The 72089-nt window shown below is 39.1% G+C and overlaps 3 protein-coding genes and 1 pseudogene across 5 annotated transcripts; 2 read left to right on the top strand and 2 right to left on the bottom strand.

Moving 5' to 3' along the window:
• Positions 1–24140: 24140 nt before the first annotated feature.
• gdf6a (growth differentiation factor 6a) lies at positions 24141–30698 on the bottom strand. 2 transcript variants are annotated; one of them, XM_088327944.1, is made up of 3 exons: positions 30344–30647; positions 24946–25402; positions 24141–24915 (listed from the first exon to the last, which is right to left on the bottom strand). In XM_088327944.1, exons 1-3 carry the CDS (start codon positions 30456–30458, stop codon positions 24492–24494), a joined length of 996 nt encoding a protein of 331 aa, XP_088184070.1. In that variant the 5' UTR covers positions 30459–30647; the 3' UTR covers positions 24141–24491. The 2 variants fall into 2 exon arrangements, with proteins under 2 accessions (XP_088184070.1, XP_088184069.1); XM_088327943.1 differs by having other exon boundaries at positions 24141–25402; positions 30344–30698.
• An 8968-nt stretch (positions 30699–39666) lies between these two features.
• Positions 39667–57289, top strand: sybu (syntabulin (syntaxin-interacting)). Of its 2 annotated transcripts, none has more exons than XM_088326487.1 (8): positions 39667–39832; positions 45688–45735; positions 46862–47048; positions 48178–48333; positions 50475–50568; positions 50676–50810; positions 53490–53645; positions 55841–57289. In XM_088326487.1, the coding sequence occupies exons 2-8, from the start codon at positions 45712–45714 to the stop codon at positions 56832–56834; spliced, it is 1746 nt and encodes a 581-aa protein (XP_088182613.1). In that variant the 5' UTR covers positions 39667–39832; positions 45688–45711; the 3' UTR covers positions 56835–57289. The 2 variants fall into 2 exon arrangements, with proteins under 2 accessions (XP_088182613.1, XP_088182612.1); XM_088326486.1 differs by having other exon boundaries at positions 48124–48333.
• Positions 57290–63169: 5880 nt separating this feature from the next.
• On the bottom strand, positions 63170–71797 carry ebag9 (estrogen receptor binding site associated antigen 9). Its single transcript, XM_088326485.1, has 7 exons — positions 71651–71797; positions 71166–71261; positions 70079–70157; positions 66601–66753; positions 65881–65991; positions 63984–64075; positions 63170–63656 (listed from the first exon to the last, which is right to left on the bottom strand). Exons 2-7 carry the CDS (start codon positions 71246–71248, stop codon positions 63539–63541), a joined length of 636 nt encoding a protein of 211 aa, XP_088182611.1. The 5' UTR covers positions 71249–71261; positions 71651–71797; the 3' UTR covers positions 63170–63538.
• LOC148371829 (U2 spliceosomal RNA) lies at positions 68091–68214 on the top strand (annotated as a pseudogene).
• Positions 71798–72089: the final 292 nt, after the last annotated feature.

The following is a 72089-nucleotide window of genomic DNA, read 5'->3' as shown; positions in this document are numbered from 1 at the left end:
TGAGGTGTCGACATCAACAAACACAATGTGTTTGTCATTTTGAGTATCGGCGTAAGTTTGACAAAAATCAGATTACATATTTTTACGACAATGGCTGTGCGCCATTAGTCGATCACCCGCGTTGAGACGGGAAACCATTTTTGGGTGGCAATTTGCTTTTTGGCAGGATCATTAGCACATAAGGATGGTAAACCCCAAAAAGTAAGACTGAGTTCAGATGGAGACTAAAATCATGAAATGTGGGTACTAATAGCCCAAATATGTAATTGTCTGAATATATAATGATTGGAAAAGATTGCCCTCAAGGTGAGAAGAATCAGAGGAGAAAACAACAGAAAACTAAGGCCTGGAAGTTGAAAATCAACAGTTCAGTCATCCAGTTGCTCTTTTTTGAGTCAACAAACCCAAAAGTGCTAAGTCAGCTTTTTGGGGCATTTTTCACATCTAGTCAAGTCAAGTCATTTTTATTTGTATTGCCCTTAGGGGCCGGTCACACAGACATTTGCGGCTGAATCACGGCCAGAAATTTCTGCCTGTGAGGCGGACGCTATTGGACGCTTTGACATTGCCATACAGACGAGATACAGCGGTGCTTAACACGCAGTCGGAAATTCGCGCGCGGGTGGCAGCGCGGAAAAGTTTTGCGCTGCACAATTCTTCAGAGCGCGGGTACACAGCCTTTCATGAGCGTATCGAGGCTGAACCACGGCCAGAAATTTCTGGCTGTGAAGCAGACACTGTTGGGCGCTGTTGGACGATTTGAGACCGCCATATAGACGAGATACAGCAGTGCTTTACTCGCGGACGGAAATTCACACGCGGTTGGCCGCGTGAAAAAGTTTTGAGCTGCTCAAAAGTTTGAGCACGTGTTAAACCGCGTGCCGCACACGTGGTCAACACGAGGTAATGACGCGGAAATGACGCGGAACGACGTGCTCTGGCCGCGGCCAGGGCGTGGTTACACATGGGTAGGACGGGAAATTTCAGCGGGTAATCGTGGGTGGAGCATGGTAATAGCATGTTCTGCGCCTGTATCGCTGTGTTATTACGTGAAATTAGCGTGTTACGCGTGTGACAGTCAAACGCCTTTCTCCGCGTATATACAGCGCGATTTGCCGAGCACACGTCAGTTGTGCTCGAGACGTCAAGGGGGTGAACATGGATCCCCGTCAGCGTAGTGACCTCGTCTTAATCCATTTTTATTTCTTGACATTTATTTTCAAGATAATAAAATAAAAATGATGCCATAGCTTGAAATCTTGATCTTCACGGGACTGTGTCTTGAGTGGTTATGATTTCTACAGCCCGGTGTTATCTGAGAAATGCATCCCTGCCGAGATTTGCATCCCCTCGCTACTACAACCACTTTTACCTCGTTTTATCTCACTTTTAGGGAATGTAATGGCGAACATATAACCAAAACCACTTCGTCTTGCATTTGTTGGGAATTTAATACAACTTAAACCATTCCGTCTTTGTTTTTGTTGTGAACGTAATCGAACGGTAAATCCTCCCCCCCCTCGCGTGAACGCGCATTCTGCTGCGCTTCCAACAAAAGCGATCGTATTCTATATAAAACGCTTATTAAAACAATAAAGCGAGCTAATTATAACAATTGGGAGATCCTAGTCTATATAACGCGTTTATTTAAACAATAAAGTGCGATCGTATTCTACAAAATGCGTTTGTTAACGCGGATGAAAAAGTCAAAAGCGATCGCAGCAGAGCAGAATGTGCGTTCACGCGAGGGGGTGGGGGGTGGGGATGTTGCGTAGGAGTCGGATTTGGGCACAACACCGGCTCGGGAGCTTTTATACCCGTGGTCCACACGAGAAAATGACGCAGAAATGACGCAATGAGGAAGCGGAACAGTCGCCGGCATCTGTTTTGTGGGCATACCACCGATGAACAGCGGGTTGGCCAATTTTGCGCATTTTCCATCGCGGGCAACCACGGGCAAAAAAAACCCGCAAAATTTTAGCCGTGATTCAGCCGCAAACGGCTGTGTGACCGGCCCCTTAATCGCAAAGAGTCTCAAAGGGCTGCACGGGTTATTGCACAGACTACCATTTCAGACTATTTTTACACCATCCCCTGATCTGAAACCAACATGAGGGCAAGGAAAAACTCAAAAACCTCAACATGAGGAAAATAAAGAAACCTTGAAAAGGGACCGCAGATGTGGTAATCCCCCCTTTCAGGATGACCAGGCTGCAATGGATGTTGCAAGTACAAATAGTACAGAGATATTGTCAACAAAAAATATAGGTTATCCATATGCTATAGAGTAGAATCTGGGGTAACCCACCTGACTGCTTGCAGAAGATGGTGGTCATAAGTAAACTCCTTCCCCCTTCAAACAGACAGACAAACAGGAAAACTAACACACACACACAGTGAATATTCAAAACTCCAAGTCCTGTACTGGACAAAGAGCCTTTAATGTGTCGTAAAAAAAAAGACAATTGTCATCACTAAGAAGTGGGGTTTTTTTGCAACAAAAATACAAAATGATTCTATGCGTATTGTACGGTGTGAATATGATAACAAGTTTTTCTCCAGAGATTTAGGCTCTGGTATCAGGTTCTTGAGCATTCTCCATTAGGGCCCCAGTACTGTGAAATGCTCTGCCCTCTGAGATTCAAACTGCAACCTAAGTGAAACTGTTTAAATCTAGACTTAAATGATGCTTGACACCGACAGCAATACCAACCAGAGGATGAAGGTGCTGTATCTGAGTCAATGCAGGAGTCTCAACCTGCTACTGCTAACCATGGAATCTAGTACCTTCAACGAAAGAGGCGCAAACGCCAACCCAAAAGAACGGCCTGGAGATGGATTGATGCTGCCTGGCTGTACCGAGTACCCAGGCAGTTGAGGGGTCCGTGATTAGTGAAGTAGATATAACCGACCAAGTTTCAAAGTGGTCGAGGTAGCGTCAAAGCTGCGACCCATGCCTGCTACAAAGTTCAAGAACATTAACTCGCTCTAACCGGCCAAAACCTGGAACACAAAGTGACGCAGAATGAATACATTGATTGAACAATGACGAAAACGTCATGGTGACGAGACCATGAGATTTAACAGACGCTTGGCACGTTGGCAGTGAGCAAAAGAGATGATCCGACAAAGCAGTGGAGGTTGTGAGTGCTCTTATATACTTTGATAAATCACTGCTTTGATTTCACCTCAAACACAGACATGATAAAAATCTGCCTCAATAATATTTTCTATTAGGGTCTGTATGGTGGTTGACTGGTCTTTGGTTCACGTGTAGCTACTGGCCTTCCCAGGCTGTTACTATTCTTGTGTCTGAATCGGTCTTTTCCAAGCACTCCGGTTTCCAATCAAGACAAAAACGTATTCATGTTTTACCAAATATTTTTATTAGACTTTATTTATGACACAATGGATCATCTTGTGTTTATTGTTTGTGGGCTTTTCAAGCATTTTGGTCGAGCTATTCGTGTTTAAAAGTTTGCACTTTACTGTATCATGCTAACATCAGCATCTTTTTTGTCTGAGGTTTTTTTTCTGTTTCGAGGTTTAATGTTAATTCCATGCTGTGTTTTCTGTGAAGCATGTAGAATGTATTAGCGGCTCTTGTGACAACAACCAGTAGAACAAATCGGATTCACGTGACACACACACACACACCGACTGATTGGTAGGAGAAGGACAAGAAGGTCCAATGGTGAGTTGGCAAACGAAGAAAAAAATGTAAAAGATCCCCCAATTCTCCAATTCTGTTGTCCCAGTTCGAGTCTGTGCCCATGCAAAACTGTTTTACAATACAATCAAGGGTGTTAAACCCCACTTCACAATTGACAACATAAATATACGATCCTCTAGTTAGCACGACTACTGAACATGCCAACGCTTGGTTTGAGCAGACGAGAGCAGAGGTGACATTTCGAACTCGAAAAACTTAGACCAGTTTTAGTCAGGGAAATAGTTGCTATTCAACGGTCCCAGTCCGTCACAGATGCACATTGTACAGCACTCATAAATAGGCCTCAACTTTGAGAGTCCCCTTAACATGAAGGAGAGATGCCCTTTCAAAATATTTCGCGATTTTTTTTATTTTGTATTTTTTTTTACAATACCTGATCATTAAAAGATAGACCCATCGTCAAGGTGGAGGTGGAAGAGATGTGTGCAAGAATAAGAATTGGCATGTGTAAATGGGCTGAAGTGAATTGAGAAATTAACTGTTCATTTTTTTCCACACTGTGTGTTTGTTACTCACCAACGAACACAAGCTGTGATGATGACTTTTCTGATCTGCTGACTTCAAAGTGTTCCATTTTCATCATATAACCACGATAGACAACAGCATAAAAAGAGAGGTTGTTTGCTGGTTGCTGATTGAAATCGTGTTCCTGCTTTGCTGCCATGTTTTGACGCAGCACCCTTGAAAATATTATGGTCTCAAGGACCCAGTTAAACTTCCACTTTACATGTGCATGTGACAAAAGACTCTGTTTGACTTGTTTGCCAATCCATCTGAAACAACTATGAGAACAAGAAAATGTGGATTACTGTATGTGTTTTTGTGGTTTCATCTGTCAGCAGTCTGAATATTCAGGTTCCTTTCGATTGCATAGATGCTGCATAATATGATGCTTCTTCTTAGATGATTAACAATGAAATAATATTCAAATAAGTACCAGCCAAAGCATTACTCATAAAATTCAGTTGTAGAAATTGCTATTTAGATGTTTAATGGTTTGCGAGCCTCCTAGGCTTTATCTTGCACAACTCAATATCGGCAGAGCACAATCGGAATACTAGACAGGTAAGCCACAGCCTCATGATTAATGTTGTGTGTTAATGTTCTGGGCTTTGACCCTTTGAGATAGGCCAGGCTCCATTTTTAAGTGAAAGCTCTGCCTCTGTGGAGTTGTCCATCAAGTCCTTGTGCACACCTCCACCCACTTTCGACCCGGCACTCATCCACCTTTCAAGATCAAATCCTTGTCTTACTGCCCCTGACCTGTTTTTTTTTTTACAAATAAGCCAAATATTTAGAAATGAAATCAAATCAAATGTATTTGTAAAGCGCTTTTGAGGCAACAATTTGCCACTCAAAATGACGTAATAAAACATTCCGTTTACAATAAGACAATAAAATCCCTTCCTTTATTCCCACCCAACAACCCAAAACACCTTATACACAGACACACTTAATGGTTAAAATGTATTAAAACAAAATATATAGTGATATGAATAAAATTTGATTGAGGCAAGGCACAGACTAACAATGTGAGGAAAGGGACCTGAGGGAGGCTTATCCAAAAGATGGCCCCAGGATTTTCAGCCATTGAGCCACAGCCTACCAGTGTGTGGTCACTAAAATAAGGGTAACTATTATAATTATAAAAATCATTATCTTCTGGAGTTACATTCTATCCTTAAAGTGACAGTGTGTGTTATCAGACACTAGATGTCGCTCTTTTGTCTTTTGCAACCGAAATCAAACATTACAAAGCGCAGAGAAAAATACTAAGCACGGAGGCTCAACCTGACTAAGCAGTAGCAGTTTTTTTCTGTTCTGTTTTGTTTTCCAAACCTTACAAGAGCATTTTGGTTTTAGGGTGTACCTATGGCAGCAAGATGGCAAACAATCATGTCCGCTTCCTTTAGGTGAGACGCATGTTATGTTAAATAAATGCAGATTTCTTGAACTAGAAATCTGTTTTAAAAAATGCACGTTTGTACAATTCATATATTTTTGCCTATTATTTAAATCCAGATTATTTATTTTTTCAATAAATGGGTTTTCTTACTACTAGGAGGCGCTAAATAATGTACACTGTTCCTTTAATAAATGTTTATATCTCGATTGACTGAAGATATACTTTATTGTACCGCATTTTATCTTATTTTGCCATGTTTCACTCTCATTTTAGGTCAACGAGAGCACAAAGAAGTCTTATTTGCCCTCCTACGGTCTGAGTGTCCGGACCTGAAAATGCCATTGTCGGTCAATGACCCTCCCTGACTGTCCACTCAAGTTGTAGATGTGATTTGTCAGCGAGGTCATGTCCTTGCTCTGTCCCAAACATTGCTATTGTCACACTTGACAGAGTAAATTTGCCTTTGGCTCAAACTCATTCAGAACCTCACACGAGCTCAGTGAGTCTTCCAATAACAACAGAGAAGATGAACTGCAAGCTCAGCTGAGATTTGCCGGAGTACTTGTAGGTATACTTGTTTATCAGGGATAACGAGGAAAGGGTCACTATCTGCAATGGAGACCAGGAGTAGTAAATTGATGGGAAGAGGTGAAAGGGCACCGCTCAACATTCCTTTCGAAAATAAACAGTGCAGGTAAGCCAAGCACATCTCAGAGGTTATTTGTACTTCTGATTACAAAGCACACTTTCCAAAACAGTTGCTTAATTTTGCAAAAAAATAAACAAACATACCAGAAGTGACATACGGATTGACTTAACTTAAAGTTATCTTTGTAGTTTTCAAGACTTCTGATGGCTTTTTTCTACTGGACATATGTGGGCTGTTGGGGCCTTGCCTGCTGTCCTCTAAAATATCTGAAACATCCGTTAATCCAGCCATCCATTATCTGCATGGCTAATCCTCAGTAGGGTCGCGGGGGTGCTGGAGCCCATCCCAACTATCTTCGGACAGTGGGCCGGGGACACCCTGAACTGGTTGCCACAGCCAGTTGTAAAGCACACAGAGACAGAAAACTCACTCTCAAAACCGGCCAATTACCCTGACATGCATGTTTCTGGAATTTGGGAGGAAACCGGAGTGCCCGGAGGAAACCCACACAGACACGGGGAGAGCATGCAAACGCCACACAGGGAGGCTGCGGTAGCTGGACTTGAACCCTGAACCTCTGCACAGGGATGCTCGCTAACCACCCAGCCGCCGTGCTGACCTACCTGAAACATCTCATCTCATCTCATCAGCTGCACCGCTTATCCTCAGTAGGGTCGCGGGGGTGCTGGACCCCATCCCAGCATTCATCGGGCAGTGGGCAGGGGACACCCTGAACTGGTTGCCAGCCAATCGCAGGGCACACAGGGACAGACAACTCGCTCGCTCATTCACACCTAGGGACAATTTGGACCGGCCAATCCACCTGAAATGCATGTCTTTGGAATGTGGGAGGAAACCGGAGTGCCCGGAGGAAACCCACGCAAGCACGGGGAGAACATACAAACTCCGCACAGGAAGTCCGGTAGCTGGATTTGAACCCACACAGGGAGTTCCCAAGACCTTAGAACTGTGCCGCACACGCGCTAACCACCGAGTCGCCGTGCTGACCTACCTGAAACATGTTATGTCAAAATCAAAATTGTCTGCCAGCTTTCTTGCATTGCTTTTCTCCCGGTTTTGCTGCTTCCAGATGGATATTTAAGCAATCACATTTCAGCCATTACCTGTTGCCAGGGTCAGAAATTTACCCGGAGGGCTTCACAATCGGTTCTACAGGCTCCCAGGCATAAAATAAGTGAAAGTTAAAGCTGTGGGTTTGGCCAATCAGATTCAGAGTTGGCGGGCCAGGGCCTGCTAGCGGGCCTAGGGAAATGTCTGCGGTTTCACAAACTATGAGTAGTCAGGGGGCAGAAACGGAAATGTCACAACAAAAAATGTGAAGACAAATTTCCACGCGTCCTCTGCTTCTTTTGAACGGACATTTTCCGCCGTAATTTGAATAAAAATTTGTGTCTGAAATGTGACAAGACGGGGTCAACTTTTTGCATTAGCATCAATGGCTGTGGAAAAGAACTTCTTGAATGAACTTAAACATACTGATAATCTGTACGTCAGAGTAATTGAAATCTTCTTGAGGGACTATGTTTTTGTGCACAAATACAAAAATGTTGGTGATTAAAATGTGGCTGTATTCCTTAATAATAGTGCAAGTTTATGAGGTTATCATTAATTATTATTTAAATGTGTCGCAGAAGGAAATGTTTTATAGCCATACAATACTTTATGAGGGTTTAACTTCTAGTCAAGTCAAGTCATGTTGTTTTTTTTAATGTTGTTTTTTTTTTTTTTTTGGTACAGTCGTAAGTACAAGAGGTCTCAAAGTGCTTTACAGACTACATGCTATTATTATACCACTCCTTGATTTAAAACCAGGCTGCAATAGATGTTGCAAGGGCATAAACAATACAAGGACACCATTATCATGAAACATAGGTCATTCATAAGCTATAGAAAATAAGTGTGTTTTAAGTCTAGATCTAAACAGTTCCACTGAGGTTGCGAATCGAATCTCAGGGGGAAGAGCATTTCACAGCACTGGGGCCTGAATGGAGAACACTCTTGAACCTGCGGATTTCTTCATGGTTCTTGGGATCACTAGTAGGTTGCTGTTCAATGGCTGAAAATCGTGAGCCCCTCTGTTGCCATCCCTATCAGTGTGGAAAAGCCTACCTCAAGTCCCTTTCCTCACATGGTTAGTCTATGCTTTGCCATAATCATACTTTATTTCAGTTACTATTTATTTTGTTTTTAATTTAATTGTGTGTGTCTGAGGAGGGAAACTCATTGTCTTATTCTACACTAAATTTCTTTATGCAGCACTTTGATTTTCAACGTATTGCCTGCAAAGTGCTTTATTAATACATTTGATTTGATATATTTTAAAAATTAGAAATTAGCATTGCTTCAGCAGCTGACATACCAGACGTTCTCACTAGCTTTAGGGTTTGTTAGCTACTGCTAGTAAAATATTAGCAACTAGCACTGGCAGCTTCTGTCGTTTAATGTTATGTTATGGTGATTTTGTTCTTAGGCATTTTTATGCATGTTGAAAATGCAAGATTACTGACAGAGCCATAAAATTGCTTTAATTTTCTGATTAATTGCAATATATTTCTTGGGTTTTCAGTAGCTTCAATTAGCTAGTTCATGTATTATTGCTTATTGTTTCAAATCAATATTTTTTAATGAGTTAACTTTCACATTAAGACAGAGCATCTTAAAATGACCCCGGTCGGCGAGTTTGGGAGACCTGGTGTAGACAGTGGATAGTTAGATATTGTTAGATGAGTTCAAGCAGAAAAAATAGAAGATACGGGGGGGAGGAGAGGGAGTGTAGGCTTGGTCACCATGACCTTTGCCATTCAGGCACAAGCAAGTGTATTTAATGTTTAGGGGCACCCCTTCCTTTGTGTTGAAGCCCGTAGTTCAATAAGAGGAAGCAAGAGGGGTCACTTTAGGCATCTGCTGCTCTGTTCAATCCCTCGTCACTCCATCTGTGTGCATTGTGGCCCTTCTGTCCACTCAGAGTCATTCCGAGGGCTTACAGAAACAAACACAATATGAAAATATATTGCAACAATTGCAAGTATTAAACAAATGAGCAAATATTTCTCAAAACGGGTAAAAAACCAAGAAATAGTGTAAAATAATTTCCGGCCCATTTTTCTCATTTTGTCCCTTTAAGTAAAATATTTCTTCTTATATTGTGAAATGGTTTTAAAAAAAATACAGTAAAATTATGTAAAACAGGCTGAAATAAAAACAATTCTAAAGTAAAAAAAATATATGAGAAAATTGCTACTACTAGAACCACCAAAGATGCAATATGAATAAAAAAGGAAACCTGTTGACGACAGTTTATATACTATATTTCTATTTTCAACTCAGGCTATTTTATAGCCAGGTTTTATAATTTAAACATAGCAGCTGGAAATGTGTATTTTTTTTTAAATTTCCATGTGTTATGTGTTTCAAGATTTCTTTACTGAAAGATAATGTTCTTGTTTTTTTAACGTTTTCCATTAGTAATGTGCTTTAGTGTGTATCATTTAGCGTCTCCTAATGGTAAAAGAACCCCAATTCATTTAATTAAAAAGCATATCAGTTTATATGATAAGCTTAACTACACGAACAAAATAATCATAGGTCAAGAAATTTGAAATTATTTTACATAAGAGTCACGTTAAAGGGAGCTGACACAATTGTCCGCCATCTTGCTGCTACAGGTGTCCAAAACACTTATAAAAGCTGGGCAAAACATAAAAAGTGCATTTTCATTCTGAAGGGTTCTTTGAATCGCCAAAGATTGTATTCTTCCTTTTGCTTTATAGCACTTGTTATTGTTGCACTACTCCAGACAGCCACATCTAGTGGTCCAAAAATACACAGTGTCCCTTTAAAGTTTTTTATTTATTTTAGTGATTTTTTTTAATGATTGTTGAGATAACTTCATTGAATTGGTTCAGAAATTCAAAACTAGGGAAACACAGAGTTTAAATTATGCATTTGGGGACAGATACCGATAAGCGACACATGTTTTAGTTTTATATAACATGAGCCTCATCTAAAGGGAACTGACATAATTGTCTGCCATCTTGCTGCTACAGGTATAAGTACAATGGAGCAATCTTGGTCACATTGAGTCTCCATAGTTTGTATTCTTACTTGGGCTTTATAACACTTGTTTGTTTTTTTCAGGTTGCACTACCCACTAAAGTGTGTAACTATTAACATTTCAAATGCCCTTATTACACAAATATAGAGTTCAGCACTATACAATACAGTGACATCTAGTGATCAAATAATACACAATGTCTTTATTGTGTGTCGGTACTAACAATGGTAACCTTTAAGTATTGGCTGCCTTCTAATGTTTATTTAACAGGAAGCAGAAATTACAGGCATACGTTCATTTAATTTTACATACAGTAGCATAAGCCCCACGCAATGGGAGCTGACAAATTTGTTTGCCAACATGTAGTTTGTATTTTTCCTCATGAGTAATAGCTCTCGTACTTGGACTTCTTTTCGTTTATGTTTTTTCAAGTATTCTTTCTTTTTTCCTATTTTCCCTTTTCTGCTCTATTTTTTCTTTCTTTTTTTATTTTCTCTTTCATTTCTTTTCCCCTCTTCTCTTTTTCCATTTTTTATGTCTTTCTTTATATTCCCCTTTTCTGCTTCTCATTCTGCTTTACTTCATTATTTTCTTTATTATTCCCTCATTTATTTCCTTCTTTCTTCTTGCTTGTTTCCAATTGTCTTCAATTTTCTTTGTGCTTTACAATGTTTGCTTTTATTCTTTCTTTTTGCCTTTTTCTTTTTACCCTCTTCTTTTCTTTCTTCACAAAGGCTCGGCATAAGAAAAATAAGTATCGGTGCATTTGTATCCACTTTGAGTCTCAGTAGTTTGTATTTTTCCTCGGTTAATCGCACTTGTTTTTGGTTGCACTGCTCTTTACATCGAAAGGTCGTGGTCAAAAAACACACTGTCCCTTTAAATTGTCAAAACCGACTAAAACGTAACCTAAGTCGACAATATAAATGTAACGTATAAACTTTCGTCAACAGGTTTTGCTTTATGTAATTGGCACAGCTCAGGAGGTCGTACTTAGTAGTTGTAATCGTTAAATAGTCTTTATAACTGTCTTTACTTCGGTCTTTTTTTTTTCTCAACTTTACTTTATTTTTCACCAGTTTTACAGTAACATGACAAACATTGTATTCAATATAGAAAATCTGACAATGGAATATATTTTTTTAAACAACATGTTTTAATTTTTTCTGCTAGAAAAAAAAATAATTGGAAAAAAATAATTTAAACAACACTTCCTACACAAAAAGAGTTGCCCAGTTGATTTGTTGCTGCGGGTACCCAAATATCCCACTTGTAGAATAAAATGATGCGTTTTTGGTCACTTTGATTCTCTGTAGTTGACACTTTTCCTTGTGCTTTATAGCCCTTGTCGTCGATTGCACTACTCCAAACAGCGACATCCAGAGGTCAAATAACCCGTCCCTTTGAGATGTTTTATATTTTCTTCTCTGCTTTGCTCACAAATGTTTCGAAACACTGACCTTGACTACATCCGTAACCTTTTTATTGGCATGTGTCAAGAAAAAGCGTGTCTCACGGCACGATAAATCCAGCTACAGTATCAGCTAACTGTAACAACAAGACATACAACACACAGGAGAAGAGAGAATCCCTCTCGAACCGAGAGCGCCTCTAATGAGAAACATCATTACTGAAAATATGCTTGTGCTGGATTTTATCAGTACAAAAGTCAGTCCTTGGCTAAGTGACAGGCTCTTATTTACTACTTTTATGTTCTATTTTGATGAATTGGGTTCCTAACAAAGGATGTTATGGTGCGCAAGTTAATGTGTTTTGCATGTTTTATGTATTTTGATGGTTTCGATATTTAGGTTATCAGGAAGATGTAGTGTGTGTACCTTGATAGGAACATTACCGATAAAGGTAAACTTAGTCGGGATGGGAATGCCGGCTCGTTTTAAAGAACCCGTCTTTTTTGGCTTCCAAACCAGTGTCTTGATGTCAACGTGTCTCCTTATTTATGCTGTAAGGATTTTCACACCTAACCGCTGCGTTTGTCGCAAATGGACTTCAGGCATTTGCAATAATACCCTGAAGTTTGTTTTCTGGTTGGAAAACGGCGCAGTGGTTAGCGCTTGTGCGGCACAGTTCATGTCATGGGAACCTGTCGTGGGTTCAAATCCAGCTCCAGACTTCCTGTGCGGAGTTTTTATGTTCTCCCCGTGCTTGTGCGGGTTTCCTCCGGGCACTCCGGTTTCCTCTCACATTCCAAAAACATGCGTTTCAGGTGAATTGGCCGGTCCAAATTGTCCCTAGGTGTGAATGAGCGAATGAGTTGTCAGTCCCTCTGTGCCCTGCGATTGGCTGGCAACCAGTTCAGAGTGTCCCCTGCCCACTGCCTGGAGATGGCTGGGATGGGATTCAGCCCCCCGCGACCCTAATGAGGATAAGTGGTACGGCTAATGAGATGAGATGAGATGAGATGAGAAAAGAATGTGTGCTACTATATCGTTGAAGCTATTACTGTTTTGATATACAGTAAACTTTGACCTAATTTAAAATTGGTTATACTAATAAAATAAGTGAGTGAGTGAGTGAGTGAGTGAGTGAGTGAGTGAGTGAGTGAGTGAGTGAGTGAGTGAGTGAGTGAGTGAGTGAGTAAGTGAGTGAGTGAGTGAGTGAGTGAGTGAGTGAGTGAGTGAGTGAGTGAGTGAGTGAGTGAGAAACATGGACTGAGCGAGAAAGACGCAGAAATAAAATACACTGACAGAAAAAGAGGAGGGAAAAAAAAAGAAAGAGAGGCCAAAAGAGAAAGAATGAGAGAGATAAAGATAGAGACAGTGAAAGACAAAAATGGAAAAGAAAGAAAGAGAAGGAAAGAAAACAAGAGAGAGAATGATACAGAGATCGAGAGGGATAAGAGAGAGAGAAAGAGGCAGAGAAAGACAGAGAGAGAGAGAGAGAGAGAGAGAGAGACAGAGAGAGAGAGAAACTGTGGAAAAAAAAGAGAGAAAGAGATAGAAGGAGAAAGACAGAGAAGAGAGAGGAATAGAAAGAGAGGAAAAGAGAAAGAGATAAAGGGAGAAAGACAAAGTAAAGAGATGAATAGAAAGAGATAGATAGAGAGAGAGAGAGAGAGAGAGAGAGAGAGAGAGAGAGAGAGAGAGAGAGAGAGAGAGAGAGAGAGAGAGAGAGAGAGAGAGAGAGAGAGAGAGAGAGAGAGAGAGAGAGAAAGTAATAAAAAGAAAAAACAAGAGTAAAAGATTTAGAGGAACAAAAAAGAGAGAAATAGATAGAGAAATAAAGAGCCGTTTGGTTCTTGAACAACATATCACCAAGGCTTTAGAATGAGGAGCATTCACGTTGACAAGGAGCCAAGACAGCTTATACATGTTTGAAGGGCTCCTCCATCACAATGCTGATCTTCTTGTTTTTTTGTTCTACTCTAAAGAGGAGCCTTCACACACAGATGTGGGGTGTCAAGACTATTTGTGTTATACATTCTCCACATTTCTTTCAAAAAAGAACTCGTCTGGTTGCCAATTTTGGCCGGCTTGGACTAATACACTCAAAGCGAGTTTCAAATAAACACGACTCTCGACCTGGGCGTGCGGGACAACGCGGCGGTTGTCATGAAGACGTTTTATTGGAACGTTTAACTCGAGGAAAAGGAGCTAAACAAAGCATTCCTTTCCCTTTCATCAGTGTTTTAACTGTCGCCTCTAACTGGCTCTTAAATCCCGTTATCCGGAAACTTTGTCTAATGAATCTAAAAAATAGAAGGTTCCTAATCACGTGATCTTCATCTAAGGAACCGGAGTGGTGGCCACTATGTTGGATGACTACGTGTATGTTTGCATTGTTCTTTCGTTACCTGAACTTTCCAAGCTATGTTACAACAACAAATGTTCACAAAAAGTCATGTTCATAACCATAATAACATGAAATTGTGTCTGTTGGACCCATCCAATATAGTGGAACCTCAGTTTTACATCAATCCGTTCCAGAACCCTGTTCGAAAACCGATTTGTTCGATCACCGAAATCATTTTTCCCCATTAAAAATAATGTAAATCGTTTTAATCCGTTCCAACACCCTGAATGTTTACCATGAATGTTTAACGTAAACTTAAAGCTAACCCATGCTAATTGTACGTTCGCGTTATCGTAATCTTCCGTACAAAAGATTACGCTAACATGAATGTTTAAAAATTTTAAAAAATCAGGTCGTTTACAAGTCATTTAGCACCCGGGTCTCAACAACAAGTGGTGAGTGGTTCATTGGAAAGGGGGCTCCGTTCCAACACCCTCAATGTTGGGCTCCGTTCCAACACCCTGAATGTTTAGCTTGAATGTTTAACGTAAACTTAAAGCTAACCCAGGCTAATCGTACGTTCGCGTTATCGTAATCTTCTGTACGAAAGATTACGCTAACATGAACGTGTAAAGAATAAATAACAAAGGATAAAGAAAATAATTATGAATAGGATTTCTTACCTTTGTGGTGGTCAGCAGAAGGCGCAGGTGGAAGGTGGGGAGGAAAATTATTGTTTGGAAGGATGTTCTTTGCTCTTAAAATACCGATCTAATGACACTTACTTCTGCCTTCTTTTTAGCACTTTTCTAAAGTGACTCATGACAGGCATAATTAGGGGCTAAAACACTTTGTACACCTATATTAAAAGTGAAAGCAAAACGAAGCACGTCCGCACGCGATACCAGTTGGTCGAGAAAAGAGCGATCTACACCCGTACGCCGCTCTGCATCGCACCCTAGCGTATGCAGATCTCCTCTAGAGCTCTGATATTTTGGGGCTGTGGATTGCTACTTTTAACTCCATTCATAAATTTTATATGGGGTTGAGAACTGGAGACTGGCTAAGCCACCCAAAGGCCTTGAAATGCTCCTTTGTTGCTGTGGCTGTGTGTTTAGTATGCTAAAAGATCCAGCTACTTCTCATGTTCAATGACCTTGCTGATAGAATAAGATTTTTACTCAAAATTTCAAGATGCATGGCCCCAAACATTCTTTCCTCCACACAGATCAGTCATCCTGGTCGCTTTGCGGAGAAAAAAAACAGTTCCAAAGCATGATGTTTCCACCCCCATCCTTCACGGTGGGTATAGTGTTCTTTAGATGCAATTCAGTATTTTCTCCTCCAAACACAAGAACCTGTGTTTCTACCAAAAAGCATTTTGGATTTATCTGATAATAACACACTCTCCCAGTCCTCTTCTAGTTCATCTAGATCTGCTTTCTAACGAACCAAAGACAGGCCTGGACAGGTAACGGCTTCAGCAGGGGGACACATCTGACTGTGCAGTATTTGAGTCACTGGCGGAGCATTGTGTTACTGACAGTAGCCTTTTTACTGTGGTCCCAGATCTCTGTAGGTCATACATTAGGTCCCCCTGTTTGGTTCGGGGATTTTTGCTCACTGTTCTTGTTTCATTCTGACGCCACGGGGTGAGATCTTTCATGTAGCCCCAGATAGAGAAATATTACCAGTTTCCTGACGATTGCTCCCACATTTGATTTCTTTACACCACGCGTTTTACCTATTGCAGATTCAGTCTTGCCAGCCTGTGGCATTTCTACAATTGGGTCTCTGGTGAATTTGACAGCACTTTAGTCCTGGCCATAGTGGAGTATGGAGTGTGACTGACTGAGGTTGTGTATAGGGGTCTTTTATACTGATAATACGTAAAAACCAGTGCCATTAATGCAGGTAACAAGTGGGATCTTGTTAGGCCTTGTTAAACCTCGTTAGAAGCAGTTAGACCTCTTTGAAAGCCAGAAACTTTGCTTTTTTGTAGGTGACCAAATACGTATTTCCCCTCAAATTTGGAAATTAGATTTGTTTGTTTTTTCCACAATCTGTCTCTCACGGTCAAGTTTTAACCATTGTTGATTACTACAGGCCTCTAATATCTTTAAGTAGTAGGGGGTTGAACAAATCCATATTCGCCCCACTGTATTTATTCATAAAAGAGAAAAAGATGGATACATTTTGAACCCAACACGGCCTGCGACTGCAAAGGTTTTCCCAACCCTGAGCTAGTGGGTCTCAAGTAGCGTTCCAGACGTTTCGCCTGGAGGGCCATTTGGTTATACTCAAGGGGATACTTGTTGTGTCAGTCATTTGCCGCTCCTGCTAAAGAGTGCACTTAGCATCCTCTGTTTCCCCTTCACAAGCATGTGAGGAGTGACATGATACTGTACAAGAGTCTGGACAACATATAACATTTCAAAGCAATTTCCTAACTGTTTCCAGGCCAAGGTCTATAGGCGAGATGGGAGCAATCCCTTTCTCTCTCGTTTTCATCCGCAGATTGGAAAACATTATCGTGTTAAGTCAACTTGACCCAAGTGGGATCATTCATTGGTAAATTGTTGCGCTTTCGTACATTGGGTGACAGTCCGGTTTTGGGATTTCCCCCTTCTGTCAACATATCATGACCTGAGAGGTGGGTAGTAATGGAGTACATTTACTCCATTATATTTACTAGAGTAGGTTTGGGGAAATTTTGTACTTCTAGAAGTATTTTGAAATCCCTATACTTTTTCTTTTACTTGAGTAATTTTTTGAGAAAGTACCGTTTTTACTTTTACTCAGCTACATCAGTCCACATTGAAGTTATTTTGTTCCTTGATAAATCTCCTCCACGTAAATATGTGTCTGTCTTCATTATGAAGGAGACTTCCGGGAGGCTCTACCATGTTCAACCAATCAAACGTAGCAGCTTCATCACGTGACCATATTCAACTTTAGCAGGGGAAAGGTTGTTTACGGAGGAAAAGATTGAAAATATTGCTTAGCAAAACCGACTGAAAACACAGAAGAGGAGGAGCACCACTGCCCTCACACCAAAAGCATGTTCCCCGTAAAACGGGTGCCAAACACCAGCTACAATATGGAATGTCCTTTGTTCGAGTTCTCGGGCTAGCTTGTGGTTCTGCTTGCAGAGCCTGTTAAGATTCGTATTGGGGCTTTAAATGTGCTACTTGGTGCTACGTCTGCTTAATTTATTTGTTTGATTTATTCTATTTTTATTTTATTGTTTATTCGAGCACTTGAATTTACTTTTATTATTTTAATCTACGATTAAATGAAATGTATTTTTTTATTGGGTGGACTTTTGATAATTTGATGATCAATAATAAATAAATAAAATCAATAAATACGAGGTTGCTACAGTTACTCAGAACTTGAGTAATTTTCTTAACGTGTACTTTTTTACTTTTACTCAAGTAAGTATTTGGATGACTTCTTTTACTTTTACTTGAGCAATCTTATTCTGAAGTAAGAGTACTTTTACTTGAGTAAAATATTTGGCTACTCTGCCCACCTGATAAACTACAATTGTTGACTGCCCACTGAGTCATAAATGAGTAAAGTTAGAGCCTATAATGTTTCTTTGTGGCATACTTGCAAACACTGCTAGGGTTGGGCAATACAGGGAATTTTGGTATTGATCTGCTGCAAGTAAATACATGGTAGTTTTGATACCAATACTTTTTGCGTGGAAATGTCATGATCATCCTACCACCCTTGAGTTTATAATTACAATAAACACAGCACAAAGATTTTAGGCATTGAAAATGGCTCATTGTATGAAATTACTACTAGGAGCACGGTATCGGACAGGAAAAACATAACATGAAATGAAATTAAATGATCTGCCTTTATAGAGCACTTTTCAAGTCAATGAAGACTTCCCAAAGCACTTTGCAATGTGCTTCACATTTACCCATTCACCCACACTCACACATCAATAGCGGCCAAGCAAGGCTCCAACCTGCTTATTGGGGGCAATAGGGGTTCAGTGTCTTACCCAAGGACACTTCAAAATGTAACACGGAGGAGCCGGGATTTGAACTGCGATATCTTGATACCAAGATGAGCGCGCTACCTCCTGAGCTGCTGTCTGTTTTTGGCTTCCCAAAAGCAACTCTGTTAACCTTAAATAGCTATAAAACAAATTATCCTGATCAGTAAAAACACATTTAAATAGTAATCGAATACATAGATACAGTACTAACATAAATAAGTTGATTAAAAAATGATAATTAACGGAAATTCCTCAATGCCTGTATTATTTCATAACATTTATGCTTATTGACAATGACACACTACTGACAATGTAAGTAATGCTGTGTATTAACATTTTCTCGTGCACTCCTGACTGAGATGAGCTGTTGCGTTACGTTGGAAACCATAACATATTTTAAATCCACCCAAAGCTTAACACACAAAATGAAAATCAGACACCAACTCTATATTCTCTTTTGAATTTACTACAGAAGTCCAAGAACATTTTATTGGATTTAATACACAAAACAAAACGAGGGTGGAAGTAATCCAAATACAAGGCTTGTGGACTTGGTTTTGAATTTTATTTCTACAGTTATGAAGTGGAATAGTATCCAATAATATATGAATATAGATGATCTGATATATACTGTACAAGCTCTTTACACTAAAAAACTCAGGTCCCATACGCAATGATGAGGTAGACACTTAATGATGGGTTTTTTTCCACCCTCTGCCAAAACAAAAACAAAAGAAAAACAAATGCAAACACCTTAAATTACTCTTATCATTGTAAGAAATATATGATTATGGTAAAACTCTGTACATCACAAATAATAAAATAATTATCGAATAGAAATTATACATGGTCGAGTGCATTTTGTATATTTACAAAGAAATGCAGTTCTCTCATTTCTTCATCGGGAGCACTTTGTAAAGTTATCGACTATACAAAATATTTACAGCTGAAAAAAATAACGAACAGCAGTGCATTCAAAGCTAATGTGCATTTAAATATAGCTTCTTGGCGAGTCTCTCGTTTGACATTTTTCTCACCGGAGAGGGAAAACCTCTCGAACGTCTCCTCGGCGCAGTTAGCTGCGGAAGTGCATTTCATAACGATGCAGACTTTTGAGCAAAAATATCAAAATAAAACTGAATAAAAGATCACTTTGAGCTTGGTTTAGGCTTGAGCACCTCCTCGAGAAAATGGCACATGCGTTAGTTGGTCAATATTTTCCTATACAGTCGAGGACAGTAAAAAGTGTCTACGGCATATAAACAACACAGAACTGTGATAGAAGAACATTCTACAGACGCTCCCCTACTTACGGACATTCGAGTTGCAAAAACCGGTAGGAACGGAACAATTTTTTCGGGATGTTGAAAATAATCCAGACATTGCTGTAAGTTACATTATGTATTGTGCACCTTTTTCCGAGTACAGGACAGTACTGCTGTGCTTCTTTCCCCCGCTACCGGCGTGTGGCGCTGTGAGAGCTCACCCAGCATCCACCCGAAGAAGAAATACAGATTCCTCTCCCTAGTTCGTGTGTTTACATACTATACTGTATCTCCAGCGCGCTAAGAACTTTGACATTTTTATTGTTGACTATCTCGTGCATCCATTCAATATGGTTGGTGGAAAGTGTAAGGAAAAAGCGAGCCGCTTTTTTTAAATGAAAGTGGAACAAGAAAGCTTGATGCGGCTGAGAAAATGGTTGGTTTGCTTTTTTTCGGCTACTTTCTACCACAGAGGAGGGAAATCTCCTAAATCTTGAAGCTCATCTCCCAAAAGTAAGTTAAACTTAACTTTATTTATCTTCATACAGCATATTAATTTATGATTTTTTTTTTAAACAAAACAATACAGGTTACCTAAAAAAGCCTTAAACATACTTATATAAACCCTAAACATAAAAAGTATAGCAATGAAGTAACTTACGAACAAATTCAACTTACGAACGATCGTCCGTAAGTAGGGCAGCGTGTGTATTTATGAAACCTTTACGTTGCTTTCTCCAGTGATGCAAAATAATGAAAATGGTGTGGTCCAGTAGTGCATTTACACGGAATGACTGGGAATGTAAATTACGAAAGTGAAATCAATGGATGGAATTAAAGCTGCATTTCTTGACATATTTAAGGTAATGCCAGGAGTTGAAAGTGAATATCAAAGAAACTATTGAGAATGGGAAAACACATCCGGTATATTTAGAAAAATTGTCATCTGAATTTTTAAATGGAAGGTTTAATGGGAGCACAATTGGTTACATGACACACATCAAGGCAATAGTCAAATTCAGTGCAATGCAATGTCACAGCTTCTGTCATTCAAGCCTCATCAACGTGTCCTAGAATTGCTGTATACAGCAATGTTTCTCAACTGGTTAAAATGGGGACTCATAAGAGGGTCGCGGACCTGCTTTCAGTGGATTGCGGGCCTTTGCCTTAGCAAAATAATGCTTACAATAAGAACATAACAGAGGGTCCATCTCTTCCTCCTGTTCAGTCAATCGGCGCGTTTAAGAGGTTACACTACTAATTTTATGGTCATTTTGTTGATTTTATTTCATTTCTCTGCCCATAATAACAGGTCCCAAGAAAGTAAGTGATAAGGGGTAGGAAAAGTACAAAACAGTAACTATGACCATCATGTCAAAAAAGGAAACAGTTTTGGAATATAAAAATGTACAATCTCTGCCTTTGCAGCGCTGCTGGAAGGTATATGGTTTAAAAATGTTATATTTTTAGCTTTTCACTATTCTTTATAAACTTCATAAAATAATGATCAATGTCTAAGTTCCCCCTTATTAATATGTTGAATTTATTTTAGTATGTGGCTGTTTTAAAGCAGTTTTAGGGGGTCACTTACAGTATATGCGATGTTGGCTTGAAGTCGTTTTGGTTCTGCTGGACATTTTATTTTTGGGGACAAAAAGGTGAATATATTTTATTATCTCTGCTTTAAACTTCACAATCCTTTCATTGGATTCATTGGAAAATTTGAATTTCTTTCTTGACTTGCGGCGCAGCTTGTCATTAAGGTGTAATGGTAGGTTCTGAAAATAGACCAGTTGAGAACAGGTGCACTACACAATACATCAACATCTATTGGTCAAATACTACACAGTGTCCTTTTGAAAATGAAGGTAATTGTGCATTAAAGAAAACATTATGACAGGGAGTGGTATGTGTTTTGTCGATCATTTTTTTGGGGGGGTTTAAAATGTAAATATATTCTACTGTCCTATGTTTGAACTGCACAATTGTTTCATTCGATATGTCTGATTAGGGAGGAATGGAGGGTCCTGAAGTCAGACCAGTTGGGAACTACTGGTCTACGGACCATTCTTCTTTGAAAGAGCCACAGTCAATGGTGAGACATACCCCGACATTCTGGAAAACTGGTTAAAGGATAAATTGAGTGAGAAAGAGTGTGATGACTTCATTTTCCAACAGGTCTCAGGGTGTGACAGTTTCTGAGCACAACACTGACGGACATATGGATTGGATAGTCTAGGCAGAACGATCATGATCTCATGTCCTGGCTACCCAGTTTACCAGATCTCACATGATGCGATTTCTTTTTGGGAGATTTGTGAAATGATTGGTCTATGTGCCCCCTATTCCAACAGACGTGGATGAGCTGAAGACACGAATAACAGAAGCTGTTGAAACCATTGACAGTTCGATGCTGAGCCGTGTTTGCCCAGAATATAACGATAGGCTTGATGTGTGTCCAACGACCAATGGTGCTTACATTGAACATATTTGAAAACTCCATGTAAAATTGAGATTACTGTACAAGCCTTCTGAATTTACCAAGTGTGTTTTTAATATTAATATTTTCTGAGATATTCAATGTCAAAATGTGCACATGACCTTTGGAACACCCTGTATTTTTTGTACTTTGTCTAAAATTTAAGAACATCATAATTTTTATAATAAAGTATTTTACCATATTTTTGGGACTATAGGCACATCTAAAAACCCCAAATTTGATTCCCGTTGGTCAGTGACATTTTTAACCATTCAATCATTGCACGTGAGTGTATAAAATGTGAAACGGATATATATGAAAAAATACTAAGGCTCTTACTGTAGTTTTAATTCCATAAGCCTTATAGTCCAGTGCGCCTTTTATATGAAAAAAATATGACAAAGGACTATGTTATGGGGCTGCGCTTTATAGTGTCATTTAATTGGCGTATTATTTTCCAAGTTAACTTTTTTTTCCAAAATGTCCTTTTCTACGATGACCTTCTTTTTAGAATGCTGTTTAACGGAAGAATGGTGCTCTCAGTTGAAGGTTGGTGGGCTAGGGCAGTACTTGAACCTTAAAGAGACAGTGTCTATTATTTGATCACTAAATGTTGCTGTATCATGTATTGCATCCCTAAAATGATGTCTAAAAGCACAAGGAAGAATAGAAAATACGGAAACTCAAAATGCCTAGGACTCGCCGTTTTACCTCTCATTTTTTTGCCTAGTCTTTCTGAGGCTTTTGGGTACCTGTACCAGCAAGATAAAAGACAATCATGTCAGCGCTTTCTAACTGAGCCCCATGTTATGTAAAAAAATTCAAATTCAAATTTTTCGAGAAGTATTATTAGGAGTATTTAAAACCGGAGTATTTTAAAAGTGGCACATTTAGATGATAGTTCATGTATTTTTGCTTATTATTCAAATAAATATATACATTTTTTAACAATAAACAAAGGTTTTTTTACAACTAGGAGACGGTAAATAATACACATTATCCCTCTAAAATCAAATTGTTTTTCTGGACATTGGTCACGTCTTTCCTGTGGGTGACAAACTCTTCAGTACACTGAACTAGCAAATAAAAGAGATAAATTGCAAACATTGGCTTATATTCTGCAGCTCTGGTGACTTTAAGAGAATCAAATTGGGTAAGAAAACCAAATGATAATATTGCAATAACTGGAACAGATGTTTGTTTCAAGGAATCAGACAATCCTGTCATTAGCCCTGCCTCTTTTGGTTTGATTGACAGCAGAAGTTATTTTTCTATTTAATAGCATTGAAATGAAAAAAGGACGTTTTGGAATAAAAACGTGAACAAAAACATGTAAATAACATGTTAAAACTTGAATAGAAAACGTATGATATTTGTAAATATGTAAAGGTTTGAAAAAATTGGCATTATATGTATATAAATATATATATAAACAATTACATTGTCTTATTTCAGTTCTGAGCAACCGAACTACTTCCCACAATGCCTTTCTCATCATTCAGTTCAGAATCTCATGCGGTTCGTAAAGGCTTTATGAGTCCGTTGTACCACGGCCTGGTTAAAAGTCTGACAATATTTTTGTGGCCCAGCCCTGTTATAACATCAACAATTTGTTACCCAGACTAAAAATAATGTGATGATGAAGTAAGACTTACTGCCTATTAATGTATTATCTGTAGCCTTAGTGGCCTAGTGGAAAGGAAAGGAGCCGCCGCACTCCGCGCCAGGAACTGAGTTTACTTCCCAGATCATCTAGTGTCAAGCAATTGCAAGCAATTGTGATAAGACATATATTTAATAAGCAAATTTGGCACTTTTTCATTTTTTTGTGCAACCCTGGCCATTACACAATTTTAATTCTTTACGCATTATATACCCAAAAAATAGCACACTTTATGGAGGGTCCGGTTTATGATCAGGTGCACCTTATTGAGGAGAAAACATGGTATATCACATTTCCACACGGATGTGCCAAGCATAAACCAAGCTTTACGTGTGTGCTTTTAAAGACATTGTTTTGCCCCTACAGAGAGCTGGTAAATCATTGCAAAACACATAGTCACCCTCACGGGGGTCCTGTTCCACGATCTCCAAAACTAGTCTGCTGTCAGGCAAAAATCTCTTGAAGGCATTATCTCCTCTTCTCTGACTGTGTGTGTGTGTGTGTGTGTGTGTGTGTGTGTGTGTGTGTGTGTGTGTGTGTGTGTGTGTGTGTGTGTGTGTGTGTGTGTGTGTGTGTGTGTGTGTGTGTGTCATTTTCATTTTGCAAAAAAACAGACTCGCATGAGCCTTTAATGACTCCATCCGGGCCGGGGCAATTACGAGGCGGGTGCAGGGACCCAAAAGAGTCGGCCCCGCACGAAGTCCAAAACGCTGGCAGGCGAAACACTGCCGCCGCTACTGCCCCCGGCACGAACAGGTGCACCCTGGCACGATGGACACTTCTCTGGGAAACAAGGGCCTGTTTGACGACGTTTTTGCATGGTTGACAAATAACACTTTAAGGCAGAGCGTGTGCATTTTTTGTGAGCGGTGACTCGGAATAAATAAGCAAACATCGAGGTACTCCGGAAGGACTCTCCCTGCACCCATCCGAAAAGAGTCGGACGGTCGCTACCTGCAACCGCACTGCTCCACCACCATGTCCTCGTATTGCTTGTACACCACGTTGTTGCCCGAGTCGATGTACAGAATGCTGATAGGGCTGAGTTTGGTGGGCACGCAGCAGCTCGGAGGGGTGCTGTTGGGGTCCATAGAGTTCATGAGGGTCTGTATAATTGCGTGGTTTGTGGGCTCCAGGTGAGACCTTAGTGGGAAGTCGCACACGCCCTCGCAATGGTAGGCTTCATAGTCCAAGGGCGCGATGATCCAGTCGTCCCAACCCAGCTCTTTAAAATTTACGTGCAGGGCCTTTTTGCTACACCTGGATTTGGATTTCTTCCCGTGTCTTTTGCCGTGCCTGTTGCTCAATGCCGTCCTACGCCTTCTCCGAGGCCCCTCTCCTCTGATCTCTGTAAGGGGCAACCTGTCCTCGCCTCTTACTTCTTCTGAAGCTCTCCTGACAGACCGCCGAGATTTAATTTTCTCCTTCATCTCGTTGAACAAGTTCTCCCTTTTCTTAGAGCGAGTGTAAGCCACCAGAATGGCCTTTTCCTGCGTAGACCGCCCACTCCGGTCGAGACCCAGCAGCCGGAGATCCATTTCGGTACCCGAATGACCAAGGGTTACTCTAAGCTGGAAGCAGAGCTGGTTCTGTTTGTGTCGATGAGATTTAAACATCTCCCAAACGTCAAGAACCTCCCATCTGGACTTGGATGAGTCCAAAGGGTCCAGCAGCCTGGAGTCCAACAGCATATCAGAGCTGCAGGGGTAAAGCTGGATGTGGTAGAGGCCCGTCGTCTGCAAGTCTCCTGACGCTCTCCTAAATATCCTTAATTCGGCCCCGACCAGCTCCTCTTTGTCTGAAAGGGTTGAGACATCAAACAGATACTTTTGTCTTCGCAGAGGAGGGTGCAAAAGATCGTCTGCGGGGGATGAAAGGAGAAAAATAATTGCAGTCAGATTCACTTAGTGTGTACAGTGTTCAGATGGGGGACGGAGAGGACACACAGCGGCCTTCCCTCCAGACCCATCCTCACATCGACCCCTTCATATTCCCACACCTAATCATTGTTTCAAAAAAATTACAGATATAGCTACCCATAATATTTGCTGATTTTATGTGTCCTTCCTTAACTTAAAAATATGAAGTATTACAAAGCTGACTGTATTTTTGTCCAACACACAGAAATTTGAACTAATTCAGTATGCATTTATAACATGGGTCTCAAACTCAATTTACTTGAGGGCCGCAGTAGCTTGGGTCTGGATAAGGTTGAGCCAAATCTGGTTTTCCACAAGAAGAAAAAAACTGATAAAAATAATGTTCCACTCTTTTTCAATATATTTTTAATGCCAGAAAAAGTAAGATCAAAAAGGAAAATTTTACAAAACGTCAAGAATTAATATTAAAATCATTAAATCAGTACTGAATAAATACTTTTTTGAGTGGGGTCCAATTACATTTTTGCAGTCTTATTTGATGACGAGATGTCGTTGTATTGTGTAGTGCAACCGCACACAAGTGCCAAAAAGCACAATGAAGAGTACAAACTACAGACTCAAAGTGATCAACAAGCACAATTTTGCTTCTCATTCTTTGGCCAGCCTTTTGTTGGTTGTTTTTTTTTTTGTACCTGTAGCAGCAAGATAGCGGACTTTGATGTCAGCTCCCTCTAAGTGAGCCTAATGTTCGGGAAAATAAAAGCAAACTTTTTGACATACGAGTATTTCGAAACATTGCCATTGATATCATAGTTCATGTATTTCTGCTTATTTTTTGGAAGCAATATTGGTCAATGAGTTATTTTTTACCACCAGGAGGCTTTTAGTAATACACACTGTCCCTTTAATCTTTCATATTAAGGTGGGGATTTTAAACTGACTTCCCGTGGGCAGCAAGTTTGAGACCCCTGGCGTATTAGCTAAAACATTTTAGAATTGGCACATGGAAATAGTACTATTTGTTGCATTTAAGTACTTTCGCCCCCTGTGTTATTTGTTTATTTATTCATAAATTTATTTATTTATTCATTCATTCATCCATTCATTCATTCATTTATTTTATTCCATTGTTCTTCTACCATTAGTTCATCTTCCAAAGTTTTGTCTTTCAAATTGTTCAATTATTGCCTGCGGGCCAATTATATTTTGCGCATGAGCAGTTCAAAAACAAATTCGATAGCACTGGTTGCTTTTAGATTTATTTTTCTCTAAGATCGCATTAGTTTTTATTTTCCTTGACGTGTCTTATATATTTATTGTTGCGTGTCTAGCGCATATGTGCATTCTTAGAGTCTCTTTCGAATTCCAATGTTTAAGGATGGTTGCACATTTGACACTTTAATGAATAATGTAAGTTGTTTGTATCGTGTGCGTTAGTGGAGATTTGTTGTTCATGTTTTCAAACTAGATATGTGCAGGATAAATAAGGGGCCAGACGTATTGCGCAAACAATACACAATTATTGTATTATATTCCACAATATACCAGAAAGGGGTTGAGGGACTATTCAATAACGTGTTTGAAAAGCATAAAACAAATACTTGACCTAGATTTCAATTTGCTAAATTGTTTGATTTGCAGCTCATGAGCGTGCAGACTTTCAAAAAACTTATACCTACTAAGTGTATGTTTGGAAAATGGAGTTTTTAGCAAATAATTAATAGCAAAAAAGATTGCTCAAAATTTGAACACACATCAAACTTTTTGGGATAACGAAAATGGTAAGTTTGCGTGCGCACAGTCGCGTGATTTGCGCACGCGATTCCCGGGAGATATTCGTATAGTTGTCAGTTTCCCTCCGTGAACCCGTTAAAAAATTGAAACCTTGTGTTTGTTTCAACGACTTGGGCGTCTGGTCTGCATTACGTTTCTTTTCCACCTTTTTTTCAAGCAAAACCTTAAAGAAAATTGAATACAACTTCACCAAATAATTAACAGCCAGAATTCCCACCCTTCTCATTAAAACACTTCCCCTCTTATATTTCATCCCACGTTGCCAACGACAACATCCCCCTGAAAACGACCTTCAATTTAAAGGGGTTGGGCGCACAAACTTGTTGAAATTATTGACATAGTCGTGTTGACAGAAAAGAATGTAGGCTACCAGCTTTTCTTGGCAATTCCGCTAGAATATTTTGCTGCAATTTTTAACGTATTGCTAAACATTTTTTGCAGTAAATTGTCTCTGCTTTCTTGGGACATTTTTAGCATTAAATGACGTTCCACCAATATTATGTGATGACTTTAAAAAAGCGCTATTTCCCCACCAATTCTAAGACCAAATTTACACCCTTGCCACAAATCCTTTAATATTAATCCAATTACTGTGTTTTATAAGAATATTACAGAAAATACAGAAAAACCAAAATCACCGGTGAGTAAAAAGCGCACGCATGAGTGAGCACAAAAAGGTCTGAGTAGGTAAAGTTGAATTTCCAGCTGCTTTTTACGACATTTTTACGATGAAGTAACGTTCAATATTTGTCCCAGTCAAGGCCGTAGTATTGGAAGCGACAGAGGGGACGTGTCCCCACTAATATATTGAGAATTCATTGTTGTGCTTTCTTATTACATTTTACGTTGGAATGACGTTTAGTGATTGTCTATCCGTCAAGGTCGTATAATTTGGGGATTGGCGGAGGGAACGTCCCCCCAACAATATTTAGACATTATAGTTTGGTCCCTACCAATATTAAATGATCACTTTAATCAGACACTGCGTCCCCACCAATGCCAATACCAAACGTATGCCTTTGCTTTAAGTCAACTCATATTAAAATAATTACTGTATTTTAAGAGAATATATTCGTTTTGCAAAAAAAAAACAGGTCATTAGCGTTTAAAAGCACACGCATGCTTGAGCTTGAAAGCAGGCCTGAGTAGGTACATTTGGATTTCCCGCTGCTATTATAACATTTTACGACGAAATTACATGCAATGATTGTCTATCAGCCAAGGGCGTGGTTTTGACATGGATGGGGGGGATGTGTCCCGACTAATATCGAGAAATTATAGATTGTCTGCACCAATATAATGCGATCACTAACAAAATGTGCTATGTCGCCATCAATATCAAGCAATCACCATGTGATCAATTTAAAATGCGCTATATGTCCCCACGAACGCCAAGACCAAACTAACGCTCTTGTATAATACCATTAACAATGATGCAACTATTGTATTTTAAGAGAATATCTTCAATATGCAAAAACACAGAAGTCTCTGGTGCGTACGGCTAGAGGTCACAGCCTATGACACACCACATTAGAATCACCGTGAGTTGAATTGTGTTCTTTTCTAGTATTTAGCAGAAATACATATCATAAAATGTTTCTATACAGGAGCCTTATTATTATTTATTCTCTATCATGGAGAATTAGATTAAAAGAGCCTATGAGCATTGAAAGAGGGTTATTCCTTTTTTCTAGTATGCAAAATTAAGTACATTAAATACTTTAAATAAGGAGCAGCATTTCTAGCAAGCAGCTCTCAATTTAAAGTATCACACTCTGGCCCAGACACCTGCTCCTCGCACCGGCTTCCAAAATGTGCAGACGGAAAGTTTATTTTATTACCGACACTGATTTACAACCTTCATTTAAAGTGTCTCATTAGTGTTTTACTGGCACGTCAAGCAGGGGTCAAGTACCACAAAAATCGACTCAAATTCACCTTTTTTTTTTTTGCTTGTGATGAAAATATTGACACACTCGTTCGTTCATTTTCGAATACAAACGATAATTTCCCTTTTTGGGATGCAAATGCTCATGAAAGGCAACCTCTTTGTGGTAAAGCACGGCGAAATATTTTGACTACAAGTCACCCTTTTTTTTGCTCGTGGTGAAAATATTGACGAACTCGTTCGTTCATTTTTCTCATCTGCAGAAATGTTCCTTCTATAGAGTCGAATTGATTCATCGCATATAGTTATGATTTAGTTTACAAGAGCCTTATTTACTTTGCATTTGGTTATTATAATAAAAACATTTGCTTTAATCTAACTTAATTTAATTTCACAAAAAAGACTTCATAGCTGTTATAAGGCCCAGAATCATTTTAGTGTATAGTGATACAATTGTTCGTGAAAACCAACCTGTTTGTAGTAAAATAGCCCCAAAAATCACTAAACGTCAGTTGTTGTTTTTTTCCAATCTGCACTTTACTTGCCCTTTTAGTGATGCAATCGTGCATCCAACCTGTTTGAGGTTAATTAAGACAAAAAAATGATTTATAGTAACCCATATTTGCTCGTGATGAAAATATTGAAGCACCCGTGCTATATGTTTTCTTATCTGCGCTATAATTTTCCTTCTAATGATGAAACTCTTCATTAAAACCAACCGGTTTGTGGTCAAGTAGAACATAAAAATGGCTAAACGTGGCCTATCGTTTGCTCTTGATATAATTATTGACGCAATCATTCGTTCACTTTTGTAATTTGCACTAGAATTGCTCCTCTAGTGATGCAACTGTGCGTAAAATCCAACCTGTTATTGGTCAAGTACCACAAAAGATGGACTGTCATCTATTTTTTGTTCGTGATGGAAAAATTGGTGCACATTTTCGTCCGATTTTCTAATCTGCACTAAAAACGTACTAGATCATTAAAATCAGCCTGTATTGGATCAATATCCCCCAAAATTACTAAAAGTCTCCATTTTGGGCTTGTGATAAAAGTATTGATGCACCTAGTTGTTCGTTTTTTATAAACCACACTGGAGCTGTCTCTCTAGTGATGCAACTGTGCATGAAATCGGTGAAGTAATTTTTTTTTTTTGGTGTTGAAAATATTGACGCACTTCAATTTGACAGTGTGCACTATAATTGACCTTCTGGCGGTGCGACTGTTTGTGAAAACCAACCTGTTCCTCTGTCCACAAAACTTGTTATGGTGTTAGCAGATTTGGAGGAAAGGAAAAAACTGGAATTAAGTCCAAGTTTCTCCGCTGCGGAGTAGGTCCTGTAAATGGAGAGCATGTACTCGTGCGGGACCACATCGTCTGTGAGTTCTTTGTGCAGGCTGCTATGATGAGAAGACGCAAAAATGTCTTTGAGGAGCTTGCTTGACCTTTGTCCGCCCTGATGAGGGAGCCTGACTCCCTTGTTCCTCTTTGGGGTCGAGGGAGAGATGATAGCAGCTGACTGAAAACATGGTAGATTCCAAAGGAAAACAAGAAACAGGCCCACGTAAAGCGTAACCGCCCGAAAGGCAAACATGGCCCTGAGATGCCAAGCGTCAAGGAGACAAGTAATTTGGAAAATAAAATTTAAAAAAAAGTCCTTTCCCGTGGATGGAGGTGGTCCTCCTGTTGCGCGTCAGGGTGCAAGACTCGCTTTGGAGTGTGTCTTGCGCTCTGGACTCGGCGCAAGAGAGGCCGATGGGAACACGCCCACACGGTGCTTCCCAATTTCACCACATGCACTCGCAAACCAAGGGTCAGAACGGGGATCCTGGAATCCAAGTGGAACCGTTTTTGGTGCGGCGTTAGCGATTCAAATATTTACTGTCTTCTCGGTGAATGCTGAAACATGCCAAAAATATGAATGCGTAAAAAGTTTCGTTGGCAATAAAAGTGTACGTGCTTTGATGTTAGTTTAGCACAAAGGTCAGTAACCTAAAATGTTATAAGAGCCATAACAGACGAAAAAATAAAAAAAATAAAAAAACTTTCTGAGGCTGCCGAAAAATAAAGGCCCTATATTTTAAATACAAATAAAATGATTCATATATGAAAGTTATGCATTGAATACCTAAAGGAATGCTCAAAAATCTAAATAATATATTTCAGAATGGATAAATGGAAGTTTCAGCATTTTAAAAACTTTTTGGTATAAGCATTTAAGTGCACCATTTTATTCCAAAGCGGTTCTAGACTATCACACAGTTCACGGGACCCCTAGCTACTCAGGTCGTAGGGGCTCCACTTCCAGTGGTGTGTCTAGGGCAAGTACAGCCTGGTAGCACCCATCTCGCCCCCAGACGTTTTTTTGTATCTTCATTTTTCGTGTTTTGTAGTTTGCATATAGTACTGGTTTCCATGGGTACCAGAAGCAATAGAAGCCCTCGGATCCGACTCAGAACAGCATCTTCATCATCTAGTCACCGTTGTGTTTGGCATCGAGCACCACGCTGTTCTTCCGTGTCATGATACTATAAACTAAATCACTGAAACTGTTTTGTTCCGAAATGTTGAGTATCACAACCGTACTTCGAACCTGCTTTCACTGCAAGTGTCCAGCAGACGACACTGGTGCACCATAACCAAGGAACAATCAACATTGTCAATAGAAAAAAGAGATTGGCTTTTTTTTTTTTTTTTTTTTTCTTAGTATCCATAAAAAATGCGTATTTCGTTATAAACTGAAGATTTTTCGTATTTAGTAGCATTGTATTTATTCAAAATATTTTCACAGCCATGTTTGTTATTTTAACCACATTTAAATTACATATGTCCCTCCCTCTTCTAGTTTTGATTCCAAACATGCATTAACAAACTCTAGGGAGCCGCTTGGGCAGCGCTAAAGACCCGCATGTGGCTCTAGAGCCACAGGTTGCTGACCCCTGGTTCAGCTAAACAGCCTTTTTGGAGTTTTAACAATTCTAAATGTTGATATTAGGGTGTAGTTTTGACAGGGACCAACAAAATTGAGAAATCATTGTTATGTCCCCACCAAAATTATGTGATCACTCAAAAAATGTGCTAAGTCCCCACCATTGCCAAGACCAAACCCATGCCCTTGCATTTTGGGAGTTTACAAATGGTTAAATGTTGAGATATTCCTATCATGTTATCGGGGCAAATTCTTCCGAAGAAGTGTCTGATCAGCCTAGATAAGAATTTCCATCCAAATTGTCAAAAAGGCTATGATGAAGAATAACTTTGCAACCACGCGGCAAAATATCTTCTCACGTGATTTCCATTCGATTGGTTACATCACATACTATGTGGATGTTTTAAAATGCAGTCAATTGGTCCGCTATTTATCAGAATTGAAATCAAAACTCGGAAAACTTAACACCACTAAGGGTCCCCGCAATGACAGGCTATCGTTTAGAATTACTTTAGCGACCTCTAGTGTCTCACTGATCTCAGTTTAACTCACATGCATACGTTGATGAACTCGACCTGTGATAAAATGACAGTGGTATTATTTATTTTAGAGCCTTGTAAGTGTTTAAAAATCGTTATTAATTAAAAACACAATACAGATTTAAGGTTTGTAAAAAAAAAGTTCCATCTTTATGTAATCTTATTCTATTATGAATGTAATTCTAATCAAATAAGGTGGTGGTTGTTTTTAGAACAACAAAGGCTCTCTTTTTCCCAACATATCAATACAGTACTATCAATGCAACTATAAATTAAGGTATCTAAAATAATTTCAATAATTAATAAAGCCAAATTCCTTTAAAACTATAATGCATTGTATTGTATCTATTATATTGTTCTCTAGTTCTGCCGTACTTAACATATTGTGCAGAAGTCTGGGGCAATAATTACAAAAGTTCACTACAGCCTTAATTTATCCTCCAAAAACGTGCAATTAGAACCATATACAGGGTAGGATATCGGGATCATACTAATTTTTATTCCTGCAGTCCAAATTATTGAAATTGGATAGTTTAGTAAATGTTTTCGCTTCGCAACTGCTGTTTAGGGTAAAAAAAAACATAGTGCCAGAAAACATTCAAAAATCCTAACTCAGAAAGAGGGAAATTATAACTTAAGCGGCTGTAGTAAATTCAAAATCCCAAAGGTAAGAACCACCAGGAGAAGTATGTGTGTGTCTGTGTGTGGAGTCAAACTTTGGAACAATTTACAAGACGAGATCAAACAATGTCCCACTTTTCACATTTTCAAATATAAATCTAAAAAAACATTACAGGCAGAATACAGAGATGAATAAAATGGCGTATGAGTGATAGTAGAGATTAGGAATACTACATATACAACTATAGTTAACCTTGTTGTTATTTTTACTATTATTATATCATAACTGTTATTATTGTTATTGTTGTTATTATCATTGGTGTCACAATGAATGATATTTAGTGACTCGTAGCATTATAACGTTGATAGATAACATATGTGGCTATTGTTATTATTATAATTATTGATAACCGACCTATGTAATATGTATATCCGTGAGATTTTGTAATATTTAGACACAGAAGAGGAGCTATCTGTGAAAAGTAATTAATAGGGAAGATGAAGGGGTAGGGAAAATAAGCGTCTGCGTCTTACTACCCCTTTTCGAACATGTTATAACATTATTTTTGTTGTTGAGTCATTGTCTTTGTCCTGTTTTTATTTCATAATGTTCAAAATAAAGTTTTCAGTCATTCATTCATTCATTCATAAATAATAAAAATATATATGTTCATCAAGAGTTATATTCTAATATTGTTCTGTTAGAGTAAAATAAAATATTTATGAACAGGTTTTACACTTAGTATATCGGGATTAAAGAACCTCATAATCTTTTTTAGAATACGGGACATGAAGTGCCTCAGAGGCCATAAAATCAAAATCAGGTTGAGAAATTCCGACTAGATATAGTCAGACTCACGCACGGATTGGGCTCTGGTACCAGTCCTCTCGAGAGGGCTTGGACTCTCTTCCACTCTGGAGTTGCCCGTGGTGAGAGGCGCAGAGCCGGTGTGGGCATATTAGTTGCTCCACGGCTCGGGGCCTGTACGTTGGGGTTCACCCAGTAGACGAGAGGGTAGCCTCCCTCCGCCTTCGGGTGGGGGGACGGGTACTGACTGTTGTTTGTGCTTATGCACCAAATAGCAGTTCGGAGTACCCACCCTTCTTGGAGTCCTTAGAGGGTGTGCTTGAGAGGGCGCCCCCTGGGGACTCCCTCGTACTGCTGGGAGACTTCAACGCTCACGTGGGCAATGACAGTGAAACCTGGAGGGGCGTTATTGGGAAGAACGGCCCCCCTGACCTGAACCCGAGTGGGGTTTCGTTATTGGACTTCTGTGCCCGTCATGGTTTGTCCATAATGAACACCATGTTCAGACATAAGGGTGTCCATATGTGCACTTGGCACCAGGACACCCTAGGCCGTAGTTCGATGATCGACTTTGTCGCCTGTTCGTCAGACCTGCGGCCGCATGTTCTGGACACTCGGGTGAAGAGAGGGGCGGAGCTGTCAACTGATCTGGTGAGTTGGCTTCGATGGTGGGGGAAGATGCCGGCCCGACCCGGCAGACCCAAGCATGTTGTGAGGGTCTGTTGGGAACGGCTGGCAGAATCTCCTGTCAGAAGAAGTTTCAATTAACACCTCTGGCAGAACTTTGCCCATGTCCCGAGGGAGGCGGGGGACATTGAGTCCGAGTGGACCATGTTCCGCGCCTCCATTGTCAAAGCGGCTGATCGAAGCTGTGGCCATAAGGTAGTCGGTGCCTGCCGCGGCGGCAACCCTCAGACCCGTTGGTGGTCACCGGCGGTGAGGGATGCCGTCAAGCTGAAGAAGGAGTCTTATCGGGCCTTCCTGGCCTGTGGGACTCTGGTCGGGGAGGAGGTCTTGCCCCAAGTGGAGGAGTTCAAGTATCTTGGGGTCTTGTTCACGAGTGAGGGTAGGATGGAACGGGAGATCGACAGACAGGTCGGTGCAGCGTCTGCCGTCATTCGGACCCTGTACCGGTCCGTCGTGGTGAAAAGGGAGCTGACCCGAAAGGCAAAGCTCTCGATCTACCGGTCGATCTACGTTCCTACCCTCACCTATGGTCATGAACTTTGAGTCATGACCGAAAGAACACGATCCCGGATACAAGTGGCCGAAATGAATTTCCTCCGCAGAGTGGCTGGGTTCTCCCTTAGAGATAAGGTGAGAAGCTCAGTTATCCGGGAGGGACTCGGTGTAGAGCCACTGCTCCTCCGCGTTGAGAGGTGGCTCGGGCATCTGATAAGGATGCGTCCTGTACACCTCCCTCGGGAGGTGTTCCGGGCATATCCCACCGGCAGGAGGCCCCGGGGGCGACCCAGGACACGTTGGAGAGACTATTTCTCTCGGCTGGCTTGGGAACGCCTCGGGGGTCCTGTCGGATGAGCTGGAGGAGGTGGCTGGGGATAGGGACGTCTGGGCTTCCCTTTTAACGCTGCTGCCCCCGCGACCCGACCTCGGATAAGCGGAAGACAATGGATGGATGGATGGAAAAGGGGGGGGGGGGGTTTCCAACATTAATATAGGTTTTAACCATTATTTTTCACCCCACTGAAGTAAACTTTCACAAAAGCGAATTGTCTGTCCCTGTGTGCCCTGCGATTGGCTGGCAACCAGTTCAGGGTGTCCCCTGCCCACTGCCCGAGGATAGCTGGGATAGGCTCCAGCACCCCTGTGGCCCTACTGAGGATAAGCGGGAGGTGCCAGATCTCATGACCTCAGAGCTGTGCCGCACACGCGCTAACCAATGCGCCGCCGTGCTGCCCATTTAGTTTTTTCCCCAGCTCCGAAACTTTATAATGTAAATGTTTGGACTGTTGATTCATTACTTTGCATCTTCTGCCATCTGGTAGAAGATAGTGTACTTATTTTGCCTAGTGTGGGATCACATAGCGAGAAGCCTGTGGTGCCTGATCCTTACTGGCCCCACTGTTGATTTCACTCTCCACATCTGCTCTGACTCTTCATTCTGCCCTTGGTATGTTTATAGTTTATCTGTTTTTGTTTTTTTGTTGATGTTGCTATCACTGGTTGTTGAAATATCAATCACAACTGTTGTCTTACAACTTTTGTCCATCAACACCAAATTTAGCTTGGTTGGCCACCACCATCTCTGAAATCCCACAGAACCAGTTTGTTCTCTATTACCTTCAAAAATGTCTGCCATCTGAACCATAGGAACTTCTTTCCATTCTCAGAGCAGATGTTCCTATACACTATGTGCGCTTGCTGGATATCCTAATGCATTGGACTGTCTCGGGGGGTTCTCCACAAAGTTCTGCTATCTGGGTTCAGGGCTTGATCATGCGCTTCCGTTAGCAGTACACTAGACCACTGTCCTATCTTCCAGTACAGCCTTTTCCAGTCACTGAAATAAGTATCAGCTACTTTCTTAATTTTTCACTAGTACCTTTCATATAAGCGTTGGTCCTTCCATGTTAGCCTTTCTGGTTCTTGTCCTCACAAGGATTTTGTTGCCTGAGGCATTCACAAAGGAAATTGTCATAGGGCCATCTCTTTGTTATAATCCTGGACGTTTAATCTTTCCTCCTGGACAGTAGTTCTGACACTTCTCTTCAGCTGGTACAAAATGCCGCAGCGAGGCTTTTAACTAGGACAAAAAAGTACGATCACATAACACTGATTTTGGCTAACCTGCATTGGCTCCCAGTTAGCCATAGATGTGACTTCAAGGTACTCTTAGTATTGTACAAAATCATACATGGACTTGCTCCCTCTTATCTTTCAGATCTGATTTCCCCCTATGTCCCGGTCCGAAGCCTACGATCTGAGAGTGCCGGTCTTCTGATGATCCCAAGAGCAAAGAAGTGTTCTGCTGGTTCGAGAGCGTTCTCCATCCGGGCACCGGTGCTGTGGAATGCTCTTCTGGTGATCCCAAGAGCAAAGAAGTGTTCTGCTGGTTCGAGAGCGTTCTCCATCCGGGCACCGGTGCTGTGGAATGCTCTTCCCCCTGAGATCCGATCTGCAACCTCAGTGGAAATGTTTAAATCTAAACTTAAAACTCACTTCTACTCCATAGCATATGAATAACCTACTCTTCTTGTCGGCTGAAAAATAGTCTGTGTAATACAGTGTAATAATCTGTGAAGCCCTTTGAGACTCTTCGTGATTTAGGGCTATACAAATAAAGATGAGTTGACTTGACTTGACTTGACATCCTTTTTCTTTGTTTATAGCCATTTTTTTCAACATTCCAATTTAATAATGAAGTCTATTTTACATAATTACACATTAAATTGGCAATCCAATTGACAATTGCCTAAATGCATGCAAATGTTCTGCATATTTGCTTTCTTCCATTGGTCAGCAAATTAGTATATATGATAAAAAAGAAAAAAAAGTGTAATTATCTGATCACGATGTAGTAGAGGGAAATATATTAAGTGAGGTATTTGTTTGATGAATCTGTTTGAGTTTGCGTACAAGAAATGATCAAATAAATCAAAATAAGTAGAATCTTGAACATAATTTTTCAGATTTTAAATTTATAATTTTCTAAAAAAAAATTAAAGTAAAAAAGACAATAGAAAAAGTTAAAAACTAGTAAAACATTTTTAGCTCATTTAAATAATAATTTTTACAGGAAAAAAAAACAAGATGAAATGATTCCAAAGCTCTAAAAACAGGTTAAAATGTGGGAAAATCCCAAATGCTGCAAAAGTATTAACCAAATTAAATAACTTGTATTATTTCTTGAGCCACGGTGACCACAAACACTGCATTCTGTAAATTTAGGCAACATTATAGTTTATGCATTTGCCCTTGGAATTGACTTTTTAAATATTTTTGTCAGACAGTGTGCCTTGAAATGTTCTGATGAAAAAAGTGTGCCTTGCAAGGGCGTAGTTTTGACATGGTTGGAGGGGACATGTCCACATCAATACAAAACAATCATTATCAACTCCCCACCAATATAATGTGATCAATTAGGAAAAAAACCTGTGTCTAACTCATGGCCGGCAGGTGTAATGTGGCCCGCAACATCATTTTATGTGACTCGCAAAAGCTTAAAGTCTTAAAAAAAAAAAAGTCAAAGGAGTGCTTCGACCAAAATGCCTGTCAAATAGGACCCCCATCAGGAGAACTAAAACTCACCCGGTTCCTGTAACCATCAAAGGAGAAGGTGTAGAATTTGTCCAGACCTACAAATACCTGGGTGTGCAGCTGGACAACAAACTGGACTGGACTGCCAACACAGAAGCTCTATGTAGGAAAGGTCAAAGCCGACTTTACTTCCTCAGAAGGCTGGTGTCCTTCAACATCTGCAAAAAGCTCATGAAAATATTCTATGAGACTGTTGTGGCAAGCGCCCTCTTCTATGCGGCAGCGTGTTGGGGAGGCAGCGTCATGAAGAAGGATGCCTCTCGTCTCAATAAACCGGCGAGGAAAGCGAGCTCTGTTGTGGGCACAGAGCTGGACAGCCTGACAACAGTAGCTGAGAGACGGGCACTGGAAAAGCTGCGGTCAATCATGGACAATTCATCACATCCACTACACAGCATTATATCCAGACAGATGAGTAGCTTCAGCGACAGACTGCTGTCACTGTCTTGTACCACGGACAGACCGAAGAGATCTTTTCTTCCCCATGCCATGAGGCTCTTTAACTCCACCCGGCAGAGTAAAGGCCCACATTAAACCACACCGCCTACATTGCATATTACCATACTTTTATCGCAGTGTGTATTTTATGTAGCACTATTTAAATATTCTATACAATACGCTACAGTGGGTATTAGCACGCACATTGGGTATTTGTATATTGTATTCCTTTTGCTTTATTATTGTATTTTTCTCAGCAAAGGGATGCTGCTGGAAATGTGAATTTCCCTGCCGGGATGAATAAAGTATCTACTGTATCTATCCATCTATCTATCTATCTATGCCTTTCTACGCGCCATATAGTTAGATCCATCTGTGACATCAGGCCTCTGGGGGACAGACATTTTGCAAATGTGGCCCTGTGTGAAAATTAGTTTGAGACCCTTGACTTAAAAAATGTCAAATAAGGTTGGGAAAAGCTGAATTTTCAGACTCCATTTGAAATACATGTTCCTTCCAGCAGGGAGCAGTGCCGACCAAGTGCTGTTTGGCTTGGACACTTGCTGTCATTCCCTTCTGTTCTTACTATCCGATGGCAGTCGACGTTTACACGCAAAAGATGGGAAAAAAAATTCATTTCAGATGCTTAGTTGGAGCTTTAATAGTTCGGGAGACTTACCAGAATGAATTCATCGGCCTAATTCAAGTTGTCACAAAAAACTAGCATGTATTTGCTGAAAATAACAGACGTCATTCAGGACCATGGAGAGCCATCATGACTTGCACCCCAAATCTATTCGTGTTCTTGACTTGATACCTTGACATCAGCTTTAATTTGTCGATAATGGATGATCATGCTACATACTAGAATACATGCAACATTCCATATTGCTCATCTTCGCATCATCTGCAGCTTTGTGGGCGACTCAAGAGTTAACGTGTTATGTAACTCTTCGAGGTTGCGCGTCATAATGTGTGTGCACTTTTAGAGGTCCATCGGGGTGTGGGTCTCTGTGCTTTTTTCATTCAGGCTCCATCTGTTCAGAAAAAACACTACCTGGTACCAGGACGTGAATTCGAGCGACGCAGACTTCTGTGCAGGATCATTGCGTCAGGTGAGCCTATTTTGATGACATTTGCGTCATAATTTACAAAAAAAAAATGAGTGTAAATGAACTGCGCACTTACAGCAGGTTTGGGCGCAGATGTTGGTCTCTAAGGGATAATTTGTAATAAAGACGGGACTAGTGTCTTTTCTTGGATGATCTGACTGAAATTGGCCAAAACACGTGTTTACTTCAAAGGCAAAACATTTTCTTTTGTTGTGGGTGGGGCACCAAGAAAAACACGTCAAAAGATGAGTAATGCAAAAAGGAGATAACTATTTTTTCATTCATTTTGTGCATAGTATTACATTATTATTGGTAGCATACCGTTCAAAGGGAACCCAAAAAACTGTCTTTTTTCCTGCTTTTGGTTGTTTTTATTTCTTTTTCATGTTTTCTTTTCTTCCTTCGTTTCTTTGCCAAGCATTTCAACGTATTTTCAGTTTTTTCTTTTGTTCTTTATTTTTCCCATTTTAGATTTTTGTTTTAAGTCAAATCAAGTTTATTTGTATAGCCCTTAATCACAAAGAGTCTAAAAGGGCTGTACAGACCACAGATTATTGCAAACCACAGATTATTATAACACCATCCCCTGATCTAAAACCTACATGAGGGCAAGGAAAAACTCAAAAACCTCAACATGAGGAAAATGACGAAACCTTGAGAAGGGACCGCACATGAAGTAATCCCCCTTCCAGGGTGACCAGGCTGCAATGGATGTTGCAATAACAAATAATACACAGATATTTTCTACATAAAATATAGGTTATTCATATGCTATAGAATAGAATTGTGTTCATTTTCCTGGCTTTTTAGTTATTTTTCCCCGTTTTCCTACTTGTCCTGTTCTTTCTTTTCTCCCTTTCCCCTTTTAATTTTCTTTTTTTTTCTCTTTTGTTTCTTTTTCCTAGCTTTTCACTTTTTTACTTCTTATTTCCCTTTTTCTTTTTTTTTAATTTATGTGTTCCTTCTTGATTGTTGTCTCTTTTTTGCTTTATTTTCCTCTTTTAAGTCATTTTGGGCATAATTTTACATCATTGGTAATAAATGGATTAGAGCAACCCCAAAAATCTGAAGAGCCGTGTAGAAAGAGACAGTCCTCGAAAAGAGACGAAATTCCCAGCACTACAACAAAGGGATGTGTTGCCATTACGCGCGTCGCACACACACGCACATACACTCAGACACTTTGCAATGCAACTTGCGTTTTGGCACATACTCGATGCTATTGCAACCTGGAGGCTGAGGGTGACATCTCAATGCTGGGACGGGATGCACCCGTGGGGACTTACACAAACACTGTGCTGTAGGATAGAATAGAATAGAATAGAATATACCTTTATTGTCATTGTTACAAAATGGGTTAACATATTGTGACAACGAAATTGGGCATGACACTCCAGTTTCACACGCTAGTGTCTGCTGACGTAAACAATATGAATGAGATTGCATATGCGCTGCCCGGACCGCACTCAATTTTATCCACTTTTCTTCGGGGGGGGGGCAGAGTGTGTCCGTGGGTGGGCACTGCCCAGGTGTAAAAAAATAGATATTCAAAACAGAGAATGGTTGCTTTAATGGAATCAATGGGTAAGTAGTTTGACATGGCTCCATGTGTGGATCAACATTAGAAAGCAGTTGGACTAGAGTGGATTAAGAGATTTTAAATCTATACGCCTTAAAACCTAGACCATCTGGTTGAAGTAAAATAATGAAAATAAAGCTTTCAGACTTGGTTACTGTTGCAAACATTGTGCATCTCATTGACATTTGCATTTGTCCTTTTCAATGCTAAACAAATGATGCAAAATAATTTACAATGCAGTTCAAGATACTGATAATGCTGTGAATGGGAAACCCAAGATGAGGTTGATGTTATTTTATTCACATTCAGCCCGACACACCCAAATTATAAAAACACCTTTTTGTGCAGTCTTTTTATGCTTCTTTCTTATTGAGGCAATCTTAAAAACAGTTTGCAGTCTCAGAATTAAGAGCATATTGTCCATGTTACCTCAAAACATTCACTAAGAATTTTTCAATAGCATCACTGAATCATGCAATAGAATGCTACAGAAACAAAATGGTCCCCATCTCAGCATCCCCTTGTTGCTAAGACCGTTGCTAAGGCAATCCGTTGGTTGTTTTTCTCTGCATGGGGCTTAATCAAATGTGGCTGTGACAGTCCGCAAGGCATCATTTCTCTTGGGTTTGTGAGGATATTCTATCTAGAATACAAAGAAGAGGTTAACTTGATATCTGAAGATGAAATTTGAATTTTAATCCCATGCCACTCTGCTCTATTTTTGTCCTCCTATGTGGTTTGAAGAAAGTACGCTTCACAAAATTGAATTATAACAAATAAATGGTTGTTATATAGACACATACCTGTATTGTAATCACACAATATATGTGCTGACCAAAATTCAAGACGAACCAAATAAGTCGGCATTGTGGCGATGACATCATCAAAGCACTCAAATAGTCACATGACATCTGCTCTTATGTAACCGACACATTAGAAGAATCCGCTGAAAGGCAGTGCAGCCAACAAACCAGAAGTTATGAGACTTGCTCTACGTATTGCTTGGCATGGGAGGAAATTCTGCATTATTCAACTCTTAGACATGAATAAAAAATGTTTGTTGCTTGTTAAACTTTGTGTGGTGGGGAAAGATTCATCCACCCACTTGATTTTTTATTTAAAAGTTGGTTTGAATTATCTTGGGATTTTAAAATGTTTTGTTAAGTTTGCTTAGTTTTATAATGCTTCTGCCATGACTTGAGAGACGCTTGCACAGCATAGCCTATACACTTTAAACTAGGGGATGGGGAAGCATTTTAAGTCATGGGCCGCATTAGATAAATGTTGAATTAAGTGACGTGTTGTGCATTTTTGTAACAAAATCTAAGTTAAACAAGACTGTACAAACACAGACAAAGAAGAACAGTATTGATTTTTTTTATTAAGTCAGCGAGAGAAAAGTTAGCGCAACCTGAACACAATGATTGACATTTTAGGCCTGACCATCCTCAAATTCAGTCAGGTCGGGCTTGGCCTCGGGCTTAAGATCTTACCTCTCGGCTGAAAGTGGCAGACAAAACTTTGTCCCACTTGCACAAAAAAAAAAAAAAGCTCGCTATGGATTGGTCCGACCTTTCGCTATTAAATCAACACAATAATATATTTCATTAAAAGGTAGAGCACTCGTCTTGGGACCAAGAGATCGCAGGTTTGATTCCCGGCTCCTCCGTGTTATATTTCGAAGTGTCCTTGGGCAAGACACTGAATCCCTAATGCCCCCAATAAGCAGGTCGGTGCCTTGCTATTGGTGTGTGAGTGAGTGTGTGAATGGGTAAGTGTGAAGCACATTGTAAAGCGCTTTGGGAGGTCTTCATTGACTTGAAAAGCGCTATATAAATGCAGACCATTTACCATTCCTTGTGCAGCTCGGTCTCTTCAAGTTTAACCGCTGTTGGCGCAATTATTTTGATGGATTCCAGCCCCCTAGCCAATCAAAGTTCATGACACAGGTGATGTTTTCCAAGACCCGCAAGCAGGTGCTCAGACCCAAAACCCGAATCTGATCAGCTAAACTAAAAACTTTCTCGATGACTTTCAGGATTTTTTGTTTAGGCCTCCAGATAGATTTCTGAGCCAGGCAACAACAAATGTCTTAAATGTGATTGGTTAAATGCTTTAATATGAAAGGACACAATTGGAAGCAGCAAAACCAGGGAGAAGAAATGTAATATAGCTGACAGACAATTTGAAACTATTTAAGTATTGATGAAGAAAATATAATTACCATCACCTGATTCAAATATTATTTAGGGCAGCAATACAGGCCTCGCAGGCCCTGACGGCCCACCACTAAATAAATTGATTTAAATATATATATATATTTTGAATTTCAGATAAATAAAGAAAGTACTTTGCATAATCCAACTAAATTTAGACTGAATGTCTTCACTGATACGACAATTAAATGATTACAATAAGTTGTGTATGTGAATTCCAAGTGATATTAATCCCACCTTTCACAAATGCAGCCTGCATTCCACACATCAAAATGTCCTAAAGTCAATGACAACTTTAGGGTATCCAAGTCTGTAAAACATTTAGTCCGATTCAGTGAAAGTGTCCCAAGCTCAATACCATTTAGTTTGGTGAGCAAAACCCCAAAGTTTGACTTTCAGTTTTACGAGTTGGTACAACTATTCAAGTTGACAGCGGTAGCTTCTATATTTTTGTAAAGCTAAACAGAGCCAACAAACAATGTTGAAATTACTCATCCATAGATTCACCTATTTTAAAAGTTATAATGAAATATAACTAACAGTTTGAAATGGGATATAAAAATGGATCCCTCACATTACAGCTCCAATATGCCAGTGGTTTCATAAGGTAGTAGAATTAAAACATTCGGCCTCTGTACCTCTTGAGCCATTTTCACAAGGTTGCCTTTGCATTGTGTCTACGTGATAAGTTTATTCTATTCTTAATATTGGACCCCTGCAAAGTCAAGTCAAGGCACATTAATTTCTATATCCCTTAATCGCAAAATGTCTCAACCGACTGCAGAGGAAATAGATAAAAAAGGAAACGAGTTTGTTATTTTGACTGCAACAACTGACTGTTATGCATTGTTTTCACCTTTGCCATATCAGTCAATCGTGTTGCCGTTCTTTGATCAGCATACCCTTTACAAAACATCCTCTTTTACCCAGATTTTAGCTAACCTGTTAGCTTAAGATGTTATTTTAAGGTTCTGTTGGTATAAAAATGATACATGGACTTGCCCCCTCATATCTTTCGGATTTAATTTCCCCCTTATGTTCTGGTCCGGAGCCTTCGCTCTGAAAATGCTGGCCTACTAGTGCTCCCAAGAGCCAAGAAGAGAACCACAGCTTTGAGAGTGTTCTCCATTCAGGCCGGGTGTTGTGGAATGCTCTGCCCCCTGAGGTTCGATCTGCAACCTCAGTGTAACTGTTGCAATCTAGGTTTATAACACACTTCCATTCTATAGCTCATGAATGACCTATATTTCCTGTTGACAAATCTGTGTATTAATTGTTATTACAACCGTTGTAGCCTGGTCATCCTGGAAGGGGGATTACCTCATGTGTGGTTCCTTCTCAAGGTTTCTTCATTTTCCTCATGCTGAGGTTTTTGAGTTTTTCCCTGCCCTCATGTAGGTTTTAGATCAGGGGATGGTGTCATAATAGTATGAAGTTTACAATAATCTGTGGTATGTGCAGCCCTTTGAGACTCTTTGTGATTGTGATTCTTGGGGCGGCAGTAGCTCAGGAGGTAGAGCGATCGTTTTAGGATTAAGGGATCCCAGTTCGAATCCCGGCTTGTCCGTGTTACATGTCGAAGTGTCCTTGGGTAAGACATTGAACCCCCAATAAGCAGGTTAGCGCCTTACATGGCTGCACAGATCACGGCCGCTATTGGGAAATGTGAAGCACAATGTAAAGCGCTTTGGGAAGTCATTGACTTGAAAAGCGCTATATAAATGCAGATCATTTCATTTCATTTCATTGTGATTAAGTGCTGTACAAATAAACATGAATTGACTCGCCTAGGAGATTTGATAAAAAGAAAGGGCCCAGGTGAGGTCTTTTACAACAGGTTGGAATTTCATATCAAAGTATTATGTTCTCTCCTGTTCTCCTTGCAAGTTCACTATCCATTGATTCCATTTTTCCTTATTTTTGAGTGTCTACTAAATTATAAACTTATTAGTATGCATGTGTGTCATTGGAGCGGTTGAGTTGTTGATGCACTCAAAAGAGCAGCCTTGTTCTTTGTTGATTGTTTCTAACCTAATTTTTCATTTTTTCCTGTTTTTGATTAGTGTGAATACACCGCAACAACCACAATGGGACCATTCCAAGAGTATGAGGTTAGTGTTGTTAAATGTTTGAACTATGTCAAGTAGTGATGTGCGGTGAGGTTTGTGTCTGGTGAGGCATAGTCCGATTTACAAATAAGTGAACCTACATCTAGTTTCTTATCTGATTGGCAGAGCAATAAAAATATTTAAACTGTAGCATAGAAAAAGCATTGTATTGTCTTGCCTCAACTTATAAATGTAGTCTAGGCGCTGCTCCTTTTGAATGAAAGCATCAATAGATAAGCAATCCTCCATTATCAAAAAAAATAATTTTCAGAAGAAACAAATACTGGATACCTTGACATGCTGTTAACTATTTAAGACTATCACTGATTGTATCGTTTAAGGCTAAGGTGTGTACCAAATCATAATCCTTGGTCTCACTTTTGCCCTCTACCATGAGGCAAGACAACTGCGTGCCTCATTCTGCATCTGCAGATGCTTAGCACAGTAATGCATTACATTCCAATAAGTTGTGAGTACTATGTAATGTAAAAGGTTTTCGAAAAAAAATGTTAAGATAAACTTTAATACTGAATTAATCTAAGCATTTAATGTATTTTTAATTTGATGTTTTTCTATCCTGACTGCACGCCACTAATCTGGAGCATTATCCTTGTAGAGGTAACTTGATGTGTCAGAAAAAACACTGCAATTGAAGAATCAGGATTCCAAATGTATCTATTTTTTTTCCTCACTGCTGTAAGTTAACCTTTACGAGTGTTGACTGCAGAGGGGGGTGCAATTTGTACAATTCCATTTCATATCAGTTTTTGAAACTTATAAAAGAGAACCTGAAGCATGTAGATGGTTCACAAAGGAACATTATTGTTAACCCCAGTTTTGCGTGCCTCATTTGGCATCTGCAGATACTCAGCACAGAAATAATAATACATACCAATTGTATTAATATTATTCATAGTATAATGTGAAAATTGAGCGATTTTGTCAAAGAAGTTAAATAAGAAAGACCTATAACACTGAATAAAAATAGCCATTTGATATATTTTAAGTTTTATATTTTCATGATGACGGTGAGGCACAGACTCACCTGCCTCACTTGACCACAAACCACTGATGTCAAGAGCTATGGCATTGCAACCTTTCCACAATTTAACACGATCCATTTTACCAGGAAAAGAAGTCCCCCCCGAAAGGGAGCCCTCGGAGTCGTATCCCACGTTTGGTCCTTCATCCCTTTGAGTCGAAGGGCAACGGCTCGCCTCTTTCGGATTCTCCTTACTCAGAGGAGGAAGGCAAAGAGTGTGATGTCAGCTTCGATCACTCCAAGAGGACCATAAGCACAAACAGCTTTTACTCAGGTAAGAGCTTCTATGCTGGTTCATAACACAACTTATGTTACAGGTAACATATGTACAATGTTGTGCAACGTGACATTGTGATGGAGCATTATGGGAATGAGTTCAGCCAAAACAGTGTTGCACAACGATTGAGCAATCACTTGCACCTAAAGATAAAAAGGCGAAACAGCATGGTACCATGAGTACAAACAGTGTGATGAGATAAAACCTAATGCAGTTTTCTGTTTCATCCAGATCCCTAGTGGTTTAGTGGTAACGCAGTAGATTTGGGTCTATTATTATTATTTTTGTTGTTATATGGGTATTAATATTAATTATATTAGTATCATTTTTATTGTTTTTGTTACTTACGTTATTAGTGGGTGGGGCAGAGAGAAAATTGTCAGACGTAAAACCGATTCACGTTACAGAAACAGTCGCCTACCGCGGTACGAGATGATGTATTGTGAATTTCCCTGCGAGGATGAATAAAGTATCTATCAATCTATCTATGTAGGCGAAGACAATACATGTCTCGCCACTTCCGGGATTTGGACTAAGTGTTTGGGCAAAATAAGAGCATAAGAGAGCAGTTCTGGACTTTCAGTACAAATTTTCAAAATTAAACTAAATCGAGTACTCTGGGATTGTAATCAGGATGTCAGGGCCCGAACAGATGGTGGACCCAAACGTGTAACGTTTTCACACCAAGTTTTATTTTACGGAAACAGGGCAATCATGCGCGGGAACACAAACGCCAGAAATTAAACGATCGCTGGGCAGAAGAAGTGAGACAGTGAAGTCAGGCACGGGAGAACAGGAAGCCAGGGGCAGACGAGATTGAAACCGGACAGGACGGGACAGATACCTCATCATGACTACATATTCAATGATACATTTTAATAATCTAACATTGACCACACAAAAGTTGAGTATTGTATTGGTCTAAAATATTGTATCAGACACCCTTATATGGTCCTCAGACCATATACCGCATGCATGCGAGTGTGTGCATGTACGTGTGCCCACATTTAAGGTCGAGCTCACGTGTGTCCGGTTTTGGTTATTACTGTCTGTGTGCCCATCTGCAATATAGATGACACCGGCTGCCCCACTAGTCAGTCTGTGTCCCCCTCCAAAACCCCGTCAGGCTCCGAGGAGAGTGCCCAAAGCTCGCCGACGCTCCCGGAACGAAAGGCCAAAGTGAAGCGGGTTCGAGTCATCGCCGAAGGAGGGCGAGAACCACGCGGTGCACCGAAGCGCAAGAAGAATTTGAAGAATATGAAATCTGCCATGAAAGCCAGAGGTAACGGTTGAAATCTTACGTTTTGTACAAGGGTCGGGCAACTACTTAAGGTCGCGGGCATCATTGGCCTGAAGACCCATCCACATTCTCTAATTTATTGTTTTCATTTTTCGATTTGTTTTCATATTTTTTTCAACATCTCCGTGTTATTTTATTTTTTTATAAATAGATTAGTTTCATCAAATTGGTTTTCAGCGCTCGCAATTAAAGAAAATAATATATTAGGTCCCTGTTGAATCACTTAATGTGATTTTTAGTTCTGTACTATAACTGTTGTTGTATTATTTATTTTTATTTTTATTGTTTAGTAAAGCTGCAGTTGGATTTTGTGCTACAGTATTTCTATAGTATTTTGTTGTACCTGTATTGCTGTAGTAGTATTTTTGAAGTATTTTTGTCATAATATGTTTTGAAGTATTTGCATAACAGTATTATTTTAGTATTTCTGTAGTATTTTTGTAGTATTTCCATTGAAGTATGTTTGTTGTATTTCTTTAGTATTTTTCCATTATTACTGTAGTTGTATTTTGTAGTGTTTCAAGTAATAATATTTATGTAATCGTATTTTTGTATTTTAGCATTACTGTAGTGATATTCTTAATATGATTTCTATCGTATTTTTCTTTTATGAATGAAAGCAAAATAATATATTGGGTCCCTGTTTTCAAGCACCTAATTTGATATTGAGTTTTGTAGAATTTCTGTTGTAGACACATAATGTTGTCATTATGTTTCGACATTTTTTCTTTGGCAGACAGGCAAACTGCAGCCCATGTGGCCCATGGGCTGCAGTTTGCTCATCAATGTTTCATATCATACAACAGGGGTCTCAAACTCATGGCCCAGTCGCCAATTGCGGCTCGGGGGATGATGGTTTGAGGCCCCGTTTTAAGGGATAGTGTGTAATATTTAGCACCTCCAAGTGGTAAGAAAAAAATCCTTCATTAAAAATGTTTGAAAGAGAATAAGCAAAAATAAAAGCACTATCATATATAAATATAATTTATTTTTTAAATACTCGTTATTCGAGGGAATTTGCATTCATTTGATACAACATCACACTCACCTAGAGAGAGCTGCCATCTTGCTGCTACAAGTACCTTCCTCCTCCCATTTTTCTTTTCTCTTTTTTTTCCTTTTCGCTTATCTTTTCCTTTTCTTTTTATATATTTTTGATTTTTTCTTTTTTTCTCTTTTTATCCGTCATTTCTTTTTTTCTTGTCCCATTTGTTTTTTTTAATTCGTTTTTCAGTTATTTCATTTTCCTTTTCTTTTGCCTTGTTCCTTTTTTTGTCTCTTTTTCTCTCTTTTTCTCCCTTTTCCTTCCCCTTGTTCCTTTTATTTCTGTTTTACTTATTTTCCTTTATTTGAAATGTTTATCTTTTTTCCTTTCTCTTTTCCCAAAAGGGGCTGGTTACACCCATGGTTTATACACTGTATAGGGTTTTTATATCCAAAGATACAGATTAACTACAGTGTTTACAATTTGGAAAAAGTTGAAAAAAATAAATCCATCACTATCAAGATGGTGGACAAATAATCCATATTTTGGAAGTAAACTACATTTGGAGGACATTACAATAGTAATGAAATTCAACAGCCAACTTAAACACCTTGCAAACAAAAGGAGAGCATCATTACTTGCCTCAGGCACCGGAGAGGAAAAATTACTTCTTTATCAAGATTTTAACTTCTTCCATCTTCAACGCAAATGGCTTGTAGGACACCCATATACCATGAGGAAATAACAGGGGGAAATTGATTGGATGAAGGAAAATGTTTGGGGGATCTGCCAATTAGGCTGATTAGTGGGAGTTTATTTGACTGAGATAATAAGCTGAGTTACAAAGTAAAAGAGAAAAAATTTGTACCCAGTAATCTGACTGAGCCATCACAGGACACATTATTATGGTTTTGTTTAATGGCAAAAGCTTTCTCTCAGGTATGACATTTTTAATTCATATTTTTTAATCGTTGTGCCCAATCTGTGTTATCTACTTGTGCCATTCCTAGCCATTGTTTTCAAACTGAATTTATGCTAGTCCACATCACATCAACAAAATGACAATTGCTCATTTGACGTGATTGAAGGAGGTGTGTTTGTATGTCAACAACTGCTAACAAAATTCCTCCTCATGCAGGAAGCGAGGCAGATTTTAGCTCCTCTAGTAGTACTGGGAGCCTGAAGACCAGGGAGAGCTTCGCCAAATCAGCTGGAAAGACTTCCTCTCGCAGGTACCACAGCTTTACCAATATCTTTTTTTCTAAATATGTTATTTTACTCGATCTTATGGAGCATATCATTTTTCTTAATTCTAATGAAGTCCTGTCGCTCACATCAGTTTGCTCCCAGTCTTCAAACCGGCAGGTGTGGGATCCTCCAACCGAGATGCAGAGCTCTATGCTCCCTACAGGACTCTACCAAGAGGTGCAACCTCTACCATTAGTAGCAGCTCTAATTCCAGCCCAACATCCAGGTGCAGTTTGTTCGTTTTATGTTTTTTCAAAATGTAAATGTTTTTTTTTTTTTTAAAGGAACACTATGTAAGATTTAACCGCTAGATGGCACTGTGTTGTCTGGTACGAGCGAGGGCCAGTGATGCATGGAACCGACTTAAGTGGGGATTCCGCATTCTGAAAATATAAATGTCTCCACCTATGATTTTGTAGAAAAGTTAATTTAGTTTTGTCTATTATTCAATTGTTTTTGTTTTTAATGTGTGGAAGATATTTTGTACCACTAGGGGGCAATAAACATGACATACTATCCCTTTAAGCACATTCGTTCTGTCACTCACCAGAAGCAAATTCATTTTACTTTATTTAAGATGAGTTGGTGCGGCAAGCAACATAGATTTTACTTTAGCGAATTCATAATTTTCTTTACCGAAAGTGGGTAGGTTTACATACGGGCAATGATCCGATTTTAAACTGCGTATTGTCTGTATTCTGATCATCTTAAAAGCACACAATATACCCATTATGGGCGACTGCTAGTCTTCAGATTGCTACGGGTAGGTTAGTCATTTTGATCTTCTGATTACAAGTGCATGTACTGGATACGCATTCAAACAATTCAAATGCTTGTGTTTATAAGCAGTTTTACCTCATTTGGGATCATTTCAGACCAATGCTGCATGCAAAGTTTGAACTACCTACTAAAAAAAAGCCTCATGTTTTGATTTTTTTTTTTTTTTTTTTTTTTTTTCCAGGACGTTTCGATTGTATTTTCTTCCCACATGGTGAAAATACGTACAACTGGTGTAACAATCTATATATTGTGGCTGTCACAGTTGTATCCATCCATATATAATGTACGTCTACGCTATTAGATTAGCCACGCACAAGTCTTGTAAATCAATGGAGCTTACTATTGGAACGTGGTGAAAACAAGCACAGTATTTTGTTATAATTTGGTGAGTGACGTGATTGAATTTGTTCTTTTATCTAATGTCACAGCACGTCTTAATGTAAAAACGTTGTTCCTGCTTTGCCCTTGTAATCGGAATACTCGCAAGTACTATATATAGACTGATATTTGTTGCTAGGCTTGTAAAAGATTCCTCTGGATTGTTCCACAAATCCAATATTCTGTTATTTAATCCAATTATTGCCTGCATGTAAAATACGTTAAAATATGAACAAAACCACCACTAGATCTAATATGATAGTCACATTTTTCAAATATTATGGTCCATTCCGCCTATTTGACTTGAATAACTGACACACACTATTTAAGAAGGTATCAATGGGTGGGATTAATGCAGATGCACAGGAGTCCAAACGATGACCCTACAGACTGCAGCTCATTATATATTAAAGGGAAGCATAGGAAAATAATAAAGGAAGTGAGTATGCCTACATTTACATTCTATTGATTTAGCTTGCATAAAGATGTTGTATGGATATGTTTTTTCCCAACATTTTTATTTCCAGATGATTACTGCTTGGAAACTAGCATGTCTATTATGTTGTTGTTATATTTTAACTATTCTCAGCAATCATTGTTTCATTTAATTTTTTTTTTTTAATTGCATTACCAACCTTCAATGTAGAGTTTAATTTCTTTCTCACCCATTGTCATGTGTCACAAACATGGCCCCTTAAAAGTAGTACTCTTTGGCCTGATTCCAAAGCAGCTTATCAATGACTGGCCATTTGTTGCGTGCACAAAAACTTCTTGTACTTCACATTTTCCAAAAAATCTCTGATTCCGATTAGAATTTGTGTACGATGAAAATCAAATAACCAATTGGAAGAATCTAGTTGTTTTAAAACAAATGTAAATGGTCTGCATTCATATCGTGCTTTTCAAGTGGATGACCTCCCAAAAAGCGCTTAACAATGTGCTTCACACTTACCCATTCACATACTGATAGCAGCATTAGCCATGCAAGGCAACTACCTGCTTATCGGGGCCATTAGGGATTCAGTGTCTCGTCCAAGGACACTATAACATGTAACAGGGAATCAAACCTGCGACCTCTTGATCCCAAGATGAGCGCTTTACCTCCAGAGCTACTGCTGTCAAATGTTTTTGGTCTAACAATTTATTAATGTTAAAATAAATGTTAAAATAAGAAATATTGCCATAGTTTTTTCTGACACTTTGTCCTCAAAGCTGGAAACATTTTGGCTTTTACTCCTTTTATTTTTGCCGATCATGACTCGATAATATTCTAAACTGAATCAATAAATTACTTAAGAAATGCACAACTGCCATCCCATCGCTTATTTTAGTGCTCATAGAATATCGTTGCATTTTAAAAAGCCTTATGAGCCCTGTCCTACATTCTGCATTTAAACCACTTATACAAGTATGTCAGGTTACTAGGATATTGTGCAGTAGCAAGGTGGGGGGGGGGGCTCGAGGGACTCTGTGCTCTCTGATTCTGCCCACTCATCACAGAGACGAGCCTTTTATTTGAGAAGCAGAGGGCAAATGAATTATAAACCGATGAAGGGTTTTTGTTTTTTGTTTTTTTACTAGTGAGGTGATTTCACCAGTCAGGATCCTGTCTCTTGTCTGTGTGCCAGTAATCCAACATCAGACAGTAATTCTCTGGGTCCAGCTGCCCTGGTCAAAACCCCTTTGGCCAAAGCTTAGTGATTTAAATTCTGTATAATATCTAAATTGAAGTGTTTGTTCCCAACAGGAGAGCTAACTTGAGCTGCTACCACTCATGTAGCGATAACCATGGAATCAGACCCCCCTACCCTGAACAATATCTCACCCCTCTGCAGCAGAAAGATGTCCTCATCAGGCACCTAAAGACAAAGTTGCTGGAATCTGACAACAAGATGCATGACAGGTCAGCTGGTATTAAGCTTGTTGGATTTATTGATGGAGAAAAGCAGTTGAAGGTCTGTTTTGAACTGTGCTAGACTTGATTGCAATTGTAAACTGGAAGACAACCTCGGAATATGTCTTGCTGTATGCGTGGCCACTCGTGTAAACATAGCATTTTGAGTAATATTGTGATTTTGAAAGCAACCCTCACCCCATCCCACCTGCACAGTGTCACCTGAAAATGACAGGGTTGCTAAGGACTCTTCACAACCAGTGTCTCCCATTTTGGTTTGGGAAAATTGGAGACCTCAATTTTTTTCCTATTAATTCTGTGGTTATTTTTTGTATAGGTTAAACTAGAGTAATTCCTCGTTTTTCTAACAGCAAAGTAGAATATTTATCAAATATTCAAGAAAAAAAACTCAATTTAGAGGCTCACGTATTTGTATGATAAATAACTGTACTTCATTAACTTTTTTTTTTTTTTTTTTTTTTACAGATGACTTCTGTGCTGTCAAATTGTAATTTTAAAAATGATTTTGCTGTTTCATTGCAACTGTATTTAGGACCTGATCCACTTTAATTGGCATGCTACTTTGTCGCCATCATAGACTTCATAAAAAAACTGCATTTACCTTCCAGTTGGTAACACAAAAAAGCCATACGGCACCTAAAATAAGTCTAGAGCAAAAAGGTAGAAGCCTTATAAGAAATGAAACAATTCAAAATTGTATATCCATTGGTAAATGTTAAGAATGTGTACTGTTTTGTCCTACAGAAACCATATTTTTTATTAAAAATCTTTGAAAAAGCACAAGGGCCAAAGACTAGCATGTTGTCTGTATTCTGATCATCTTAAAAGCACACAATATACCCGTTATTATTAATGATAATAATATAATACTAATACTTGTTATTTTTTTGTGGATACAGATCGTTTTGTTGACATAAATCTTCCAGAAATTCAAAATTGAAAAATGTATGCATAGATAATGCGTTTCATCTACAGACCGTAATGTCATTGACGCGGAGGCAGACATGCAGAAAAGGGGCAGCGCAACTGATTTGCAAATCGAAATGCAGATCTCAATGCACAATGGAAATTTCCAAAGTAGCGAAACTGCGATAAGTAAAGACAAAACCGCAAGGGATTACTGTGTTAGTCTTTCTGGATTTTTATCCACATGCCAATTGGTCTGAATAAAATATCCTCTCTTACTAATAATTTGCAACATAGAAAATAACCAAGCAGGCACCTAGCAAATCATGAGATTTTTATTCATGCTTTTACAAATAGTATTTACTGGGAATTAATTATGACAAACATGATTAATCAGTTAAAAATGTAATTGACGGCACTAGTTTTTGATGGTTGGTCGAAATATTGTAGATGTGACGTAACGACCCCATTCCTGAGATCTGCTTAGTGAAAATTTTATCTGAATGCAAGTTGGTAATTATGTAAGGCATCTAGTTATGTAAGTCAGACTTCAAAATAAACAATGCATGACGATGGTAGTCTTGCATTGTTAATTACTTTTGTTTTTAGTTAAAGGTTTATTATAAAAAATTTCAGAGCTCATTGTAGATCGCATGTGACAAAAATTATGTCCCGAGGGCCAAATGTGGCCCTTGAGACAATGTTGAAACGCACAAGAGAAACATGAGCTTCATTGTATCACATAATGACTTTATATATGTCCAATGGCTGTCACTAAAGCCAAGCACCCATTGTATCTGTATTTGCTGACTACCGTTAATCAACCAGAGAACATTGAGGAAATCCATCCCAATGTTATTTTACTTGAAATAAAGGCAAAATTAAAAAATTCATGTGTCTGCAGAATTTTACAGAAGCTCGTTTCTTTTCTATAATATGACAGCCAGTTCCCACAACCAGGTTAACTTTTAAAATATAATTATAATTGACTTTTGAATCAGTAAATCATTTGAATTGGTGTTTGGATGTTATTTTGTCCCTTTCCAGTCTACATGAATTTCCCTGAGTTAAATAAACTATTGGAAACTAATTCGTTTTGCTTTTTTTCTGACAAATATAAAACGCAACAAGGGATTAAATCTTAGTGAAGAGAATACAGAATGGAAGGGGGGAGACATCAATCTTAAGACGCTTTAATTTAATTGATACCCTCAGTACAGTGTTCTGGATGGTGTGAGATGGTTATCTAAAAACACAGAATTTTTGTCTTTTTTTAGGGTTGCAGAGATTGAAGATCTCAAGGGTCAGCTAAGCAGAATGAGGGAAGACTGGATCGAGGAGGAGTGTCACCGGGTTGAGGCCCAACTGTCCCTCAAAGAAGCCCGGAAAGAAATTAAACAACTGCGCCAGGTGGTGGAGACCATGAAAAATAGCCTGATGGAAAAGGACAAAGGAATACAGAAGTACTTCATTGACATAAACATCCAAAACAGGAAACTGGAGTCCCTGCTGCAAAGCATGGAACTTGCTCAGAGTGGCACCAGCTTCTCGGATGAAATTTGTGGGAATCGGGTGGATGGGGTTGAAGGTGGACTGGAATTGGAAGATCAAGGAGTCGAGGCTTTGGCTGATAGCGGGTTGTTGATAAATGATGAAATGGCCAATAGGGCTGACATTTTGGAGCAAGTCTTCATGTCCGCGGATGTCAACAAGCCAAAATCTGAAACTGAGTCCCGTCCCATATCCGACCCATCTCCACCAGCTATTGAGAAGAGAACCGAAGAAAAAGGTATCCAGGCTGATTTAATGCCGATGTCGCATGATCTTCAGGTGTTTCTTTGTAAGCTTCTTGGACTTGAAGCAAGTAGAAGGCAGACATTGTCCATATCTGGTAGTCTTCTAGGTCTCATCCCCGCTCAAACCTCTTACATGGCATCTCCCCTGCCCCTTGCTGCTCTCGAAAGCCCTGATGCAGCTACAGGCCTGGGCCCTTCAGACATGCCGGAAACCCAGAGGTTCATGGACGAGCTGGATTTTGACAAGGAAAAACCTCATCCTCCTCCAGAGCTGATTGGCAAGCGTTACTGGAGCAACAGTTTCCTGGTGGACCTAGTTGCCGTGGCAGCGCCCATGCTGCCCACATTAGCATGGTTATACTCTCGACACGGCGTGGACAAAATCACGCCGGTCAACATTGCTGCTCTCATCCGGGGCTGTTGCATCATGGGATTGCGCTCTCTTCGTCACATTGCTAACAGGCCAGACGTGTAACTGCTTTTGACACACAAGCGCACGACTCACTTTAAATTCGAAGCACTTGAGCATTTTCATAGGATTTCATCCTCATATCCTACACACTTTACAATTGGTTTTCCAGCAGTGTATATTGAGTTTGAGAGAGCTGGTAATTTACAAGCAGGATTATTTATAATTGGTGATGATCATCTGGGTAGATGGTTATCCTCGCTATTTTGTCAATGTCAGACCTGACCTTGCTATTTTCTCATTTGGGTTGTCCCGTAAGGTTTGAGTCTGCTTCTATTGAGTCCTTCAAAAAGAAGCTTTAATGACAATTCACGGTTCTTTTGTGGAGTCTCTTAAAAAAAAAAAGCAAAGCAGTGTTTTTTTGTAATAAAACTAAAAATAAATGTGCCTGAGCGATGTGCAATAACTAGTTTGCATCAAATGACCACATAACTTTATTAATAAAGCATGATAATATTGTACTTTGACTCCTTTTATTTCATTCGTCTGGTTTGTGTTGCAACAAAACATTTTTAGTTTGTTTATCTACCCTGGTCATATCCCTCGAGAGGGGTGACTGACAGCAAGAAAAACACACACACAATAACAAAGATAATAGAAAAAGGGAAAATGTGACAAAAACACACAAATTTTTGGACCAATGCCAACCCGAACAAGTTAGGCACCTCGGCACCTAAGTAGGTCATGCTTTCATCCCTCCAGATGAAATGGGACACAAGAAAGCGGCCATGTCACTCGGGTCAGGGTGACACAACACACACTTTTGTTCAACAGCATGGCCCGACAGCTTACTGGTTTACCCCTGCCGCATCATACAGGTGCCCTGCCCATCCCTTAGAACGCGCCCAAACATCCCACTTTCCTTTCACAACACCTCTCCACTCCTATCGCCAACAATAGCTCTAGCTTTCACTAGATTTAGACCTCTTTCCTGCATTTCACTCATAACACCATCCATCCACGTCAATCACGGCCATCCTCTTGGTCTCCTTCCATTGACTTCTGCTCTGTTGATCCTCTTCAACATTCGCTCCTCATCCATCCTCTCAAAGTGTCCAAACCAACAGAGTACTCTTATCAACACGCTTGCTCAGTTCCACACCTACTCCAGTTCTGTCTCTCACAATTTCATTTCTCAATCTATCCAATCTTGTCACTCCTAACATACTCCTTAAACACTTCCTCTCAAAATAATTTAATTTCCTTTTCAAATCTGCGTTCAGGCTCCAAGTCTCTGCACCACACAACACAGTTGGCACAACCACACTCTCATACAGTTCCCTCTTAACATCCATACTCATACTCTTGTTGCTCATCACTCTCCTCAGAGCACCCAAAACCTTGCTTCCTTGATTCACTCTGTGCAATACCTCGCACTCCATTCCACCAACTGCAGCCACATCACAACCCAAGTACCTAAAGCTTTCAACTTCTTCCAGCACCTGTCCAGGCAACCTTATTTCTAATGTCATGCCCACTCCATCAAGTGAACACTTCATCACTTTACTCTTCTCATTCACACATAACTTACGCCTATCACACACTCTTCCAAACTCCATTACCAACCTTCTCAATGTTTCCTCAGAATCAGCCACAAGTGCTGTCATCTGCAAACAACAAATGACTTACTTTTATTTTGTAAAAACTGATAAATACATTCCTTCCATACAGTAAACAGACTCCTGAATGATCCGCAGTTAGCTTTCGAAGTGTTCAATAGAAGTCTTTTTTTTTCGGCCATTGCCTAGTTTAAACACTTGATCAGCGATGCTTTAAATCCCCCTTTTTAGAGCTACCTTATAATACTAATCACTTTTTTTTCTTCTCTTTTTTTTGCACTGTACACTATAATTAGCAATAACAATGTGCATTGAGAAACTGCTAAACATACTTTCTTGGCTGCTAACTAAAATAATCAATGGTGGTTAACACACCCACACATAAATCCCTTTTGGAATTGAACAATGCTCAAATCTCTTGATAATTTATGTAATCTGGACATTTAAAGGGACATTGTTTATTCATTAGCACCTCCTAGAGGTCAAACTTAATTCTATAAAAGATTGATTTGAATAAGCAAAATGCATAAATACATGTACTATTGTATGAACAGGATTTTTTTTTGATACTCGTAGATCTGGTTATGTGTATCCATTTTAATTGTTTTAAGTTAACATAGTCTGTTCTCTTTGAGCTTTGTAGCACTCATTTATAGTAGCCCTCCCCCGGGGGTCACCAAACTTTAAAGCTGAGAGCTATTTTTGTTCCCTAAAGGTGTAAAGGGCTACCAGTTTAACAACTACGACTTGCAGGCACCATGTTGGAGACGTTTCGCAATACAGTGACATCGAGAGGTCAAATATTGCACAGTGTCCCTTTAAAATGCAAGTCAAACTTTAGGATTCCCTAATATGTTGTATATACCTCTACAGGTCTAAACATGGCAGTTTGTGATTGTAGATTATAAATTAAGCAACATCTACAGATTTTGTAATCTCTGAGCATGGTCACTTCAAGAGTAGTGTATTGAGGGTTAATCAGTGGTCATGAGCTGATCCTTGAGAAAAAGCAATCTTCATGCTTCAGGTGAACTGTTACTCGGAGTTTGCTTAGCCCAGGGCTACTTCAATTACATTACTCGACACCTGACTTCAAAATGGCTGCATCGAAGGACAAAAACATTAAGATATAACTTTTAAACTCGTATTAATACAAACACAATATCAAATGAATTGTGTTCGGATTACTTGTGGCCGATACCAATTGTTACAAATATTTTTTGTTTACTTTCTATTCGTTGACTCAATTTTCTGACTTGTCTTGGCAGCGACTGTCAAACTCCTTATGTTAGGTGCACAACTACGTGCATTTCTCAGATGCGCTCGAAAAAATTATTTTTTCCATCTTCATTGGGGTTTCTAGTTGGTGTTTGGACCTTACTTGAAAATTGCCTTTCACCTTTTTTATGCTACACTAACAAAAACTGCGAGGACAAGCAATAAGTCACTCTCCAACACCCTCCCTCCCCCTCCAATGTGACTGGAAAAGATTTGTTAAAAGTAATATATGAGCGATAGGTGCTGGTGAGCAAGGGCTCTTTGAACTTAACTTGGCACTGTTAACACATTGATCCAATTGTTAACACGTACTTAAGTGAAAATATTCAGAATAGTACATTTATTTTAGAAAATGATAAATCATTGAATCACAAATGGCATCATGAAATAAGTGGCCCTATGGTAGTATTTTTAGTCGCCACAAGGGCTCCCCCTTACGTAAAAGGCCTATAAAAGTTAAAATGATCATTTATATAACATGTACGCATGAATAAATGAAGGGGAATCTGAATGACTTCGCCCAAACAACCTTCCCATGATGACTTTCTTAAAAGCTATTTCTTCGAGTATTAAGGGTACACAAGGTAAACCCCACAAAATCCACAAAGTGGTTGTCTGTGAAGCTGTAAAATCCACTAACTGCCACGATTTATCTGCCCACACGCTTGTTTTATGTAACAGCAATTGGAAACCAGTGACAAAATGTGACCAACACTAAATATCCATGACAGCAATGCCATGTCGTTGTAGAGTGCAATCTTCGTGTTGCGTAATCACCTTATCTCAGTTTAGTGGGCATCAAAAGCCAGAGTCTTGGATGCTCTCAGTATCCTCACCATGCTCAGCTTGTGTGAAGATGATGAGCGGTGAAATCCTGCCCCAAAAGAGTTACTTGCAGTACATTGTGAGCACAGGCAGGTTTTTGTTTCTTCAGAAGGCCGAGCTTCCTTTTGTTCCCATGAGGTAAATCGAGAAAATATTTCACAATTATCTGTTCCTGGTGCAGGGGCAAATAATATTACACTTCTGACGTGTAATGAAAACAGTTCCTGATCATTCAAATGAGTGGATTATTTTTACAGATTTATGGATCAATATTTTCATTTTGCTACAATTTTTCCCCCGTTCCCGTTTTCTAAGACTGCTTTTTCTTTTGTTTGATTCAATTTGTCATATAAATAAAAAGAGTTTGTTAGTATAGAAAACGTGCATATCTGCAAGTCTTCTAGGTCTCATCCGAGCTCAAACCTCTTACATGGCATCTCCCCTGCTCCTTGCTGCTCTCAAAAGCCCTGATGTAGCTACAGTCCTTCAGACCTGCCGGAAACCCAGAGGTTCATGGAGGAGCTAGATTTGACATGGAAAAATCTCATCCTCCTCCAGAGCTATTTGGCAAGCGTTACTGGAGCAACAGTTTCCTGGTGGACCTAGTGGACAATGGATACTGTTACAGGTCAGAAGTTTCTTAATGAACTGGAAATATTCCAGGCTGTATTGCATTCGGTTGTGAATAAATTGGACGTTCTGTTTGCGGACGCTGCATTCGATACCAGGCATTTTGACCTGAGGTGACTTGGCGGTGGAGATTCTTAGATGTACTTGACAAGCTCGCTGTCCTTCTCAAGAGAGTCCATGCGCTCATAGAAAAAGATGTAGGCGTTCTACCATCGTTTCCGTTTGCGGTATGACAACCTTTTCATCGTGTGATCAAAAACCTCACCCATGTATTATATTTTCTTTCTGCATTAATCAGTTATTTTATATATCATTAATCTGAAAAAGCGATAATTTAAAGCTAGAATTAAAATGTTAAAAGAGTATCGCTTCCTTCATGGGAAATGCTTAAGACAATATGAAGCCATGTCGAATGAATTCAGGTGGGAAACTTTAGCATTGCATCCTGGCCGAATCGGTAACTACCGAACCAGATTCTGAATTTAATATAATTTTATTTTACCGTACACCCATAATAATATGCACTTTCTGCAATGTCTATACGCAAGTGTTGAGGTGCTCATAAGAAAACGATCTAAATTAAATATAATTTAAAACAATTTACTCTACACCCACAATGATATGCACTTTCCCCAATATAAATATGCAAGTGTTATGGTGCTCATAAAAATATCTTGTCAGTTATCACTGACGCACAAAGTATCGATTGATTGATAAAGACTAGCTCGAGCCACGCCAGGATTTTATCGGTATCCTTAGGAATTAAGTTGTCGCGCAACCATAATAACAACTGAGTAATGTTCAAGGGAATAAGGTCAAGAAATATTTTGGACGCAAAAGCTCCTTCCCCACAACGCAACTACTTCAGGGCACGTTTTTTACCTGAATAATAAAAGTTTATCAGAAAAGCGGTGAGGCCATATTTGAAGACGATGACCTCAATGGCAGTCTTTTGTATCTTTCCATAGACAAAACAAAACAATGCACCTTACAGCAGAAATAAATGAACCGTTGTTCAATTTCTGAAGATACACCATGCAAAGTGTTGGTGAAACAGTAAGCTTGTATCGCTTAAGAATCTTGATATTGAACAGCTGTTAAAATCATCAGTTATCTTCATTTCATAATGCCTGATCAGCTTAAGCACTCAAGCTGTATAGTTGTACTACTGTGCTAAACACAGATCATTATTTTGCATCCATCTTCTCCAAACCACTTAAAGATTAGGTCTTAAACACAAATTTGACTTCAGAGAGGCTGCCAAAGAAAATGTGACGACCAAATGTGGGAGATATGCTATAGAAAGTGAAAAAAGATCCATACCTTATCAATAGCACGTATAAACCCAAATAGCAATGAAGATGTGGTAATGTGCAAAATAAAAGCCATAATTATTTGAAAATCATATTCAATTGATTACACTACAAAGTTATACATTATGCTCGAACTGTTGGGCATTTTTTGTTTTTACTTATATTCTTTCACTTAGGGGTTTCATGTCCACATTAGATTCCACTGAGCCAAGAAAAACGTGTTTATCGCTGTGTTACCTCAGCTTGTAAGTAACATTGAATTAGTATTTAAAAAGTGATATATGAATTATTGAAGCATTGTCATTGGAACTCCTTTTCCTTCTTATTTAACGTGCAACTGCAGGTCTATTTTACGTTTCGACTGAACTGGAGGCCATCATCAAGCTGATCGTCCCATTAGAGTCAGGGTTTGTGTCAGCAGTTATCCATGTCAGATTCATTACATGCAAATATAAAAAGAATGACACAGTGACGTTACATTTCTTCATTGGAGTCTGAACCCAAATTTAGAAGCCATGATGACACTATAGGAACCCACATCTTGAAATGCAGGCTAGATTATGCTATTGTCCAGAAAGGTATCTTGCGGGTAATAGTAAAGGAAAAAGTGCTTTTTAAAAAATGAAACATCAATAAAAAACAAATATTAGACAGACCAACACCACTGGGACACAGTGATTTCTAAAAAATAAATACATCTTTGTCCTTGGGGCTAAGAAATAAGAAAGAAAACCAATCATATTCTTTTGTACGAAAAGGTCGTACAGTACAGGTTTAAATTTATTTACACACCTCGGTAGAAGTCCGGTCCCAACTACCACATACACCTTAAATAGAGAAGGCAGATACATTGAAACAGTTAAACATTTTCAAACAACAACAACAAAAAATGAGAAACGTGGTGGAAAATGGTATTTAGGAGCGAGCCCAAAGATTGACCACCCCTTATTTGCAAATGGAAAGAAATGGCTTGTGGATGGCGACAGGTTACTGAAAATGTAGCATAAGAACTCTGGATGAGTCAAAATTTTAAAGAGAAACTCCCGACTGATTCAGTGTCCTTCCCTTGAGATCCTCCGGCTCAAAACGGAGCATTGCCAAAATGTTACGAAAGCTTCACAGCCATCTTTTGCTCTTTCTTAATCATCCTCTGTGCCTCTTTTTCAATCTTCTTCTTTTGCTGTTCCAAGGACCGCTTTTCTCTCTCTGCCAGTTTCTGTTGTCTGTAAAAAAGAAGGATCGCTAGCAAGGTATAACATTGTAGATTATGAAAGTACTCTCATTTCAGCGCGTGGGAAATGAACTCAACTTGCCAGATAACATTTATTGTGGATATTACATCGTTTACTTCAAAGATAGAAAGTGAGTTGCTGTCATGGTGGTTACCTATAATGCACTGTTTGAGTATTTTGTAACAGTGGTCTGTGCACCTCAGAGACTCTGTGATAAAAGGCTATACAAATACATGTGATTTGAATACTGTTACGGTAAACATTGACCCCTGCTGGTGAAAGACTCAACATACATGCTGCTCAGCTTGGTTGCATTACCTGAGCACCTCTTCTGCTTCCCAGGTGGCGTCATTGCCATCTTCCCAGGCATTCGTATCCCCCTGCCAGTTGTCCAGTTCACCAAGCTCTGCCTGTTCAAAAGTAATTACTAGTTTATTACCGCTCACAACTTTGCAAGATGGATTTTTATGCATGCCCTTGTCCATCTCTTAGCTTGTGTCACTTTAGGGAAGGGTTAAATGGAGCCTCTGCCGTGAAGACTCATCATGTCTATACCAGGAATGAAAATGGGTCAGGGCTTAAAAAGGTGAAGAGGGTGTGGAGTAAATACCGCATTTATTTGTGTATAATGCGCACCACAAATTTTTTTTTAAATGCGTATCAAATGTTGTTTGACTTTTTCTAAACCCAAACTGAGCACTGAAAGTGACAAGCCTTGTTGAATACATGCGGCCATGATTCAAATAATTTATTGACAGCTATGAACACCATACTAACCCATATTACAATGTACTTTATTTAATGTTCTGTTAAGTTCATCGGATAGAGCAAAGAATTGTTTCCTTCGTCATGCTTTTTTGAGAGATTATATCTTTCAAGACAACATTCTCTAACATTCGTCTCTGGTGTTGTGAATAAAAGTAATGTGATAATGAGATAACATCTAATGCACGTTATACACACATATAGAGTATTCCTGCCCGTGCAAACTACGCTGATTTTAATTCAAACGAACCACCACAAACGCCCGATTCACTCTAAAAAAATCTAACAATAGCCTCTCCCTACTCAAGATATTTTTCCTGAGATCTATACAATTCATGTGGGTCACCCTTTTTTAATTCAAAACGGTGAATTTTTCCTAGAGGTGACAAACTTTCATGCCTGCCGTACGCTATGACATCATGCCCTTCTAGCCCATCACTGGCTGCAGATGAGCACGTGACATTGTTTGACCAATCAGTGCTGCGCGGTGTTTATCACACTCAGGACTGATCCAACAAGTCATCAACGTATAACATGATATTACTTTTTTCATATTTCAATGCATGCTAGCTATGTTGAGCAAAAATAGAAAGTGGTGGGACGAATATGTAAAATGACGATATGGATCATCATGTATCATAGGACTGAAAGAGAGCCAAGCGCCCTATTTGTTGAGCAATTCTAGCCTCGCACCGGCAAAACTAAAGGATAAATTGTTCTGTAGTATATTGAGTTCATGCATTACTGGTTTTGTTCTGCACACTTCATTTTGTGCACACGTAGAAAAAGGATACGTCTCGAATTTAAAAAAAATGTTTTATTTTAAACCTAAGTAAGAATTGGTGAACGTGCATATACTGGTGGGTTTGGTAGCTCCAACATGGTTAAGGACCACTGCTTTGGGATAAATGGGAGAGAAAACGAGTGTGATATATACAAGAACCAAACTGAGTCGAAAATTCCAAGGACTAGCCTCTCTTCAAATGGTGAGGTTGAAATTTTACACTTCTGGTGGCGAGTGGGTGTCTGATTAGCGCATTCACATTTCAGAGGTATCGGGTTGAATTCCAGCTCCCGACCTACCTGTGTGACAAGTCCAGGGTGTCCACCTGCCTACTGCCCAATGTTAAATGGGATAGGCTGACACCCGATTGGTGTGTGAGTGTGTGTGTGTGCGTGAATGGGTAAGTGTCAAGCACATAGTAAAGCGCTTTGGGAGGTCTTCATTGACTTGAAAAGCGCTATAGAAATGCAGACCATTTACCATTCACCCTAATAAAGACAAGACCAATAATGAGTATTGGTCAAGCATTGGGATAAAAATCATACGATCATATGTAGTAGAAAACAACCATGAATTCTTCAATTTCCTGTTTTTCTCAACCATTAACACAATTTACGCATTTTAGTATGCATTCTGAAGCGTTAGAAATGGTTTAAGATAACTCACTGAAGGTGGACAGAAGGTCATCATATCCTGAGAGGCTGCCAGTCTGCTAGAGAAACCTGCTGAGCCATCAGGCACCAGATAGTTCAACGGTTCCCTTTTTTTTAGCACTATCTGCAAAGTGGTAAAATAAACAAGGCACACTGTAACATAGTAATTGCAGTGATTTGACCATTTAATCAGAACATTAGCAAATGTGTTCAAAACAGACAAAGAAAATAGATTTGGCAATATTCCTCATGCACCTGACAGAATAAAAAAACATGATTGAACAAGCGCAGAGAACATCATAAAGCTGCATCTAATGATGTAAACAAAGATACTAATTGAGGGAAATATTTAACCTACTCTAGCTTGGCCGTTTGTTGATATGGGGTGCATAATTAAAACATTATTACCAGTTTATACAGTAAACTACTTGTTTTTTTTTTGCAATTTTCACCAAACTGAACAGTAATATATACGCAATACCAACGGGCAGATTTAAAATGAACCGTGTCCGAACTTTACTCGGACACTTATTTCTGTGTCATCTAACCCCAGAAGTAGTTGTGTATTTACATTGAATGAGATCAGATACAAATCCAATGTTGCTGTCAATGTAAAATAATGCAGTACACCTTTTTTAATCAAAGTATTTGGTTTTTGGATTGGTGATTGAAAAGAGAAAGAAAAAAGATGCACACAGATTTCTTTCTGAAATGTGAGAAGGAAAATCTCTACCTTTTGTGTTTTCCTAATGGTTGGGGCCATGTCTTTAAAGTAGTCGGGCTCCTCAATCTCTGTAGGTTGAGGTGGAACGTTTCCATTGCCACCTTCGATCTTAATACTTGTTGGAGCTTCTTCATCCCATGAACTCCATTCCTCAACTTCTAGCTGCACAGATACAGGGAAGTAAATAATCAATTTAAATGAAACCATGCTCTGAAACTTATTTAAGAAGCTGATCATTTTAGTCGAAACAGAACTTACATGTTGGGTGAGAAATATGGCAAAAAAATATTATTTTTTTCAAATAAAATAATGCACTTGATTTTAAGGAAGACAACATTTACAGAAAGAACGTTGCAGCTAACTGGAGACTATATTGCCACCTTTCTATAATGATCACCTCATATATTATTTTTATAATACAAGAGAAACTGAATCGTATATCTACAAATTTTTATTTAAAAAAAATTAAAAAATTAAAATAAATAGCAGCTCCAAAAATGTACTGATTTTAGTTTGACTTTTAAAGTCGTCTCTATGGAGGGTGTGAGAATGGAAAGACTATTTTGTGTAACCTTAAATGTTTTTTTTTCCCAATGTGTGTTTTCCGTTCATGTTAAACTAAAAGAAAAAGGACGCTCTTAGACAAAACACCTTCTAAATACATTTAAATCATGTAATCATGCAAAGTATAATATAGGACGGATGGAGTCTACCAATAACCCCCAAAATTGGATGAAATCACCCCATTTGTGCAGAATGCTAGTATTAAGACCTTAACACACACTGCTTTAAACAAACCATATGCTTAGGACCTTCCCTCTTGGGTGTCACAGGTAACCTTTAATGATAATAATAATCATAATTGTTGCAATAATACACTGCATTTATAGCGGTCTGAACTACCGTAAATTCCGGTAGTACACCCGATTATAAGCCGCACCCACCACGTTTTAGGTGATTTGCCACTTTTGTACTTACACAAGCCGCACCCATGTATAAGCCGCGTCCGCCCGCATCAAAACTCGTGATACAATCACAAGTTTAACCCAGACCAGGCTTTATGTTCCACGATTGTAACGACAGGGATTGTAACTACGTGACTGTGCTACAAATGGCTGCAGATACCATACAATCTGCGAGCTGCAAGCCTAGGACGCAGCCATAAAGAAGAATCGTCTGCACCCACCCGGAGGGGGGAACCGGAGCTCCACTGTGGTGGTCCCGGCAGCAACGGCCTGGTTGTGGAAGGTAGAAGTAAGAAGGGAGAGGACCCACACAGGACTGGAGGATGCTGCTGGTATGGGGTAGGGTTTGTTTTTGGCTTCTGACATGTGACTGGGAGGCGGGGTTGCCCTTGCACAATAGTATTGCCCTTTACACATTGGTTAACTGTTAAAAGATAATAACTCTGAAATTGTTTGATCGATGTTGAAAATGTCAGAAAAAAAATGTTAAAACGTCATATCTATGAAGTTGTGTGCTCCAATGAAGGACATAGAATCCCCAAAATACAGCAATGCTGTAAGTTTTATTTTTGCAATCAGGAGATGGAATAAGAGCTTGCTCTGTCCACTCCACGCATCGGCCCGGTATTGCAGTACCTCCGGGAACGGTGCATCGCTGCTTGGCTCTGAGGCTAGGACCTTGACTCAGCCTCTTGGCTGAGAGCAAGTGTCTTGGCCCCTTGGCTTTGTAGCGTATTATGATTTGACCGATAACGGATAATGGATAATTGATAAAGAATATAGAACAATAAACCGATTGTAACTACATAGATAGTACACAATTCTAGAACCACAGTCGGCATCATGAATGGATAATGATACCCGTAATTAGCGTATGATGCAGACTTGTAAAGTCCGGGTCCCTTTGAAAGTAATCCAAGGAAACAAAATGTATATTTCCAAAGTTAAGGGTGGGAAAAATATATATCCACTATTGTCCGCTGCGACAACAGACAGATCTATCGGTAACTCAGCTTTACCCTACTTCCCATCAGCCCGCGTTTGCTCCGCCCCTTCTTTTTGATTCGTCCGTAGAACACATAACAGAATAAATCTTTAAAATAAATAATTACAAAAATATACAGTTGCAAAAACATATTTTACATCGTTACACATTTTTACGAAGAAAGACGGTACACCAAGAGAGTTTTCAAAGCTTTAATAATAATATAACTTTCATCCCAAACCGTGCCTTTGAAAGGTACCAACACGCTAGTTAGGATCACGCTCGCAATGTATCAAACGTGCCTGTTAAAAAAAAAGCATCCCGTAATTGTGAAATTGAAAATGTCAGGAAAAAATGTTAAAACGTCATATCGTCACGTCATATTGTCAGATATAAAAAAAATTGTGAATATGCTTGATGGCTGTGTTTTGCTGCTGTTGGTGTCAGTGGATTTGTTCAGACCGAGGACAATCGACTTTGGCCTGGACGGATCTATTGACACTAACAAAGATGTTATATAATGAAATTGTGAATATGTTTGATTTTCAAGAAGGTTTGTTCAAACCTCACTTTGTGTTTGCTGTTAAAAACGTAATATTGGAATATAATATTGTGAATGTGCTTAATTGCTGTTGAGATTGTCATGATTGTTTTCTGTTTTTAGTGTCAATAAATTTGTTCAAACCAAAAAATTCACGGTAGATCGTCCTCAACTTCCTCCTCATAACTATCGCCATCAAGGGCATCTTCCTCATTATCGGAACTTACCCTAACTTTACAGACAATGTATGCTTAAACTTAGAGGTTGCAGTCTTTCTTGGCGCACAGATTTTACTGGTCTTAATCTTACCTTTTATACTCCAGCGCCGCTGGTGGCCGTTACAAAAATTCCATAAATTGGACGCTTCACCGAATAAGCGGCAGGGGTGAACATTTGGGAAAAAAGTAGTGGCTTATAGTCCGGAATTTACGGTATTTAGAAACTAAAATGTGTCCATACTTTGGATTCAAAATTTATGGACGTCGGTCTTAGTTATTGTTGCTTGCTTCTTCCTACATTTTCCACTTCCGTTTGCTATCCTGTATTTTTACGAACTGGATATGACGTCACACACACACAAAAAAAAAAAAATAGATCCCTGGAAGAAACATCAATTTTAAAAATCGCCACAAATGAAGTCACGAAATACACATGAACCAATGTTTTTGTCCCACCCCTATTCACTTGCGTAATGTTCCTCATATTTGTTAAATGCTGTGAACTAAATAATTTGTCACCATGCGTCCTTGTTTTCACATAAAAGCTTGGTTAAAGCGCCATTGATTTTCGACAACTTAATAAAGAAAAAACGTGATACTTTTCGCGATAAATATTGATATCGACCGGTAGAAAAATATTTTATCGTGACAACAATTTTTGTCATATCACCCAGGCCTACTTATAGATATTCCAAATTCAATCTGATAATAGACAGTTGGGCATTTTTTCTTTGTCTTGCCTTAGCTAGTTTATTGGTTAAACTAGCTCAATGCTTACCTGTTTTGGTGCAGATGAAAAATCCACAGTGGTTGGGAGAGTTATTTGATCCCCACTGAGCTTTCGGCCCCGTCCACTCCTAGTTTAGTGACAAACAACAACAACATGGAGGGAAGAAACCACCAGACAGGATTGTGAGCTTCAGCTAATTTTAATCTTAACAACATCAGATAATCTGTACACCCTAAAACAGTGATTCTCAAAAGGTGGGATATTTCGTTGGGTATGTATAATTTTAAATGAAAGGAAAAATACGTATTCATTTTAAGAGTAGTTATTCAATGGAATTACTTCAAGAAATATAATTTCTGGACTTAAAGGAAATGTTAGTTAATGGGTTCATTAAAAATAAAAAATATTTTGGAACAGAAATGTACTATAAAAACACATTCTAAAATCATTAAGGAATACTTTTAATGTTGCATCAGCTGAAAAGTTTACTAGATCTAGATATGAACGTTCTTATTTTGACATGAATTTTTAAAACCTGTTTAAGTGTAGTGAAAAAAATAATACTTTAAATAAATATACTCTTTAAACACAACAAATGGCATATGATATTGCAAGTAATATAATTAAATACTGTGAAATATTATTAGGTAAAATGTAGAAAAGGAAAAATTATATTCTAAATTTACAAAATTCTGACAACAGAACACCAGAAATTTAGCGCATTATCCCGCGTTCGCTGACGTTACGCCGAAAAACCCCGCAAAAAGTGAAAATCTGTGAAGCCCCTTCAAAAACATAAAAATAAAATTTATATATATATATATATATATATATATATATATATATATTATATATTATTTTTTTTTAACCATTACAGACCGCGAAGCTCTGAATCCGCGAACGTCGAACCGCGAAGTAGCGAGGTCCCACTGTACTCAATTGAAGATGCACGATTTAATAAATTTGCTAAGAATTATTATAACATCTCAACCAAAAAGTCTTTGGTTGGATTGATTTGGCCTGATGTGAATTATGTCCCCCGAAAAAAAAGTTTGAGAACATCTGCTTTAGAAAATGGCAATGACTCTGGATATCCGATTATAAATGCTGATAGAATGTTTTTTTAAAAACCTACCTGCATATCAATCTCTTGAAGAAAGACAGCAAGCTGGCCAGACATGTGCAGATCTTAAAGAGGCGAAATTGTGTGATGGCCATGACGAACTTGATCCTTCAGAAGAATAACGTAGCTAGTTTTCATGTAGTTTTTTTCTGTCGATATTGCACTCTACAGGGTTAGCAAAGCATTGATACTACAAAAGGCATTTACACTTGAGTAAAGCTTAGCAAAATGTTACGTTTGTAAACATCAAGGCCGTTCAGTGTTGTCTTTGTCAGTAATCGTTCATTGATACTGTCACAAGTAAAATAAACTCTATGCCCAGCTAATGTTTCTTTTGTGATGCTGACGAGACACGTTCATTTATTTGCCGACCGAAGCATGATAGCTTAGCTTACATAAAAGCATGCTCTTTCAAAAACCTCCAACAGTGTCTTTGGCTGCAACTGAATTAGCTGAATGTTGTTTTCAGTCATGACACGGAAAGAAGAGCTACATACTCCAATGCTGTTTCATGACAGAACTCCGAAGACTCGTTGTGTTCATCTCCATTGCGTCGCTGCCATCTTGGAGCTCAGATGGGAGGAGCAGGAACAAGGAAATGGAAAAGAAAAAAACGAAGGGTGACGCTTTCACTGACTCAAAAAGTGTCGGAGTTCAAACAGTTGAGTTATATTTGTGATGTTTAATTTGCAGTATTTTCCTAACGCACTTACATTTTTTTAAATCCTAGTGTTTTGCTTGTGTTTTTTTAAACCGACAGATTTAATGATACGTTTGGATCGTAAAGTCCTCTGAAACTGAAACATTGCATGACACTTATCACCGATGGGTGTTTCCATTTTCGTAGCAACATTTTGGTGTCATGATTTTTAAAAATCAAATAAACATTCTGTTTCAATTTTTTTGCTTGTATTTTAACACTATTAAATACATAGC

Source organism: Urocampus carinirostris, chromosome 2 (assembly GCF_059441175.1).
Source record: "Urocampus carinirostris isolate Australia breed hairy pipefish chromosome 2, RoL_Ucar_1.0, whole genome shotgun sequence".
In the NCBI taxonomy this organism is placed as follows: Eukaryota; Metazoa; Chordata; class Actinopteri; order Syngnathiformes; family Syngnathidae; genus Urocampus; species Urocampus carinirostris.
This window is presented reverse-complemented; position numbering and strand designations above follow the sequence as displayed.

What these genes read in the sequence shown, in the direction of transcription:
- gdf6a (XM_088327943.1), bottom strand. Translation starts at nt 30,698, where the DNA reads ATGTTTGCCTTTCGGGCGGTTACGCTTTACGTGGGCCTGTTTCTTGTT. An exon ending in TTTTGTGGACAGAGGAACAG is followed by an intron (nt 25,403 to 30,343) that starts GTTGGTTTTCAC and finishes CATCCCCCGCAG; the next exon opens with ACGATCTTTTGCACCCTCCT.
- sybu (XM_088326486.1), top strand. Translation starts at nt 45,712, where the DNA reads ATGGGACCATTCCAAGAGTATGAG. An exon ending in GGAAAGACTTCCTCTCGCAG is followed by an intron (nt 50,569 to 50,675) that starts GTACCACAGCTT and finishes CGCTCACATCAG; the next exon opens with TTTGCTCCCAGTCTTCAAAC. An exon ending in AATTCCAGCCCAACATCCAG is followed by an intron (nt 50,811 to 53,489) that starts GTGCAGTTTGTT and finishes TGTTCCCAACAG; the next exon opens with GAGAGCTAACTTGAGCTGCT.
- ebag9 (XM_088326485.1), bottom strand. Translation starts at nt 71,248, where the DNA reads ATGGCCATCACACAATTTCGCCTCTTTAAGATCTGCACATGTCTGGCC. An exon ending in TTTCATCTGCACCAAAACAG is followed by an intron (nt 66,754 to 70,078) that starts GTAAGCATTGAG and finishes GTATCTGTGCAG; the next exon opens with CTAGAAGTTGAGGAATGGAG. An exon ending in TGACCTTCTGTCCACCTTCA is followed by an intron (nt 64,076 to 65,880) that starts GTGAGTTATCTT and finishes ACTTTTGAACAG; the next exon opens with GCAGAGCTTGGTGAACTGGA.